Genomic DNA, 70,000 nt, shown 5'->3' with positions numbered 1-70,000 from the left:
GATGTTTCGGATCGTTGTCCTGCTGGAAGGTGAACCTCCGCCCCGGTCTCAAGTCTTCTGCAGACTCTAATGCCCGTGTACACACGAACGGACTTTCCGGCAGACTAGGTCCGACGGTCTTCCCGACGGACTTTCGGCGGAGGTCCGACTGACTTTCCGAACGAGCATGCTTGCGTACACACGAACTGACTTTCCGGCAGACTAGGTCTGACGGACTTCCCAACGGACTTTCAAAATGAACGGACTTGCCCACACAAGGACTAAAGTCCGTTCGTTTTGAACGTGACTCCAGGTACGACGGGACTAGAAAGGGAAGTCAATCTCGCAGCTTTCATTGGCGAGATTGACACCTTGCGAGCCCTGTTGCCTCGTAGTCGGAAGACCCCCGGAGATTCCGATAAGCCCCCTGCCCGCAAACCCCAACAACCAATGGCCAGGGTTGTCGGGAAGAGGCCCTTGTCCTCATCAACATGGTGACAAGGTGCTTTGGGGTGGGGGGGGGCGCAGGGCACCACCCTTCCCCAAAGCACCCACCCCCCATGTTGAGGGCATGGGGCCTGGTACGGTTCTGGGGGGGGAGCGCTTGCTCGTCCCCACCCCCTTTCCTGACAGGCCGGGCTGCATGCTCTGATAGGGGTCTGGTATGGACTTTGGGGGGACCCCCATGCCGTTTTTTTGGCATAAAGGATTCCTCTTAAAATCCATACCAGACCTAAGGGCCTGGTATGCCCCTGGAGGGGCATTCCCTCTCGCGCTCGATGTGATAGGAAAATGTGTTTTTCCTATTGCAGATGTACAGTACCCTGATGCCGAGAACCAGCGCGAAACATTCTCCTGGGCAGGTGTTGTAGCTTCCCTTGCGTCGTATTTGGTCTGGGAGACCAGCATACAGATGAACGGGCTTCCCGCTAGGAATTGAGTCCGGCGGACCAAGATTTAAAACATGTTCTGTTTCTAGGTCCGTTGGACTTTTGGGAAGAAGAAGTCAGACGGAGCCCACACACGATTGAATTGTCCGACGGACTTGATACTTGGAAACACTCGGAAATACGCCATTCCCGAGTGTTTTCGAGCCTTTTCGTATGTTTGTATGTATGTATGTGTGTGTGGGTTTTTTGGGGGTTTTTCTTGCGGAGACCCTAGGCAATAAAATAGTGATCGTTACAATTTTTTATGTCACATGATATTCGCGTAGCAGTTTTTCAAACACATCTTTTAACCCAATGTATTTTGCAAAATATAAAAGATGATGTTACGTTAAGTAAATAGATACCTAACATGTAACACTTTAAAATTGCGCACGTTCGTGGAATGGACAACAAACTACGGTACTTAAAGTGATTTTTATTTTTTAAATAACAAACATGTTATACTTACCTGCTCTGTGCAAGGGTTTTGCACAGAGCAGCCCCAATCCTCCTCTTCTAGGGTGCCCCACTGGCACTCCTGGCTCCCCCCTCCATCGGGTGCCCCTGCAGATGGGGGGGGGGGCACCCGTGCAGGCCCATTCATGAGTCTGCTGCATCTATTGACGAAGACAGCTGGACTCAGCCCTCCCAGCTCCCCCGGTGGTGCTCCTGGCTCCTCCTCTTCATCGAGTGCCCCCACGTAGAGACGCTTTCCATGGAGACTCCCTAGTACTGCTGCTGCGCCCATTGACAAAGACAGCAGGACTTAGCCCCGCCCTTGGCTCCCATGTCACTGGATTTGATTGACAGCAATGGGATCCAATCAATCTATCCAATGTGGATGGAGACATCGGCTGGAACGATCGGGTTCAGGTAAGAAACAAAAGGGGGAGGGCTCTGGGGCACCTTAAAGGGGTTGTAAACCTTCATGTTTTTTCACCTTAATGCATCCTATGACACTGGCTGGGAAGGGGTTAAATGACTAGGGTGATCAAAGGGTTAATTGTGTGCCTAGCCAGTGTTTTTTTTTGTGTTGTGCTGCTTTTACCAAGGGAAGTAATGGACACAATCCATCACTTCCCCCCTCCTGTTAGAATGGAGCTCTGCCTTATTTACATAGACAGAGCTCTGTTCTGTGTCTCTGCCAGACGATCGGTGAGTGCCGGCATGCATCCAGTGTCCAGCACCTGCAGAGCGGCTTCTGCTATGAGTAATCGCAAGACAAGTGGCACGCCAGCAGCAAGCATGCGCCCCCTAACTGGAAGTGCAGAATCCCGTATATATTTGCACGATTCTGCGCTGGACGGCAGTATATCTGCTATGGAGCGTTCCGGAAGTGGATGAGACCCCAGATCTCCCCTCTACCCTGGAAAGCATCTGTTTACATCTGCCCTAACCTGAAGTGTTGTTGTAACTCCATCTCTTCCCGTCTCATTAACCAGGGGTCTCCGAACTTTCTGAACAAAGGGCCACTTTACTCTCCTTTAGAATTTGAGGGGGCTGGACTGTGGCCAGTGGGAGTGAAAATTGTTCTGGCATCAATGTAAGTAATGTGCCATCATCAGTGTCAGTGGCAAGAATAGTGCCTCCTTTGTTGGTATCAGTGGGAAGAAATAGTGCCCCATCATTGACGTCAGTGGGATGAATAGTGTCCCATTGTTGGTATCAGTGGGAGGAATAGTGCCCCATCATTGGTGTCAGTGGAAGGAACAGTGCCCCATCATTGGCGTTAGTGGGATGAATAGCGTCCCATTGTTGGTATCAGTGGGAAGAAATAGTGTCCCATCATTGGTGTCAGTGGGAGGAATAGTGGCCCATCATTGGTGTCAGTGGGAAGAATAGTACGCCATCATTGGTGTCAGTGGGAGGAATAGTGCCCCATCATTGGTGTCAGTGGGAGGAATAGTGCCCTATCTTTAGTATCAGGGTAAGAAATAGTGTGCCATCATTGGTGTCAGTAGGATGAATAGTGCCCCCTTGTTGGTATAAGTGGAAAGAAATAGTGTCCCATCATTAGTGTCAGTGGGAGAAATAGTGCCCCATTATTAGTATCAGGGGAAGAAAGTGTGCCATTGTTGGTGTCAGTGGGATGAATTGTGCCCCATTGTTGGTATCAGGGGAAGAAATAGTGTGCCATCACTGGTGTTAGTGGGACAAAAACGTGTCCCATCATTGGTGTCAGTGGGAGCAATAGTGCCCCATTGTTGGAGTCAGTAGTAGGAATAGTACCCTATTGCTGGCATCGTTGACAGGAATTTTGCCCCATTTTTGGTGCAATAGTGTCTAGTATCAGTGGGAGAAATCACGTCCCAAAGGCCTGATATAGGCAAGGCAAAGGGCCACATCCAGCTCCCGGGCCGCAGTTTGGAGACCACTGTCCTAGACCATAGAGACGGCCGAAGACTTTCTGGTCCTTGGTCAGCACTATGATAACCCAGCGGCACCACCGGATCAGATACTGGGCTCCCCGATCACGCAGGACAACCCAGAGAGGTGTAAAAGCAATCCAGCTGCTAATCGGCCACTAGGATTGCTTTTAGGTAAAAAAAATAAAAATAAATATCAGGATTATGCCATACATCTGCAGCCATAACCCCAGTATAACCACTTGATGCCAGTCCCGTACATGTACGTGATTTGACGGCAAGTGGATATACTGCGTGTGTGTATATACAGTATATATTTTAGCATTGGCTTTTATATTATGGATGTATGCAATAAAAAAAAAAACTCATTGGACTCTGTCACCATTGGCGTGGCACCTTTACTATCTTCTACATACCTGGATTTCTCTCAAGACGCCCCTTCTATGTTTGTGGGTGTTTTGTTGCACAGTATCCTTACCTATGCGATTTAGTGTAATAAATAAGATGATCACTCATTATTATTGGACAATATTATTGGAAGATCCAGGGATTCTTGTGAATGTACTTAGGTATTTTAAAATATAACTAAATGCAATATATATATATTTTTTTTTTCTCTCTGGTGACTACCAGGGATTCCCTCACATTGGAAGCATTTCTTCTCACTTCCTGTTTTTGGTTATGGGACAGGAAGTGAAGAGAAATCTCCCCGTTGGGGACGCAGATGGCAACAAACGAATGAATGAATAAATAAATAAAAAATCAAACTTTTGTTTTACTTTAACCCTTTTTTTTGGCTATATGTATACGTCCTAATAATATATTGACTTTTATTCCACCGTTGTATGAGCCTTGTAACTTAGAGATGATAAAGCGTAACTCCATTCTCCTGCTTGCCGTAGCTAATTTGCCCTTTAATTCCAGAAATGATGCTTCACCAATGACACTTATCTAGAATTATGGATCCAGTATCCTTCACATCCGGATACGGGAGTCCTCCCTGACTACACATGATGTCACTCGGCGATAAAGGGAGAGGGGGCGGCTCGTAAATCTTGCCGAAAAAGACCTGTTGAGTGTATTAATGTTTGCACTCAGGAATCCTCCTTGTGCTGCCAAGGGATGTAGGGAAGTGATTCATCCCGAAGGTAGGTGGCACACGACGGTTGCCAAAGACCTCACTAATGAGACGTTATCATTGAAAGGTATTGTGTTAATATATACCAATTATTAGATGATTCATCTCTCCCACAATTCCATTTCTTTGTTCCTCTCGCTCTCTGTTCTCCTTCTGCACTCGATCGTTTAAAGATTAACTCAAAATGAAAAATGAGACCTTTAAATGCCTACAGGGACACGGTATATCTGCTTCAGGGACATTTCAAGTCTACGCTATATGGCCAAAAGTATGTGGAACCCCTTACAAGTTGAGTTCTGGTGCTTCCAATGAAGGGTACGGTTAATGCTACAGCATACAAAGGCGTTGTTAGACAATTGTGCTCTTCCAAACTTGTGATAACAGTTTGGTGGGGTCCCTGTGTACAAAAGCAGCTTCATAATGACATGGTTTGATGAGTTTGGTGGGAAGGAACTCAAGAGGTCTTCAAAGAGCCCTGACCTCAACCCAACTGAACACTTCTGAGATGAATTGGAACACCAATTGTGAGCCAGGTTTTCCCATCCAACATCGGTACACGACCTCACCTCTGGTAAATGGGCACACATTTTTATAAACACGCTCCAAAATCCAGTGGAAAGCTTTCCCAGAACAGTGGAGGCCTTTGAAGCCCCAAAAAGAGAGGAGGGGGAGTTGACTCCATATTAATGTTAGAGCATACAACGAACTAGAAGATTTACAAACTTGTGGTAACAGTTTGGTGAAGGCTCTTTTCTGTTCCATCATGACTGTGCCTCCGTGTACAAACCCAGCTTCATGAAGACATGATTTGGTGTGATGGAACATAAGTGTCCTGCACATGTACTGACCTCAACCCTTGGGAAGAATTGGAATACCCGTTGTGAGCCATGTCTTCTCATCCAACATCAGTACCTTGCCTCACCCCATGTAGCAATGCCATATCAATGTCCGTGGTTTTAGAACAGGATGTCCACCAAATTTACATGAATGTCATGGTCAGGTGTAAGTAAGAGCTGGGGTTTGGTCCAAACTTGGGTTCTGACTGAACCCGGATGGAAACTGTGACTCCCGCTTACTGCCACCCAATCAACTGCAGCCAGGGCATACCCCATCCTAATGCTACCAACGCACAGCAATGGACCACAAAACATACATGATGCCCAGCAATGAGGACCTGTCAAGCATTACGTGCGGCCACTAGGGGTAAGTTTTGTTCGATCTGAACCCAGAAGCCAGCTGCCAGCGGTCACCCTGTAGTATGCTCTCCCAATACTGGCTACTAGAGGTGAGCTTTAGTTGGGCCCAAACCTGGAGAGCAGTCGTCAGTTCTGGGCCAATGAGCTGTGGGACGGGGATTCCCCACTTTGGAACTGTACATACACAAAGAGGTGGGGATGCTCATGACGTCATTGACTTAGTATGGCCATATCAGTTTAATGATGTTGAAATTTTCCCAATTATATCACAAGCATCCCCTGCCCTTGGCTTATTGGCCTGGCACCAACAGCTGCCTTCTAGGTTCAGACCCAAGCTCAGTTTTAGTGGCCCCAAGCAACGTTTGACAGGTCTTCTTTGCTGCAAATTCACAAAGGGGCTAAGATGCTTGTGGCATCATTGACCTAATATGTTCATGAGGCCATGTTGGGTCAATGATGTCACAAGTATCTCTGACTCTCTGTGTATGAGCAGCCGTGGGGTGGGGAATGCCCTGACTACAAATGATTGGACAGGAGTGACAGCTTCCTTCCAGGTTTGGTCTAAACCCAAGAATGGGCCAAACCCAAGTTCATCCAAGGTGTCCACAAATGTTTGGCCATATGGTGTATTTTCAGTAATTTGATATTCTGGAAGTAACAATTTTCTAGAAGGCCCCTATAATTTCTAGATATGCCCCTGAATGCATACCTCCCAACAGCCCCGGCATGGACAGGACTTCTTTGCATTTTCACCTTTGTCCCTCGGTCCCGGTGTACAGGGGCTTTGTCCCGCATCACACCATCTGTTCATTGTATGCTACCTTCCGTGCATCTGCCATGTCTCCCTTATGCACTTATATCCATATTCTCACTAGCCTTACTCCACATCCACCTCCTGGGGCAGCGCTTGTTGGGCTGCACTGTGATCCCCATCTCCTACCTGGTTGGTGAGTTCGGGAGCCAAAAATTAGTGTGCACTGAAAAGGAGAAGGAAGCTGTGGCTGCGGTAGGTAGTAGATGTAGGTAGTAGAACCAGTGACAGGTTACTTTTCTAAAAAAAAAAAAAGCACCTATGTGGAGCTTTTGGGGAAGGGGGGTTGCAAAGATGAGGGCAGAGGAGAGGGGGTTGTGTTGGGGGGGGGGGGGTGCAGAGGTTAGGTGCAGTAATTGAGGAGGGGTACAGCAGTGAGATGCAGATGGATAGAACCTCTTGAACCCTGCACTCTGTATAACGCACTCCAGAACCCTGCAGTCTGTACCTAGTGCTCTCCTGAACCCTACACTCTGTATGTAAAACACACCCCTAAACCCTGTGCATAATGCTCTCCAGAAACCTGCACTCTGTACCTAGTGCTCTCCTGAACCCTACACTCTGTATATAAAACACACCCCTAAACCCTGTGCATAATGCACTCCAGAACCCTGCACTTTGTGCCTAGTGATCTCCTGAACCCTACACTCTGTACGTAAAACACACCCCTAAACCCAGTGCATAATCCTCTCCAGAACCCTACACTTTGTACCTAGTGCTCTCCTGAGCCATGCACTCTCTATGTAACACACCCCTTAACCCCGTGCATAATGCTCTCCAGAACCTTACACTCTGTACCTATTGCTCTCCTGAACCCTACACTCTGTACGTAAAAACACACCCCTAAACCCAGTGCATAATCCTCTCCAGAACCCTACACTTTGTACCTAGTGCTCTCCTGAACCATACACTCTCTATGTAACACACCCCTAAACCCTATGCATAATGCTCTCCAGAACCTTGCACTCTGGTCCTATTGCTCTCCTGAACCCTACACTCTTTACGTAAAATAAACCCCTAAATCCTGTGCATAATGCTCTCCAGAACCCTGCACTTTGTGCCTAGTGATCTCCTGAGCCCTGCACTCTTTACGTACCACACCCCTAAAGCCTGTGCATAATGCTCTCCAGAACCCTGTACTCTGTACCTAGTGCTCTCCTGAACCCTACACTCTGTATGAAACACACCCCCAAACCCTGTGCATAATTCTCTCCAGAACCCTGCACTTTGTACCTAGTGATCTCCTGAGCCATGCACTCTGTACGTACCACACTCCAGAACCCTACTCTCTAAGAACAAAATGCAAAAAAATGCCCCTTTGATTGATTTTCAAAAAACGTTGCCATGCTTTATACCAGAAACTTAATTTTAGCATCATTTTTAAAGGTAAAATTTTTCTGAATAAATGTATTCCTACAGTAAAACGTTTTTATATACACACACTTGTCAAAACATTGTTTCATTTTTTTTTTTTTTTGTCTATGGATTCCAATGGAAAATGAAATCATTTTGGCAATAATCTTTTAAAAAAGAAAAATTTTCCTAAAAGATAAAAAAAAAAAAAAAATGAATTTATGTTTCACTTAAAGTGGTTGTGAAGGCTGAAGGTTTTTTACCTTCATACATTATATGCAAAAAAAATCTTCTGTGTGCTGCTCCCCACACAGCCCTTCCTAATACTCACCTGAGCCCCCCTCTCCATCCAGCGATGTGCACAAGAGCCTTGCTTGACCCTGGTCTCTTTCTCCTCCTTGGCTGAGACACAGCAGCGGGAGCCAATGGCTGTCAATCACAGCCAGTGAGCCACTGAGAGAGCAGGAGGGTCTTATGGGCCCACACAGCAGGGGCTCGATAGCGAGCACGCACCAGTGCCACTATGGCAAGTGGCTTGCTATTGGGGGGGCACTGGTCAAGGTGGCAGGAGCCAGGAGCGCAGACGGGGAGGGGGGGGACCTGAGAAGAGGAGGATCGGGGCTGCTCTGTGCAAAACCATTATACAGAGCAGGTAAGTATAGCATGTTTGTTATTAAAAAGAAAAAAAACTCAAACCTTTGGTATCTCTTTAAGTCTGTTTCCCTAAAATCAAAACATAAAAAAATTATTATATATATTTTTTTTTTGATCATTTGGTTTTAAGGGTAGAGAACAGATTTGGGGTCTTTTAGACCCCAGATCTCTCCATAAAGAGGACCCGTCATGCTGTACTGTTAGGGGTGTTTACATTTTTTGTGATAGCAATAAAAGAGATCAAAATACTTTTTTTAAGGTGACAGTGTAAAAATGTAAAAAATATAATACTTTTTTTTATTTTTTATTTTTTTTTTTTAAGTGGCCATATGCAGTAGTAAGAAAAACAACAAAAGCATATGTATGGTCAAACAGGTATATTTTATTAAATTAAATTTCAATTTGCATAAAAACATTGGATCATAGAGTGACCGATGTTAAAAAGAACATAAGAAAATATTACAGAACTATACAAAACATCAAAAATAAAACAAAAAAACGACAAGTTACGTGTATGACAAAAAAAGGATTGTTACTCTCCGGTATATAGTAATCCAGAGGCAGTAGTGACCACATACATAGGTCATGTCCTCATATGAAAACGGTGTTTACACCACACATGTAAGGTATGGCCACGAACGTGTGAGCGAGAGCAATAATTCTAGTGCTAGACCTACTATGTAACTCTAAACTGCTAACCTGTAGAAAGTTTTAAAACGTTTCCTATGGAGATTTTTAAGTACCAAAGTTTGGCGCCATTCCACAAGCGGGTGCAATTTTAAAGCGTGACATGTTAGGTATCTATTTACTTGATGTAACATCATCTTTTAGTCTTTACCAAAAAAAAAAAAAGTAAATTTTTTCCAAAAACTGCTGCACAAAAGAAATGTGACATTGAAAATTTCAACGACCGCCATTTTATTCTCTAGGGTCTCTGCTAAAAAAAAATATATATATATACACAGTATCTCACAAAAGTGAGTACATTTTTGTAAATATTTTTTTCTATCTTTTCATGTGACAACACTGAAGAATGGACACTTGTCTACAATGTAAAGTAGTGAGTGTACAGCTTGTATAACAGTGTAAATTTCCTGTCCCCTCAAAATAGCTCAACACACAGCCATTAATGTCTAAACTGTTGGCAGCAAAAGTGAGTACACCCCTAAGTGAAAATGTCCAAATTGGGCCCAAAGTGTCAATATTTTGTGTGGCCACCATTATTTTCCAGCACTGCCATAACCCTCTTGGGCATGGAGGTCACCAGAGCTTCACAGGTTGTCACCGGAGTCCTCTTCCACTCCTCCATGATGACATCACAGAGCTGGTGGATGTTAGAGACCTTGCGCTCCTCCACCTTCCATTTGAGGAAAGCCCCACAGATGCTCAATAGGGTTTAGGTCTGGAGACATGCTTAGCCAGTCCATCACCTTTACCCTCAGCTTCTCTAGCAAGGCAGTGGTGGTCTTGGAGGTGTGTTTGGGGTCGTTATCATGTTGGAATACTGCCCTGCGGCCCAGTCTCTGAAGGGAGGGGATCATGCTCAGCTTCAGTATGTCACAGTACATGTTGGCATTCATGGTTCCCTCAGTGATCTGTAGCTCCCCCAGTGCCGACAGCACTCATGCAGCACCAGACCATGACACTCCCACCACCATGATTGTCTGTAGACAAGACGCACTTGTCTTTGTCCTCCTCACCTGGTTGCCCCCACACACGCTTGTCACCATCTGACCCAAATACGTTTATCTTGGTCTCATCAGACCACAGTACATGGTTCCAGTAATCCATGTCCTTAGTCTGCTTGTCTTCAGCAAACTGTTTGCAGGCTTTCTTGTGCATCATCTTTAGAAGAGGCTTCCTTCTGGGATGACAGCGATGCAGACCAATTTTATGCAGTGTGCGGCGTATGGTCTGAGCACTGACAGGCTGACCCCCCACCCCTACAACCTCTGCAGCAATGCTGGCAGCACTCATACGTCTATTTCCCAAAGACAACCTCTGGATATGACACTGAGAACGTGACCTCAACTTCTTTGCTGGACCATGGCGAGGCCTGTTCTGAGTGGAACCTGTCCTGTTATACCGCTGTATGGTCTTGGCCACCATGCTGCAGCTCAGTTTCAGAGTCTTGGCAATCTTCTTATAGCCTAGGCCATCTTTATGTAGAGCAACAATTCTTTTTTTCAGATCCTCAGAGAGCTCTTTGCTATGAGGTGCCATGTTGGACTTCCAGTGACCAGTATGAGAGAGTGAGAGCGACAACACCAAATTTAACACACCTGCTCCCCATTCACACCTGAGACCTTGTAACACTAACGAGTCACATGACACCGGGGGGGGGGGGGGAAATGGCTAATTTGGCCCAATTTGGACATTTTCACTTAGGGGGTGTACTCACTTTTTTTTTTTGCCAGCGGTTTAGACATTAATGGCTGTGTGTTGAGTTATTTTGAGGGGGACGGCAAATTTACACTGTTATACAAGCTGTACACTCACTACTTTACATTGTAGACAAGTGTCATTTCTTCAGTGTTGTCACATGAGAAGATAGAAGAAAATATTTACAGAAATGTGAGGGGTGTACTTACTTTTGTGAGATACTGTATATAATGTTTTGGGGTTTCTAAGTAATTGTTTAGTAAAAAAATAAAGATTTTTAACTGTAAACAACAAATGTCAAAAAAAGGCCCTCAAGTGGTTAGGACTGCGTTGAAACTAATGCCGCGTACACACGAGCGGACTTTTCAACATCCAAAGTCCGATGGAATGATTCCGTCAGACTTTTCTATCGTGTGTGGGCTGCAACGGACTTTTGATTCGCAAAAGTCTGACGGACTTTAGAAAATGGAACATGCTTCAAATTTTTCCGACGGAACTCCGCCGGACCCAGTTCCTACCGAAAAATCCGCTCGTGTGTGTGCTATTCCGACGGACTAAAACCGACGCTAGGGCAGCTATTGGCTACTGGCTATGAACTTCCTTATTCGAGTCCAGTCGTACGTCATCACGTTCAAATCCGTCGGAGTTTGGTGTGATTGTGTGTGGCCAAGTCCGCTCAGTCGAAAAGTCCGTCAGAACTCTGTCGGAACTCCGGCAGAACTCCTTCGGAAGTCTGTCGGACATAAGTCCTCTCGTGTGTACGGGGCTTTACAGATTTTTTTTTTATTCAACTCACAAGAGATGAATTTTGGGGACCAGGCAAGTTATCTGCGTTGGGAATTTTTACTTACAAATGGCAGATCCATCACTTACCAATGAGTGTCATGTTTTCATGTTGTGTTTAGCTTATATTAAAAAAAAAAACAAAAAAAAAAAACAATCCGAGCCTCTGAAATGAGTAATAGAATACTCCGAAGGAAGTTTTAACTTTAAGCAATGTGACCTTGGCGGTTCCAATCGTCATTGCGATACATTAGACCCGATCTGCAGTTAGGTTAATGAAATCTCATCTCACAGAGATAGCGTTTAATACACCCCTTCCCCCCCCTCCCCGTTTAGAGGCATTAAAACAAACAGAATTATCTCGGGCCTATTATTGTAAAGAGAAGTACAGGGAATAAAATATCTTTAATATTTTCTAATTGAAGCAATAAATACGAGGGACGATTTGGACATCGCAATACGGAGTGCGGGGAGCTGGAGCCGTTGGCCTCTGGCTGCAGACTCGCAATCAATACGGAATTTGATGAGACTATGGATTGACTGCTGACGTCAAGACCTGTAAAACCATGCCAGGATTAATGGTAGGCCTGTACTTTTTTGTCAAAGGGAGCAAACTTTCATTACCATGACTGTACAAATCTCAGGAGGAGGATAGAACGGGTCTGATTCATGAAGACGTGGGACTCGGTAACTTTGGCCGACACGACGTCTTCTCTGGTTCTTCTTGACGCACATTTTGGCTTGTAAATGTCTATGAGATTCATGGTGTCTCCCGTGCTGCGCCTTTCCTACCCGGAAAAGTTTGCCCTCTAATCTTCTAAAGTCAAGCATGACTTTAAAGCGGGAGTCCGCCGGGACTCCGCGTTTTTTTTTTCTTTAAAAGCCAGCAGCTACAAATACTGCAGCTGCTGACTTTTAAAATAGTGACACTTACCTGTCCAGCGCGCCCGCGATGTCGGCACCCGAAGCCGATTTCTCGATCGTCTCTCGGGTGCTGCCGCCGCCATCTTGGGTATGGGAATCAGGAAGTGGAGCCTTTCGGCTTCATTTTCCGGTTCCCTACTGCGCATGCGCGAGTCGTGCTGCGCAATAAGGACGGTCCCCGCTGCCTCTGGGATCTGTGTGTTTCCCAGCAGGCAGCGGGGGACTTTTGGAAAGGGGCGTAATCTACGCCCCTTTCCGCAGAGAGCTATCCCGGAAGTGGGTGCAGATACCTGTACTGTACAGGTACCTGCACCCCCCTCCCCCCTGAAAGGTGCCAATTGTGGCGCCGGAGGGGGGGAGGGTTCCGATGAGCGGAAGGTCCACTTTAGGGTGGACCTCCGCTTTAAAGCTCTGTGGCCCTTTGGCACTTACTGCACAGCCCTTGGAGGGGGGGGGGGGGGCGACCAGTGGTCTGTTTCGGCTCTTATGTCGCGTACACGCGACCAGACTTTTCGACGGACTAGGTCCGACGGTCTTTCGAACGGACTTTCGGCGGAGTTCTGACGGACTTTCCAAAGAACGGACTTGGCCACACACAATCACACCAAAGTCTGACAGATTCGAACGCAATGACGTACGACTGGACTAGAATAAGGAAGTTCATAGCCAATAGCTGCCCTAGCGTCGGTTTTCATCCGTCGGACTAGCATACAGGCGAACGGATTTTTCGACCGGACTCCGAGTCCGTCTGAAAAATTTGAAACATCATCTTCTATTGCTAAAGTCTGTCAGATTTTTGGACAGCAATGGTCCGATGGAGCCCACACACGATCAAATTTGTCCGACGGATTCGTTCCGTCGGACCTTTGCTGTTGAAAAGTCCGGTCGTGTATACGCGGTATTACTCATCATGACCACCACACAGCAATCAATTTTTTTTTAATTATCTAATATTTTACCACTCCTCAAAATCATCAGCAAATCGGACCTATGCTTCCACTCATACGGGGATGATACTCAACTCTACTTTCGCATCACTGGACAAAAAGACCAATATCAGGAATTCGAAAAATGCCTTACATCGATAGATGACTGGATGTCCACGAGCTCCCTCAAACTCAATGGATCCAAAACAGAACTTCTTCTCCTAAACGCAAACCGAAATACAAAATCTAAGACCCCCATGGACTCCACCCACCATCCTTGGACAGGCCATCTCCCCTAGCAAAAAAGCCAAAAGCCTCGGAGTCATCTTCGATTCAGAGATGTCAATGGATGCACAAATAGGATTAGTTGTCAGCGGATCTTACTATCTTCTACACCTGCTACATAGACTCATCCCCTTCATTCCAGAAGAGGAGAAACCAGTAGTAGTTGGAACAATCATCAACTCTCGACTCGATTACGCAAACTCCCTCTACATAGGACTACCTAAATTCCAGATTACAGGCCTACAAGTCGTCCAAAACACGGCAGCAAGACTAGTCACGGGAAAAAAACCCTGGGAATCCATCTTCTCTTCCCTGAGGATCCTACACTGGCTAACCATAAAGGATCGGATCACATTCAAGACCCTCTGCCTGACCCACAAATGCACACAAGGAAACGCTCCTCAATACTTATGTGAAAAAATAAAACGCTACACCCCCAATCAGAACCTCCGATCAACCAACCAAAACCTCCTCCTCACCCCCAAATCTCAGTACAAATCAAGGGGAGAATGAAGTTTCGCAGTCCAAGGACCATGGCTATGGAACGCTCTACCCACGAACATGCGCTTGGAAGGAAACCATCAGGCCTTCAGGAAAAAAACTCAAGACCCACCTCTTTTAAGAAGAAAGTCAACGCAGGTCGGATCAAGCGCCTTGAGGCGATTCAGTTCGCATTTGCAGCGCTGTCCAAGTCATTCATTCATTCAACCATGTAAGGACCCAGATTTGTTGTTTACAAGTTATTTTCTAGAAAATTACTTAGAACCCCCAAACATTATACATTTTTTTTGTAACACCCCAGAGAAGAAAATGGCAGTCGTTGCAATACTTTCTGTCGCACCGTATTTGCGCAGCGGTTTTACAAGTGCATTTTTATTTGGGAAAAAAATACACTTTTTTAATAAATAAAAAACACAACAGTGAAGTTAGCCCATTTTTTTTTATATTGTGAAAGATAATGTTACGCCGAGTAAATTGATACCAGACATGTCACGCTTCAAAATTGCACCCGCTCGTGGAATGGCGACAAACTTTTACCCTTAAAAATCTCCATAGTCGACATTTAATAAAAAACCTAAAGGTCGCATGTTTTGAGTTACAGAGGAGGTCTAGGGACAGAATTATCGCTCTCGCTCTACCAATTGTGGCGATACCTCAAATGTGTGGTTTGAACACCGTTTTCATATGCGGGCGCTACTTGCGTATGCGTTCGCTTCTGCACGTGAGCTCGGCGGGACGGGTCACGCTTAAAAAAAAAAAAAAAAAAATTCTTAGGCCGCGTACACACGGGCGGACTGTTCGCTCAACTTTGTCCGCTGAACAGTGTTTCAGCGGACAGTCCGCCCGTGTGTGGGCTTTCAGCGGACAGTTTCAGCGGACAGTTTGACGGACAAAGTCTTTCGGAAATTCCGAAAAACTGTCCGCTGAAACTTGGTTTGAGCGAACAGTCCGCCCGTGTGTAGGCTACTTTCGAAATGAGCAAACTGTTCCCGCTCGGAGGGAAGTCTGCTCATTTCGAGCGCGTGTGAAGGTAGGCGGGGCCCGCGACGGAGACGTCGCGGGCTCCGCCGCCTGGAATGGACTTAAAGGGGAACCCCAACGCCGAAAAAAATCGGCGTGGGGGTCCCCCCCAAGTCCACAACAGACCCTCGTCCGAGCACGCTACCCGGCCGGCCAGGAAAGGGGGGCGAGCGAGCGCGCCCCCCCCCCTGAGCCGTACCAGGCCGCGTGCCCTAAACATGGGGGGTGCCTTGGGGAAGGGGGGGCCGCGCGGCCCCCCCACCCCAAAGCACCTTGTCCCCATGTTGATGAGGACAAGGGCCTCTTCCCGACAACCCTGGCCGTTGGTTGTCGGGGTCTGCGGGCGGGGGGCTTATCGGAATCCGGGAGCCCCCTTTAATAAGGGGGCCCCCGGATACCGGCCCCCCACCCTATGTGAATGAGTATGGGGTACAATGTACCCCTACCCATTCACCTGTGAAATAAAGTACAAAAAAAAACACAACACAGGGAAAAAATATTTTATTGCACAGCTCCGGGGGTCTTCCGTCTTCGGGGGTCTTCTCCGGACTCCTCCGCTATCTTCTTGTAGCTCTTTTGCTAGCGGAGGAGTCCGGCTTTCTTCCTCCCCGCCGCCGGCCTCTTCTTCCGACTTCGGGGGTCTTGTCCCCCTCTTCGGTTCTTCTGCCGGGCCACCGCGCCTTCTTATAGCTCTTTTGCAGGCGGTGGCCCGGTCTTCTGTCGCCGCCGCCTTCCGTTCTTCTGTCGCCGCCTACTGTTCTTCTGCCGGGCCACCGCGCCTTCTTATAGCTCTTTTAGAGGCGGTGGCCCGGTCTTCTGTCGCCGTCGCCGCCGCCGCCGCCTTCCGTTCTTCTCCTTCTTCTTCTCCTGGAGATGTTGACTCGACGATCTCTCCGGCCACAATGCCAGGGACGCGCTCCGCTGCCACTTATATAGTGACAATGGGGCGGTGTCACATGGTATATGTCACATGGGTTGGTCACATGGGTTGATGTCACATGGGGACTATGACATCGTAAGGGGGCGGGGTCACCATGTGACCAACCCATGTGACATATACCATGTGACACCGCCCCATTGTCACTATATAAGTGGCAGCGGAGCGCGTCCCTGGCATTGTGGCCGGAGAGATCGTCGAGTCAACATCTCCAGGAGAAGAAGAAGGAGAAGAACGGAAGGCGGCGGCGGCGGCGACGGCGACAGAAGACCGGGCCACCGCCTCTAAAAGAGCTATAAGAAGGCGCGGTGGCCCGGCAGAAGAACAGTAGGCGGCGACAGAAGAACGGAAGGCGGCGGCGACAGAAGACCGGGCCACCGCCTGCAAAAGAGCTATAAGAAGGCGCGGTGGCCCGGCAGAAGAACCGAAGAGGGGGACAAGACCCCCGAAGTCGGAAGAAGAGGCCGGCGGCGGGGAGGAAGAAAGCCGGACTCCTCCGCTAGCAAAAGAGCTACAAGAAGATAGCGGAGGAGTCCGGAGAAGACCCCCGAAGACGGAAGACCCCCGGAGCTGTGCAATAAAATATTTTTTCCCTGTGTTGTGTTTTTTTTTGTACTTTATTTCACAGGTGAATGGGTAGGGGTACATTGTACCCCATACTCATTCACATAGGGTGGGGGGCCGGTATCCAGGGGCCCCCTTATTAAAGGGGGCTCCCGGATTCCGATAAGCCCCCCGCCCGCAGACCCCGACAACCAACGGCCAGGGTTGTCGGGAAGAGGCCCTTGTCCTCATCAACATGGGGACAAGGTGCTTTGGGGTGGGGGGGGCGCGCGGCCCCCCCTTCCCCAAGGCACCCCCCATGTTGAGGGCACGCGGCCTGGTACGGCTCAGGGGGGGGGGCGCGCTCTTTTGCCCCCCCTTTCCTGGCCGGCCGGGTAGCGTGCTCGGACGAGGGTCTGTTGTGGACTTGGGGGGGACCCCCACGCCGATTTTTTTCGGCGTTGGGGTTCCCCTTTAAGTCCATTCCAGGCGGCGGTGCCCGCGACGTCTCCTTCGCGGGCCCCGCCTACCTGTACACGCGCTCGAAATGAGCGGACTTGCCTCCGCCTTACGTGGGCGAGTCCGTTCATTTCAAAAGTTGAGCGAACTGTTTGGCAAACAGTTCGCTGAAACAGTCCGCTCAAAAAAGTGCCGTGTGTGGCCATGTCCGTCCATGCTAATTTTGAGCGGACTGTTTGCCGAAACTGTTTGACGGACAAAGTTGGGCGAACAGTCCGCCCGTGTGTACGCGGCCTTATTCATTTTACCTTTTTATTTTTTATTTTTACACTGTTCTTTTAAAAAGAAAAAAGTGTCGCTTTTATTCCTATTACAAGGAAAGACCTCCCATACCATATTTACACTAAAATGCAATAAAAAAAAAAATTGTAATTTAAAATAAATAAATGGCCCTTTAAGAGCTATGGGCGGAAGTGACATTTTGACATTGCTTGCACCCTGCAATGGTATGGAGACGGGTGGGGGCCATCTTCCCCTCACTCGTCTCCATACCAAGGAAGGAGAAGGATCCGATCGCTGCTGGTAGCGGTGGAGGGCACCGGAGCACGGTGGGAGGAGGGGTCGATAAAACCGCCGATAAAAGTGATCTCGCGCGAATCCATCGCAGAGACCACTCTTATCGGAAACTGGACCGCCAGCCAAAGAAGAGGATACCGTGGTTATTAGTGATGGACGAACTTCCGACGGGACGTTTCGCGAACGCAAACCGCGAACGTGGCCAAAAGTTCGCAAACCTTGAGGTTCGCGGCGGACCCCATTCACTTTAATGGCAGGCGAACCTTAAAAACCTCCAGGTCATATTTTCAGCCACAAAATATTAACTAGCTGTGCACACATAGTCCCACAACATGGATACTGACATAACAAGTGAATCTGGGATCGACAATGACAAGCATTCTTTTTTTATCTGTGAAATTTTGACAATTCAGGAGCGCATGAAGGCCATGGAGGAGAGGCAAGGTCAGGCCAGGCTATGAAGGGGGTGCAGGAGATGATCAGTGGATGATTTGTGGACCTAGTAGCTAGTGAATTGCAGACTGTCCCTGCTCCAAACCCCAAACTGTCCCTACACTGAGAAACGACAGCTGCAGAATCGGTCAGCGCTGCATGCAGTGCACTATAATATGCTTTCTATATTTGAAAGAAAGTATATTATACGTGTATTACAACCCTATATACTGTACACCTATACCAGTCCTTAAAAGGACCTTTGTGGACCTATTGCTAGTGAATTGCAGACTGTCCCTGCTCCAAACACCAAACTGTCCCTCCCTACTAGGGATGAGCTTGGTGTTCGAGTCGAACGCATGTTCGCCCGTTTGGCGAAGCCAGAACTCTGTGGGGCGTTTGCGCCAAATTCGTGTGGCGCTCACGACCCACAATGCACTGCGCCATCGCAGTGCATTGCTGGCTCATGATTGGCCAAGCATGCACTGTGACCCCGCATGCTTGGCCAATCACAGCGCCGGCAGCGAGGAGAGTCATGATTGCCAATTATAGCTCAGGCTGTGTAGTACACGTCCCACACTATATAAGGCCGCCAGCGCGGCAGCCTTGTGTAGTGTTCCGGCGTCTGCAGGAGTTAGTGGGTGTTTGTCTGTGTACCTTCAGCGCAGTATACACCTGTATCTACATGTATTGCTATATTGCTCTTCTCTAATTGAGCCATCAGCCATCTGCAGGAGTTTGTGGGTGTTGTCCGTGTGCCTTGAGCGCAGTATACACCTGTATCTACCTATATTGCTATATTGCTCTTCTCTAATTGAGCCATCAGCCATCTGCAGGAGTTTTTGGGTGTTGTCTGTGTGCCATCAGCGCAGTATACACCTGTATCTACCTATATTGCTATATTGCTCTTCTCTAATTGAGCCATCTGCAGGAGTTTGTGGGTGTTGTCTGTGTGCCTTCAGCGCAGTATACACCTGTATCTACCTATATTGCTCTTCTCTAATTGAGCCATCTGCCATCTGCAGGAGTTAGTTAGTGTTGTGTGCCTCCAGCACAGCACAGCATACACCGGTATCTACCCTTTAATTCCTGTTGTTCTATAATAAAGGCATCTGCAGGAGTTAGTGGGTGTTGTGTGCCTCCAGCACAGCACAATATACACCTGTATTTACCCTTTATTGCTGGTGTTCTATAATAAAGGCATCTGCAGGAGTTAGTGGGTGTTGTGTGCCTCCAGCACAGCACAGTGTACACCGGTATCTACCCTTTAATTCCTGTTGTTCTATAATAAAGGCATCTGCAGGAGTTAGTGGGTGTTGTGTGCCTCCAGCACAATATACACCTGTATTTACACTTTATTGCTGGTGTTCTATAATAAAGGCATCTGCAGGAGTTAGTGGGTGTTGTGTGCCTCCAGCACAGTATACACCGGTATCTACCCTTTAATTCCTGTTGTTCTATAATAAAGGCATCTGCAGGAGTTAGTGGGTTTTGTGTGCCTCCAGCACAGCACAATATACACCTGTATCGACCCTTTATTGCTGGTGTTCTATAATAAATGCATCTGCAGGAGTTAGTGGGTGTTGTGTGCCTCCAGCACAGCACAATATACACCTGTATTTACACTTTATTGCTGGTGTTCTATAATAAAGGCATCTGCAGGAGTTAGTGGGTGTTGTGTGCCTCCAGCACAGTATACACCGGTATCTACCCTTTAATTCCTGTTGTTCTATAATAAAGGCATCTGCAGGAGTTAGTGGGTTTTGTGTGCCTCCAGCACAGCACAATATACACCTGTATCGACCCTTTATTGCTGGTGTTCTATAATAAATGCATCTGCAGGAGTTAGTGGGTGTTTTGTGCCTCCAGCACAATATACACTACCCAATTGCTGGTTTTCCCATCTCCCTTCAGGCCATTACCATGTCTGGAAGGCCAACAAGGAAAGGCAGACAGGCATGAGCCAATAAAAGAGGGCAAGCAGGCTCTGTGTCTAGAGACAACAGTGCTGGTCGTGGACGTGGTGCATCGTCATCAGCACGTGGCCATGGGACACGATTGTCCTTATTTTCGGCAGCTGGACGTGTTGAGCCGCATCATGCCAAAGACTTGGTAGAGTGGATGACCAAGCCCTCTTCATCCTCCTCATCCTCTCACCCAGGCTCAGGGTAGCAAAGGAGCTGCCAACGCATCGTCTTCCCTCGTCTCAATGTCATCATCAGTAACTCCTTCCCTAGACCTACTACGTCCTCCTGAGGAGTCCCCTGAACTCTTTGAGCACAGTGTTGAGTACATGCTCCAGGAGGATGCCCAGTGTTTTTTGTAGGCTCTGAAGATGATACTCAGCTAGAAGAAGGCAGTAGTGTGAGCGCAGAGAGAGGGGATGCTCAAGAAGGACATCAATCTAGCAGTCATGTTCCGCAAGCTGCAGCATACTGCCAGGTTTGCTCCAGTGATGAAGAGGTAGGGGATGATGAGGGCACTGACTCCACATGGGTGAGTGGTAGGAGAGAGGAGGAGGAGGCACATCTCCAACGAGGCAGGATGCCCTCCGGGGGCCAGCTTAGGGGCAGCACACCGACTGAATCACACCGCAGAGCTCCGCCTGTGCAGGGCGCTGCCTCTGCTTGTTATTCTAAAAGTTCTTTGGTGTGGGCCTTTTTTGAGACGAGTGCATCAGATCGCACCGCTGCTATTTGCAACATATGTCTCAAGCGTATCTCGCGTGGCCAAAACATCAGCCGCTTAGGCACCACATGCTTGACCAGACATATGTTGACCTGCCATGCAGCTCGTTGGCAAGCGTACCTCAAAGACCCACACCAAAGAACAAAGCGGACCTCTCCTTGCTCCTCATCAGCTGGGATCTCCAACCCCACTAGACATTCAGTCCTCTCTAAAACCTGCACTGAGAGGAATGAAGGTGTAGAATTAGGTGTGTCACAGCCAAGTGCTTGCGGGCACTCTGCTAGCAGTACACCCACGTCCGATTGTAGCAGGCAAATTTCCCTGCCCCAGCTGCTGGACCGTAATAAGAAGTTCACTCCCAGCCATCCACATGCCCAGTGGTTGAATGCTAGCTTAGCTAAATTGCTAGCACTTCAACTGCTGCCTTTTCAGTTGGTAGACTTGACCCCTTCCGTGAGTTTGTACAATGTGCTGTTCCTCAGTGGCAGGTCCCCAAACGCCACTTTTTCTCACGGAAGGCGATTCCGGCTCTCTACCGGCATGTGGAAGGCAATGTCCTTGCCTCGCTGGACAGGGCGGTCAGTGGTAAGGTGCATATTACCGCTGACTCATGGTCCAGCAGGCATGGACAGGGACGTTAGCTGTTAGCTGTCTTTCATGGCCCATTGGGTCACTCTTCTGGCAGCTGGGAAGGATGCAGGACAAGGTGCAGTAGTGTTGTTCCGCCACCACGCCTCCAAAATGCTACTACTGGTTGTGACACACCTCTCTCCTCCACCCCCTCCTCTTCTTCTTCCTCCATGGCCTCTTCCAGTGCTCTGTCCTCAGAATCAGCAGTGCTCCGTAGGCGTTCAAGGGGCTACACAATTATGCAGGCAAAACAATGCAATTCCATGCTAGCGCTGGTTTGTTTGGGGGACAGGAGCCACTGGGGCATATATTTTGTCAGCTCTGCAGGGGCAGGCCGAGAGGTGGTTGACGCCACGCCAGCTTAAGCCAGGATTGGTGGTTTACGACAATGGCACAAACCTCCTCTCCACCCTCCGACAGGGACAACTGACCCATGTCCCCTTTGTGGCTCACGTCCTTAACCTGGTGGTGCAGCGGTTCTTGGGCAGGTACCCAGGCTTACAGGATGTCCTGAAGCAGGCCAGGAAAGTCTGTGTGCATTTCCGCCGATCATTTAATGCCTGTGCTCAGCTGGCTGAGCTCCAAAAGTAGTTGAACCTGCCCAAGAACCGCCTTATATGTGACATGCCCACCAGGTGGAACTCAACGTTGACCATGCTGCAGCAGCTGCACACGCAGCAGAGGGCCATCAATGAGTACCTGTGCAACTACGGCACCAGGACAGGGTCAGGGGAGCTCGGTTTTCTCTCACCACGCCAGTGGGGCATGATCAGGGATGCATGCACTGTCCTGTCACCGTTTGAGGAGGCCACAAGGATGGTGAGCAGTGACAGTGCATGCATCAGTGACATTGTACCTCTTGTCCACCTGTTGGAGCATACACTGCGTGGAATAATGGACAGGGCACTTGAGGCAGAACAGAGGCAGGAAGAGGAGGACTTCCTTACCTCTCAAGGCCCCCTTTATCTCGACAGTGTTCCTGCTGTCCCACCCATCACACAGGAAGAGGAGGAGGAGGAGGAAGAGGAGGAGGATGATTGTGTCAGCATGGAGGTGGAGCCTGGCACTCAGCATCAGCAGCAGCAAGTCTTGTAGGGATGATTTACAGTCCCAAGAAACCCGTGGACTTTTACGTGGCTGGGAGGAGGTAGCTGCGGATCATGTTGTCCCTAGCGACCCAGAGGACTCCGGACCGAATGCCTCAGCTAACCTATGGTGCATGGCCTCCCTGATCCTGCAAAGCCTGCGGAAGGATCCTCGTATTCTTCGGATCAAGGAGAGGGACCATTACTGGCTGGCCACTCTCCTTGATCCACGGTACAAGGGTAAGGTTGCGGACCTTATCTTGCCATCTCCGGGAGGCCTTGCAGAAAGGTCTGTGCAACGCGTTTCCAGAGACTGGGAGGTTACAAACTCCTGGCCCTGGACAACGTGCTGCTGAGGCATCGGTCAGAAGGAGCGGTGGAGAAGGTAGCCGTCTGACTGATGCGTTCAGACAATTTTTTAGTCCGCAGCCCCAAGGTATGATCGGTTCCAGCAACCATCGCCAGCGTCTGATTTACATGGTGCAGGAATACCTAGGGGCAAGGTCAGACTTGGACACCTTTCCCACCGAAAATCCTCTGGCTTACTGGGTCTTGAGGATGGATCACTTGCCAGAGCTTGCACAGTATGCAATTGAGCTACTGGCCTGTCCTGCATCCAGAGTTCTTTCGGAACGCACCTTCAGTGCTGCTGGTGGCTTTGTAACCAATCACAGGGTGAGCCTGTCCAACAACTCGGTTGATCGACTGACCTTCATAAAGATGAATCAGTCTTGGATCACCCACAGCTACCAAGCACCTGAAGCTGATGTAACCAAATTTTTTTTTTTGAAATATCACATCCCTTCAAGACTGCCTATGCTGATGCTGAGTGACTGTCCTGTTATGTTGATTGTCTATCCTCTTCCTCCTCCGCTGATATCTTGGAAGAACATTTTGGGTTCTGGGTGATGCCACCAGCCCAATTTTTCAGCCCCTGTTTAACAGGGGTGTGTAATTACAATTTTTGATGCAATGCTTTGCAGCAGGGCTCATTCCTGCACTCCAACTAGAGTATCTGGAAGAGGTTGCAATGTTGTGGCACCAGCAAGCAGTGCCTAAGGCCCAATTTTTCAGCCCCTGTTTAACAGGGGCATGTAATTACAATTCTTTTTTTTTTTTTTTTTTTTTTTAAAGTTATCTTTATTGACATTTCAAGATGTGAACAAAACACTACAGAGCCTATTGGGCATACCCTGGCTCGATCACTACAACTTACCAACTAAGAGAGAACAAAAACAAAAACAAAAAACAAAACCAAACAAAAGGGTGAGGCATTACATAAAAATATGCATACCTACCCAAACCACTGTACGCTCAACCACCTGTGTAGAATATTCATATCAACCTGCCAATGCTACATATCCCCTACAAGGCTTACTCGAAATACTTAGGAGATAAAGTGTACATTATAATTACATCGTTGCATGCACGCTCCCCCCCTCCCCCCTAACTATTGGTTGAGCAACCCAGAGGGTTTATGAGGCCATAGATGCCACTTGGACAATTGGGGTACTTAGTGGAACGATACTAATCGTCCATCGAGTCAGCATTAGTGGACAGTGAGTCCGTCCAGATATCCCATACTTTGTAGAATTTTTTGGCACAACCGCGGGACAGGTAGGTAGCCTTGTATAGTGGTAGAGCCGCATTCACTAACCTCTTCCAAAAATTTAAGGAGGGCGCAGATGATGCCTTCCACCTGAGTACTATCGACTTGCGGGCATAGTAAAGTAATAATCCTAGCAGGGTTCTGACTGCCCGGCCTGGGGCCAAGGGTTCCACAAGTCCCAGCAGGCATACCTCTACAGACAGTGGTACTGGTACCGTGGTGATGGTCGTAATAGAGTTGGTCACCGCAGACCAAAAAATTGCGATCTGAGGACAGCTCCAAAATATGTGAATAAAATCTGCTGGGGACGAGTTGCATCTCCAGCAGGAGGCGGGAATAGATGGATACATTTTGTGCAGACGCGCGGGCGTGTAATAAACCCTATGTACTATTTTAAATTGCACTAATTTATCTCTAGCTGATACTAGCTGTGAAAAAGGACACTCCCAGATTTCCTCCCAATCCTCAGCGTCCAGTGAGGGGAAGTCGACCACCCACTTTGCCTGGAGGTTTTCTAGTCCCGTGTGTATGTTAGGAAGTATCGCTTTATATATGGTGGATAAGGGCTTTGGTAGAGCTTCGTCCCTGAGTAGAGTCTCCAGGGTTGATGTATAAAAAACAACCTGAGCATTATCAAACTGGGTGTTAAATGCATGCCTAAGCTGCAGGAATCTAAAGAAGTGTGAGTTGGGTAAATCATATTGTTGTTTCAACCGGTCAAATGACAGCAGTCGGCCTTCCAAACAGAGTTGATTTATATATTTAATGCCCTTGCATGCCCAAACACTAGGGTCAGGAATGGACCCAAATTCCAGCAATTGTGGGTTAAACCAGAGAGGGCTGTGTGGCGATATATGTCCAGCGGGCATGGGTCGCATTGATTTTGCCACCAACCACGCCCGTATGACCGCTCTCATTGACGTTGTAAGAGGGAAAGGAGCCCTGGCACCCCGGTAAAGTAGATTCCTCAGCGCCTCATAAGATCCCAGATGTGCCGCTTCCAGAGCCACCGCTGCATTGGACTCATCAGAGACCAACCAGTTGTGGGCGTGGGATAACAGAGCCGCCAAAAAATAGGAGTGGAGATCGGGACAAGCCAGGCCCCCCTCCCCCCAAGGTCTCTGCAGCAACATCAGTCTGAACCTCGGCTGACCAGTTCCCCAGAGGAAAGATGATAAAATAGAGTTAATCAGGCAAAATACTTTTTTGGGGATCCAGACAGGGGCATGTCTGAGGACATAAAGAAAGGTAGGTAGGAGCTTCATCTTAAATAAATTTATCCTGCCGATTAGAGAGAGGGGCAAATTCGCCCACGCCTTTAATCTACTCCTCATCAACTGTATCAATGGCTCCATGTTAAGGGTATAATAGTCAGAGGTAGATGTGGAGATGTGAATGCCTAGATATTTAATTTTGTCTGCCCATATTAAGGGGAGGTTGGGGTCTGCTACGTCCTTTGCAGCCTTATCAATAGGTAAAATTTGGGATTTATCCCAGTTTACCTTGAGACCCGAGCATCCACGGAAGTTTGAAAGAATGGTCAGCGTCTCTCGAAGCGACTGGGCAGGGTCATTCAAGAAAAGGATGAGATCATCTGCATATAAAGCTACTTTTTCATGTATGGCTCCCACCCGTATGCCCCTAACCCCATCAGCCTGCCTAAGGGCTGAGGCAAGGGGTTCCATCACCAGGCAAAACAGAGCCGGCGATAGTGGACAACCCTGCCGCGTCCCTCTTTTAACCAAAAAAGGTGCGGACAAAGCACCATTGAGTTTTACTTGCGCTGTCGGGTCCTTATACAAAAGATCAATCCACCTACGGAATTCTGCACCAAAACCCATAACCTCTAGAACAGAAGACATAAAAGGCCATGCTACCGAATCAAATGCCTTTTCAATGTCCAGTGAAACCATCACCCTCGTGGAGGACTCACTGGAAGGCAGCTGAAGATGTGTGAATACTCTACGTAAATTTATATCTGTTGACTTCCCCGGCATGAATCCTGTCTGGTCTATATTGATCAGGGATGGAAGAATCGCCCTCAACCTGGTCGCTAATATTTTTGTCAAGATTTTGAGATCATAGTTTAGCAGGGAGATCGGCCTATATGAAGAACAGAGGGATTTGTCTTTGCCAGTCTTAGGAATGAGGACTATGTGTGCCTGGTACATAGAAGGGGGCAAGAACATCTGTTTTTTACTTTCAGAGAAGACCTTCAGCAGTTTCGGTGCAATTAATGAGGCATACATCCTGTACCACTCACCAGGAAGTCCATCCGGACCTGGTGTTTTGCCACTGGGAAACGAGCAAATTGCCGCCTCTATCTCCTCGGTGGTAAAATCTCTATCCAAGAATTCGAGATCCTCCTGCGAAAGAGTGGGCAGGCGCAGAGAGTGTAAAAACTCCCTACGCCGGTCCTCAGGCCAGCCAGGGGCTGCTTCATATAGTTTTTCATAGAAGGATCTAAATTCACCCAAAATCAGCTCAGGAGAAGAGAGCGTCTGACCATCAGACCCACAGATCTCCGACACCACAGTCTGTGATCTAGAGTCCGCAACTAAATTTGCTAGGAGTTTGCCGTTTTTATCCCCGGATTCAAAGATCCTCCCGGCCAGAGAGTTCAAATCCAGATGTGTGGCCGCGGCAAGATGCAGAGACAAAGCTCTCCTCGCCTCAGCTAGCTGACTGAAGTGATCTGGAGTCGGCAAGCCAGAAAAGGCCTCGGCCGCTCTAGCCTCCCCCTCCTCAAGTGCCTGAACCTGACAAGACATCTCAGAACGAACCGCTTTGATCGCAGAGATGTATTCTCCCCTGGTGGTAGCCTTAAATGCGTCCCAGACTACCTGAGCTGATGTTGAGTCCTCATTAATCTCCCAGTATTGTTGTAGTTTAGGAGAAACTTCCTCCCCCACCCTCGAGTCCTGCAACCATTTAGGTGCCAAACGCCAGCAGTCTCTACTCCCGGCATCAGACAACCCCAAGGTGACCTCCAGAGGGGCATGGTCAGAGAGGCCCGCGGGTAAGTACGAGACCCCCCTCACCGCCGCCAGGGCACATGTGTTACCGAAGATCAGGTCAATCCTGGAGCCCGACCTATGGGTGGCAGAGTGAAAGGAGTACGCCCTAGTGGTTTGGTGCTTCCATCGCCAGATCTCAGTGTAATTAAATGTTTGTGCCCATTGAAGTAGGTCTGGTGAAAACACCCTATTTGGATTGGATGTGTCCAGGGATGGATCCAGAATGGAATTAAAGTCTCCAGCTATATATAGTCTGGAGAATTGTAGTGCAGCTAAACGCTCAAACAACTTATAGAGGACTTGTGGATTGAAGGGGGGAGGAACATATACATTTACTAAAGCATAGACCACCGCTCTAATCTCCAGCAAGAGGATTATGAATCTACCCTTCTGATCAGTTTGAAGATGTAGGACCTTATAGGGAAGGGATTTGCTCAACAGGATGGCCACTCCCCTGGCATAACTGGAGTATGTCGCATGAAATGATTGCCGTACCCAGGGTCTACGTAGTGCCAGAATCTTATTCCCCAGGAGATGGGTCTCCTGTAGAAACAAGATATGAGGTCTGTGACTGTTCAAGTATTTAAACATTAACGCCCTCTTTACCTTGTCGTTAAGACCCCGTACATTCCATGTTAGTAATTTTAACTCCATAAAGGCAATAACAATTTATGAGACAGGATAATGATACCTGCTTGGGAGAGATCCACCCTTGTGGGGCCGGGGGAGAATACAAGGAGGAGAACACCTTTTACACCAGGCCTTGTAAGCACGGACAACACACATGACACATAAATAGCAGACAGTGGATATAGAGCGTACAAAAAAGAAAAAGAAAAAAACAACCAGCAAACTATAAACTCCCTACTGACCATGAAATACCCCTAACAGAGAGAAAAAAACAAAAAACAAAAACAGAACTATGGTCAGTTTGATACCCAAAACCTAAACTCAAAAAAAAAAAAAATCTTAGAACTTCAGACTTCTGTGAAAAAGTTCCAAAGTGCGGCAATGCAGTGCCGCGAGTGCCTCTCCACTTGGCGTGAAGAGAAACTGCGAAGGGGTTAGAACTGTAGTGAGTTGTGTCCAACGAGATAGCTCCGGGGGTAGAAGGATGTAGAGGAAATATGCATCTAGTCCCGAACTAGGATCCCCAGCGAGCAGCGACTCTAGCCAGAGAAAAACTGCAATCTGAGGTATAGTAAACAAACCCTGTGAATTTAACAAACAGATAACGGAACAATGACCCCTCCGAACCCAGATCCAAAAGAGAGACAGAATCATCTCAGACTGTCCAGCCAATCACTTGCATCCGCCGGAGAATCAAAGAACCTGACCGAGCCGTTATGGGGGACCCTGAGGCGGCTGGGGTACAGCATGCTGTACTTAATGTCCTTTTCGCGGAGGCGCTTACGGACATCATTGAAAGACTTCCTCTTGCGCTGCAGGTCGGCGGAGAAGTCCGGAAACAATAGGATCGATGAGTTGCCGTATGGTAGCGAGGGATGTTTCCGAGCTGCGGAAAGGATCCTGTCACGGTCCCTAAAGTTGAGGAAGCGAACCAAAAAAGGTCGGGGATTCGCACCAGAGAGAACGCGTCCCGTGGGGACACGGTGGGCACGCTCAACAACATAGGTCGGAGAGATATCCGCAAGGCCCAGCAGGTTTTTGAAGAATTCCTCTGCAAACTCCGCCGGTCGGTCACCCTCCTCCCCCTCCGGAAGACCCAGGACACGAACATTGTTGCGTCTTGCCCGGTTTTCCGCGTCGTCTGCTTTAGCAACAAGTGACTGTACTGTGCGTTGCAAGTCCGCTATAGTGTTGGAGTGGGTAGCTGTGAGATCCTCAGTGGCAGAAATTCTGGATTCTGATTCAGTCAGCCTACCTCTGATCTTGTCCAGGTCATTTCTAATGAGGTTACATTCTTCGGCCAGGCGGTCTATTCTCACCAGCATGGAGGTCTTGCTTTGTTCAATGGCAGCCAGGATCACTGCAGTGCTGTCCTGAGATGACGGGGCAGAAGGGGCCGCACTTGGAGAGGCCTCAGACTCCATGGCCAAGTCAGTCAGCAGGACTTGCAGCCTCCCTATGAGAGACGGGTCAGATTGTGTAGAATGTGTAGAAAGTGCAGCCGGCGCAGGGGCCGGACGGCCCGGCGTTGAGGTGCTTTTGGGACGGTGCTTAGGGCCCATGAATGTGGGGGGTCAGTGGTTGGCAGTGCAGAGCAGAGGAATAGTCAGCCACAGGATATTGGGCCCCCCACAACCACACAGACAGTTAGGCAATAGAAATATGTGTGCCACAGGAGCACGCACCAGGGCACTGATGCAGCACTGGCCCCAGGGCTCCAGTTTAGACAGAGGGCAGCTTTCAGGCCCAGAGCAGTGGCCAGGAGAATACCTGAGGCAAGGCACACTTATCCAGTCCCGGAAGTTCACAGCCCAGCAGTGGGAGAATATAGATCCAGCTGTCCCCGGTGAGTGTATAGATGATGGCCACTAGAAGTGTCAGCCGAGGGGACCATGCAGGAGAAGGCCAGGAAGCCAGAGTAAAGGCAGGGCAGGGGGGTGATTGAGATGCTGAGCACCAGGCCTTCCCTGTCAGCCTGCACCCGCAGTCTCCACAGGCAGCTCAAGCCCTTCTTTTCTTTTTTTTTTTTTTTCCCAGGATGGTGGAGGTAGGATGGGGGTGTGCAAGCCCAGCGGTGTCCCCACACCCGGTGACAAATCAGGCCGGCCGCGGCGCTCCCCCGCCGGCCGGCGATTTAGGAAAGTCCGGTGGTCTGGAGGCTTCACCAGGCCGCACTAGGCCGGACTAGGCCGCGGCCGCTGCGGACGAAATAAAAACGGCCCCGTGGATCAGCAGGCTCCGCTAAACACACCGCTGGGTAGACCGAGCGGTGATGGGACCCCCTACCTCTCTTCCAGGCCAGTAACAGCTCCCGCGCCGGCTGCAGCAAAGAAAGATGGCGACGGCCGCCCTCACAGAGGATCCGCAGTTCCCCAGGCCCGATCCCAGCAATATATGCACGGGGGAGCAGCAGATGATGCAGCCACACACTGTAGGTAGGTGTTTGGGCAGTTTGTAGGTGTTTTTGGCACGGATGGCAAAGGATTGCAAAGGATTTCATATAAGGATGCCCGGAGCTCCTCTCCTACACGTCCACCACCACTCACATCCGGACACGCCCCCCCGTAATTACAATTCTTGATATAATATTTCACAGTAGGGCCCGTTCCTGCGCCCACCGAGAGTAACTGTGAGGACTTACAGTGTTTTGGCACCAGCACCACAACCACCAAAGGCCCTATTTTTCTACCACTGTTCAACAATGGCATGTAATTACAATTCTTGATATAATTGTTCACAGCAGGGCTCTCCAGCGCCCACCAAGAGTCACTTTGAGGGCTTACAGTGTTGTGGCAACACCAACACCTTAGGCGCAAATTTCTGCAGAGCATATAGGGCAGGCCCCTACTTTCAAACATCCAACTTACAAACGTCTTCTACTTGCAAACGGAAGGAGACAATAGGAAGTGAGATGAAAAAAGACAGACGGCAAAACAAATTATACAGGGGTGATAACCCTTCCCTATGTTTTCCAAAAAGCTTAAAATAGATTTTTTGACTGGATCTACACTTTAACAATGTACCAGTTCAAAATTACAAACAGGTTCTACTTAACACAAGAAACCTACAAAGTCCCTGTCTTGTTTGCACCGCCTATATACTGCTATTCTGAGTATATAGGGCCTGGGGGCCCCACGCCTTTCCTTTTTTTAATATGGGTATGGGGTTCCCCTTAATATCCGTACAAGACCCAAAGGGGCTGGTAATGGGCAGGGAGGGCTACCCATGCCATTTTTCTGAATGATTTTCATCCATATTGCCGGAACCAGATATTACATTAAACCGCAAACAGTTTTAAATGACTTTTTTTCTGTTAAATTTCATTTTGTACAGGGACTGTTCTAAACACGGGGAAACACGTGGCACTTCACAGGCATACTATAGACACCCCCCAGGCACGATATTTAAAGGAATATTTCACTTTTGTTTCACTTTAATCGTCCTTAAAATCAGTGCTCCCGAAAAAACTGCTGTTTTTAAAAACATTTTAGGCATTGACCCATGTCCCCTGGGGCAGGAGCCAGGTCCCCAAACCCTTTTTAGGACAACATCTGGCATATTAGCCATTAAAATTAGCACTTTTTATTTCGAACGTTCGAGTCCCATAGACTTCAATGGGGTTCTAAAGTTTGCACAAATTTTAGGTCAGTTCGAAAGTTCCCTACACTGAGAAAAGACAGCTGCAGAATCGGTCAGCACTCAGCAGCACTGCAGTGCACTATAATATGCTTTCTATATTTGAAAGAAAGTATATTATAAGTGTATTACAACCCTATATACTGTACACCTATGTCAGTTCTTAAAAGGACTTTTGTGGACCTAATAGTAATAGCTAGTGATTAAACTGACTGTCCCTGCTCCACACAGCGTCCTGTCCCTACACTGACAAAGGACAGAATGTAAAATGGCCGCCAGATGAGGTGTATTTATAAGGTAGGGGGTATGTCCATGTGCTGAAATGTCTCAATTGGCTGTCCTGTACCCCATGATGGATGTGTCATGGGTCAAAGTTCTTCACAATGTAAACGAATATGTCCGCCGCGAACAGCGGCAGAAGTCCGCCGGTTTGGCGAATTACGAACGAGCAAAGTTCGCCGCGAACCGACCGCCGGGCGAACCCGCAAGGCCATCTTTAGTGGTTATGGCCGCTATCTGCGGCCATAACGATATTCCTATTCAAAGTAAGGACGTAAATCAGCGCGCGGCGGTCCGAAAGTGGTTAAAAAAAAAATGGACGTTCGGTATTTTAACCCCTTCACGTCTAAGGATAAAACCAATATCTTCTAGATAGATGTACTGTAATCTCTAACGAGCAGGGCTGCAAGGCCCGAAAGTGTAGAAACTTGTCAAAGTCCTCCATACCTGGTGATGGACAGCAGAGTCTTATGCTGGCCATACACCATATGAAAAATTGGCCAAACCCATTTTCGCAAACATTCTGCCATGAGTGCAAACGATAGTGCCATCATGTAATGACAGAGAAATCGTTCTTACACCTAGTGCAGACAATTTCGGACGGGAAACGCATTAACCTTTCAATTTATCATTCGTTCGGCAGAAATTTTCCAAACTCGTTTTTTCGTCTTAAAAACGTCCCAACGATTATCGATTTTGTGCCCATTAACTGGCCGAAAAACAAAACTAAATGTCTAAATGACCGAATCTTGACCGATTTTTCGTACAGCTTATGGCCACATAAGACAGAATTTAGAGCCGGTTCACACAGGGGCAACTCAGATCCGACTTCAGGTCGCCCCTAGTCGCCTCAAGTCACGCTACATGTAAAAATCAATGTAAGTGAATGAGAGCCCTCTTAATGCACACTACTGAAGTCGCTCCGACTTCAGAAAAGGTTTCTGTACTACTTGTATCTGACTTCTAGGCGACTGGTACCCATTGATTTCAATGGAAGTCGCCTCCAAGTCGGATCTCCGTCTATATTGAGGCGACTCTCACAGAATTATGAGCTCTCGAGAGGGAACTCCACGCCAAATTTATTTTAAAAATCCGGCGTGGGTTCCCCCTCCGGGAGCATACCAGGCCCTTAGGTCTGGTATGGATTTTAAGGGGAACCCCCTATTTCTCGAAAAAACGGCATGGGGTCCCCCCAGATCCATACCAGACCCTTATCCGAGCACGAAGCCTAGCCGGTCAAGAAGGGGGTGGGGACGAGCGAGCGCCCCCCCCCCCCTGGACCGTACCAGGCCACGTGCCCTCAACATGGGGGGGTTGGTGAATTACGAACGAGCAAAGTTCGCCGCGAACCGACCGCCGGGCGAACCCGCAAGGCCATCTTTAGTGGTTATGGCCGCTATCTGCGGCCATAACGATATTCCTATTCAAAGTAAGGACGTAAATCAGCGCGCGGCGGTCCGGAAGTGGTTAAAAAAAAAATGGACGTTCGGTATTTTAACCCCTTCACGTCTAAGGATAAAACCAATATCTTCTAGATAGATGTACTGTAATCTCTAACGAGCAGGGCTGCAAGGCCCGAAAGTGTAGAAACTTGTCAAAGTCCTCCATACCTGGTGATGGACAGCAGAGTCTTATGCTGGCCATACACCATATGAAAAATTGGCCAAACCCATTTTCGCAAACATTCTGCCATGAGTGCAAACGATAGTGCCATCATGTAATGACAGAGAAATCGTTCTTACACCTAGTGCAGACAATTTCGGACGGGAAACGCATTAACCTTTCAATTTATCATTCGTTCGGCAGAAATTTTCCAAACTCGTTTTTTCGTCTTAAAAACGTCCCAACGATTATCGATTTTGTGCCCATTAACTGGCCGAAAAACAAAACTAAATGTCTAAATGACCGAATCTTGACCGATTTTTCGTACAGCTTATGGCCACATAAGACAGAATTTAGAGCCGGTTCACACAGGGGCAACTCAGATCCGACTTCAGGTCGCCCCTAGTCGCCTCAAGTCACGCTACATGTAAAAATCAATGTAAGTGAATGAGAGCCCTCTTAATGCACACTACTGAAGTCGCTCCGACTTCAGAAAAGGTTTCTGTACTACTTGTATCTGACTTCTAGGCGACTGGTACCCATTGATTTCAATGGAAGTCGCCTCCAAGTCGGATCTCCGTCTATATTGAGGCGACTCTCACAGAATTATGAGCTCTCGAGAGGGAACTCCACGCCAAATTTATTTTAAAAATCCGGCGTGGGTTCCCCCTCCGGGAGCATACCAGGCCCTTAGGTCTGGTATGGATTTTAAGGGGAACCCCCTATTTCTCGAAAAAACGGCATGGGGTCCCCCCAGATCCATACCAGACCCTTATCCGAGCACGAAGCCTAGCCGGTCAAGAAGGGGGTGGGGACGAGCGAGCGCCCCCCCCCCCCTGGACCGTACCAGGCCACGTGCCCTCAACATGGGGGGGTTGGTGCTTTGGGGAAGGGGGGCGCCCTGTGCCCCCCCCACCCCAAAGCACCTTGTCCCCGTGTTGATGTTTTTTTTTTTTCAAAATTGACGGTCTTTTTTTATTTATACCGCAAAAAAAAAAAACGCAGGTATATATTTGCAGGACGCCCCCCTTCCCCAAGGCACCAACCCCCCAATGTTGAGGGTACGCGGCCTGGTACGGTCCAGGGGGGGAGGGCACTTGCTCGTTCGTCCCCACCCCCTTCCTGACCGGCCAGGCTTCGTGCTCTGATAAGGGTCTGGTATTGATCTGGGGGGGGGGGCTCCCACGCCGTTTTTTCGGCGTAGGGGGTTCCCCTTAAAATCTATACCAGACCTAAGGGCCTGGTATGCTCCCAGAGGGGGAACCCATGCCGGATTTTTTTAATAAATTTGGCGTGGAGTTCCCCCGTGAGAGCTCATTGTCTGATTGGCCACGGCCAAAGTCGCCTGGCCTGGGGGGACTTAAAGTGGTGTTGTAAGTCACCCCAAGTCGTGTTGACAAGTCGTGTCCAAGTTGCCTACAAAAGTCGCGTTGAAAGTCGTGTTGCCCCTGTGTGAACCGGCTCTTATGTAGCACAACAATTGCAATACTGTAGAACTGTATTACATTGTATTGTAACTGTACTGTTCTGCGTAACGTTGTAAATCGCAAACTGTTGGCGCTATTTAACCGCTTCAGTCCCGGAAGGATTTACCCACTTCCTGACCAGGCCATTTTCTTGGGATATGGCACTGCATCGCTTTAACTGACAACTGGGCGGTCGTGCGACGTTGTACTCAAAAGTTATGCCCTTTTTTTCCCCCACACATAGAGCTTTCTTTCAATGGTATTTGATCACCTCTGTGTTTTTTTTGTTTTGTTTTGTTTTTTGCGGTATAAATAAAAAAAGACCGTCAATTTTGAAAAAAAATAACAATATTTTTTAACTTTTTGCTGTAATAAATATCCCAAAAAAGAAAAAACAAACAAAAAAAAAAATGTCTTCATCAGTTTAGGCCAATATGTATTCTACATATTTTTGGTAAAAAAAAACAAAAAAACGCAATAAGCGTATATTGATTGGTTTGCGCAAAATGTATAGCGTCCGCAAAATAGAGGATATATTTATGGCATTTTTATTATAATTTTTTTTCTTTTTTACTAGTAATGGCGGTGATCAGCAATTTTTAGCGGGACTTCGACATTGCGGCAGACAGATCGGACACTTTTGACACTTTTTTGGGACCATTGACATGTATACAGGGATCAGTGCTATAAAAATGCGCTGATTACTGTATAAATGTCACTGACAGGGAAGGAGTTAACACTAGGGGGTTAAATTGGTTCCCTAGGGAGGTGTTTCTAACTGTTGCAAGGAGGGGACTGACTGGAGGAGGAGAGAGATCGCTGTTCCTGATCACTAGGAACAGCAGATCTGTCTCTCCTCCCCTGACAGAATGGGGATCTGTCTGTTTACATTGACAGATCCCCGTTCAAGCTCTGTGAGGAGCGATCACGGGTGGGAGGTGGACATCGCAGGCCACGTGCATCGGCTCCAGCGTTGTGCCGTGGGCGTGCGCGCCTCCCACAGCTCTTAAAGTGCCGATGTACACCTATGGCGGTTTGCGCAGCCGCACCAACCTGCTGCCATATAACGACAGCAACAGGATCATTCCTGTATAATAATAATAATGTAAATGCCTAAGCACAATTTTGCAACTTTGACACGTGTTAGTAAAACCGTACAGATCATCATCACTACTTTGTATATCCAGGTGGATCGTACTGCGTTTTTTTTTTTTTGGGGTTTTCATTGGGTGGTAAATTGTAATGTATATGTCCTGATTTTTATTTATTTTGTTATAATCAAAGGAAAACTGGCCCAAAATGGTAAACAATTTTTTTATTTTTTATTTGACTGTATATTTATTATTACTAATATAAACCTATCACCAAAGAACAAGCCGCAGTACAGCCCAGAAAATCCAGCACAATGGTAATATCAGCAAATGGTCATCCTTTTATTAGACTTAGTGGAATACAGCCATAAAGTCCCAACGTGTTTCGGCCGTTGGGCACACGAAGTGCGTTGGCACTTTTTATGGCTGTATTCCACTACATATAATAAAGGATGACTGTTTACTGATATTACTATTGCGCTTTATTTTCTCCATAGTGAAAAACTGTGTCATACCAAAAATATTTAAATTTAGATATTTTAATCACGTATTAAAAATGTTAAATTGCCCATGACTATGTCATGTTTACTACATATAGCCAGCAAGTGGCGCTCTCATGACCACCACTCATCTATCCATTTTTTCATTTTTTTTTTTTATTCTGTAATACTAAAAATATTTTAAAGTGGTTCTAATGCCTAAATGTTGAATATGTGTTTTTTTATTATTATTATTAATGTATGGATTAAAAATTGCCCAGGACTATTTCATGTTTAGTATTTCCAGCCAGCAAGTGGTGCTCTATGGAGAAAAGCTGGCACAACAGTAATATCAGCAAATGGTCATCCTTTATTAGAGTGAAATAAAGGCATAAAAAGTTTTGTTAATACACAATTTTGTTCTAATTGTCAGCGTACGCGTTGCGTCTTTATCGGGGCTAGGTGTGTCCTCATGGAGGTCTGTACACTGGCCGCACAGGTCTATATCTGCTTCCCATTGTACTGAATTGTGCAGCAAGATTGTAACGATTTGTTCCCTGTAATTCCTCATTCTCTATCTGCTCACTTTAAGGTTGATTAAGGCCGTCGTTTTAGTGGCGGTCTGTGGCCGCTAGCGGTTTTAACCCCCGCTAGCGGCCGAAAAAGGGTTAAACCCGCCCGCAAAGCGACGCTGCAGCGGCGGTTTGTCGGCAGTATAGCCGCGCTGTCCCATTGATTTCAATGGGTAGGAGCGGTGAACACACTGCTCCTTCACCGCTCCAAAGATGCGGCTAGCAGGACTTTTTTCACCGTCCTGCCAGCGCACCGCTCCAGTGTGAAAGGGGCCTTACTAAAACTGGAGAGTGCAAAATCTGGTGCAGTTCTGTATAGAAACAGCTTCCAGTTTTTATTATTAAAGCTTAATTGAACAAGCTGAGGACAGAAGCCGATTGACTACGAAGCACAGCTGCACCGGTGTTCTGGCAGATAGTGTCCTGCCATCATATAGTGTCTGCTCAGTACTTTGCATGCGCAGTACGGAGCAGAATAAGCTTTGGAAAATCTGAACGGAAAAGATGAGCGGCGCCTGCGCCGTGAGTGGAGGTGGTAGCCCCAGCATCCAAGCGGACATAGGGCTGGCAAAATTAGAGAGCCCCTCGCGGGCTTGCTTCGCTCGCCACGCTTCAGGCTCAGCCTCGCTGCGCTCGGCTCTTTTATATTCCATCTCTATGTCCACTTGGATGGTGGGACCAGAACCTGGAATCACGGCGCAGGCGCCGTTCATCTTCAGCTGTTTTCGGAATCTGTGTTTGCTGTGTACTGCGCATGCGCATTACACAGCGGACACTATCCGATGGGGGACTGTATATGATAGGACACCGGATTTCTCACTCTCCAGGTCTCCTGATCTCTGGGACCTCTCCCAGCTGTGTACTGTGGGAGCAGCCTGGCTAAAATGGTTGCAGTACCCACCAGCGACCACTAGATGTCATCCGCACAAAACTAGATCCCCTACCAACGTGCGGCGAAGTACTTTATTTCCGCTTCTGTTTCCGGGTCACTGCACTGTACTTCCGGGAGAGCTGAAAGGAGTCTTTGTTTCCGGAAGTCACCTGGAGGAGGCAGAGAGTCCATAGAGGAGAGCTGGGGGCGTCCTAGGAGCCGACTGGGGGTCTAGTACCGCCTTCTTCCCTGCCAGTGTGTGCTGATACCTACCTGTCCACCTACTACCCTCCTGGCACCGCCTTTTACTGCCCCCTCTACCACCCCCTGAGCCTGCCCCCTCTACCACCCCCCTGAGCCTGCCCCCTGCACTGCCCTCCTGAAACTGCCCCCTGGCACTTCCCTCTTACACTTCCCTCTACTACCTCCTGTACTACATCCCTGAAAAAATTCCCTCTACTACCCCCCTGAAACTACCCCCTGTACTAATCCCCCTGACACTTTCTCTAATACCCTCCTGAATCTGCCTTCTGTACTACATCCCCAAGAAACTTCCCTCCACTACCCTCTATACTACCCCCTTGAAACTGCCCCCTCTACTACCCTCCTGACTCTGCCCTCTACTGCCGCTTGTACTACCCCCCCCCCCCCCCCCGACACTTCCCTCTACTACCCCCTGTACTACATCCCCAAGATACTTCCCTTTACTACCCTCCTGAAACTGCCCCCTGACACTTCCCTCTACTACTCTCCTGAATATGCCTCATGTACTACCCCCTTCACACTTCGCTCTACTGCCCCCTGTACTACCCCCCCCCTAATGCTGTCCCCTGTACTACCCCCCCCCCCAATGCTGTCCCCTGTACTACCCCCCCCGACGATGTCCCCTGTACAACCCCCCCCGACGATGTCCCCTGTACTACCCCCCCCGACGCTGTCCCCTGTACTACCCCCCCGACGCTGTCCCCTGTACTACCCCCCCCGACGCTGTCCCCTGTACTACCCCCCCCGACGCTGTCCCCTGTACTACCCCCCCCGACGCTGTCCCCTGTACTACCCCCCCCCTGACGCTGTCCCCTGTACTACCCCCCCCCTGACGCTGTCCCCTGTACTACCCCCCCCCTGACGCTGTCCCCTGTACTACCCCCCCCCTGACGCTGTCCCCTGTACTACCCCCCCCCTGACGCTGTCCCCTGTACTACCCCCCCCCTGACGCTGTCCCCTGTACTACCCCCCCCCTGACGCTGTCCCCTGTACTACCCCCCCCCTGACGCTGTCCCCTGTACTACCCCCCCCCTGACGCTGTCCCCTGTACTACCCCCCCCCTGACGCTGTCCCCTGTACTACCCCCCCCTGACGCTGTCCCCTGTACTACCCCCCCCTGACGCTGTCCCCTGTACTACCCCCCCCTGACGCTGTCCCCTGTACTACCCCCCCCTGACGCTGTCCCCTGTACTACCCCCCCCTGACGCTGTCCCCTGTACTACCCCCCCCTGACGCTGTCCCCTGTACTACCCCCCCCTGACGCTGTCCCCTGTACTACCCCCCCCTGACGCTGTCCCCTGTACTACCCCCCCCTGACGCTGTCCCCTGTACTACCCCCCCCTGACGCTGTCCCCTGTACTACCCCCCCCTGACGCTGTCCCCTGTACTACCCCCCCCTGACGCTGTCCCCTGTACTACCCCCCCCTGACGCTGTCCCCTGTACTACCCCCCCCTGACGCTGTCCCCTGTACTACCCCCCCCTGACGCTGTCCCCTGTACTACCCCCCCTGACGCTGTCCCCTGTACTACCCCCCCCCTGACGCTGTCCCCTGTACTACCCCCCCCTGACGCTGTCCCCTGTACTACCCCCCCCTGACGCTGTCCCCTGTACTACCCCCCCCTGACGCTGTCCCCTGTACTACCCCCCCCTGACGCTGTCCCCTGTACTACCCCCCCCTGACGCTGTCCCCTGTACTACCCCCCCCTGACGCTGTCCCCTGTACTACCCCCCCCTGACGCTGTCCCCTGTACTACCCCCCCCTGACGCTGTCCCCTGTACTACCCCCCCCTGACGCTGTCCCCTGTACTACCCCCCCCTGACGCTGTCCCCTGTACTACCCCCCCCTGACGCTGTCCCCTGTACTACCCCCCCCTGACGCTGTCCCCTGTACTACCCCCCCCTGACGCTGTCCCCTGTACTACCCCCCCCTGACGCTGTCCCCTGTACTACCCCCCCCTGACGCTGTCCCCTGTACTACCCCCCCCCGACGCTGTCCCCTGTACTACCCCCCCCGACGCTGTCCCCTGTACTACCCCCCCCCGACGCTGTCCCCTGTACTACCCCCCCCCCGACGCTGTCCCCTGTACTACCCCCCCCCGACGCTGTCCCCTGTACTACCCCCCCCCGACGCTGTCCCCTGTACTACCCCCCCCCGACGCTGTCCCCTGTACTACCCCCCCCCGACGCTGTCCCCTGTACTACCCCCCCCCCGACGCTGTCCCCTGTACTACCCCCCCCCGACGCTGTCCCCTGTACTACCCCCCCCCGACGCTGTCCCCTGTACTACCCCCCCCCGACGCTGTCCCCTGTACTACCCCCCCCCCCGACGCTGTCCCCTGTACTACCCCCCCCCCCCGACGCTGTCCTCTGTACTACCCCCCCCGACGCTGTCCCCTGTACTACCCCCCCCCGACGCTGTCCCCTGTACTACCCCCCCGACGCTGTCCCCTGTACTACCCCCCCCCCCCCCCCCGACGCTGTCCCCTGTACTACCCCCCCCGACGCTGTCCTCTGTACTACCTCCCCCCCCCCCCGACGCTGTCCCCTGTACTACCCCCCCGACGCTGTCCCCTGTACTACCCCCCCGACGCTGTCCCCTGTACTACCCCCCCCCCCCCCCGAAACTGCCCTCTGTACTACCCCCTCCCCCCGACACTGGCCTCTGTACTACCCCCCTGTACTGCTCCCCTGAAACTTCCCTCTACTGAATCTGCCTCCTGTACTACCCCCCTGACACTTCCCTCTGCTACCCCTCTGAAACTGCCCCCTGTACTACCCCCCTGACACTGCCCCCTGTACTGTCCTCCTGACACTTCCACCAACTGTTCCCTGTAGTACCCTCCTGAAACTGCCCTCTACTGCCCCCTGTACTATCTTCCTGACACTAACTGCCCCCTATAACTGCCACTCACTGCCTCCTGTGCTACCATAAACTACCTCCTGTCACCTACCCATACATCTACCATCTGTAACTGGCCACTAATACCTCCTACAGGGAGCTGTCACCTGCCTTGAATTCCCTGTTGTTGATATCTGCCCCATCACTACCCCCCCCTGACGCTGTCCCCTGTACTACCCCCCCCTGACGCTGTCCCCTGTACTACCCCCCCTGACGCTGTCCCCTGTACTACCCCCCCCTGACGCTGTCCCCTGTACTACCCCCCCCTGACGCTGTCCCCTGTACTACCCCCCCCTGACGCTGTCCCCTGTACTACCCCCCCCTGACGCTGTCCCCTGTACTACCCCCCCCTGACGCTGTCCCCTGTACTACCCCCCCCTGACGCTGTCCCCTGTACTACCCCCCCCCGACGCTGTCCCCTGTACTACCCCCCCCCGACGCTGTCCCCTGTACTACCCCCCCCCCGACGCTGTCCCCTGTACTACCCCCCCCGACGCTGTCCCCTGTACTACCCCCCCCCGACGCTGTCCCCTGTACTACCCCCCCCCCGACGCTGTCCCCTGTACTACCCCCCCCCGACGCTGTCCCCTGTACTACCCCCCCCCGACGCTGTCCCCTGTACTACCCCCCCCGACGCTGTCCCCTGTACTACCCCCCCCCCGACGCTGTCCCCTGTACTACCCCCCCCCCCGACGCTGTCCCCTGTACTACCCCCCCCCGACGCTGTCCCCTGTACTACCCCCCCCCGACGCTGTCCCCTGTACTACCCCCCCCGACGCTGTCCCCTGTACTACCCCCCCCCGACGCTGTCCCCTGTACTACCCCCCCCCGACGCTGTCCCCTGTACTACCCCCCCCCGACGCTGTCCCCTGTACTACCCCCCCCCGACGCTGTCCCCTGTACTACCCCCCCCCGACGCTGTCCCCTGTACTACCCCCCCCCGACGCTGTCCCCTGTACTACCCCCCCCCCCGACGCTGTCCCCTGTACTACCCCCCCCCGACGCTGTCCCCTGTACTACCCCCCCCCGACGCTGTCCCCTGTACTACCCCCCCCCCGACGCTGTCCCCTGTACTACCCCCCCCCCGACGCTGTCCCCTGTACTACCCCCCCCCCCGACGCTGTCCCCTGTACTACCCCCCCCCGACGCTGTCCCCTGTACTACCCCCCCCGACGCTGTCCCCTGTACTACCCCCCCCGACGCTGTCCCCTGTACTACCCCCCCCCGACGCTGTCCCCTGTACTACCCCCCCCCGACGCTGTCCCCTGTACTACCCCCCCCTGACGCTGTCCCCTGTACTACCCCCCCCCCTGACGCTGTCCCCTGTACTACCCCCCCCCCCCCCCCCGACGCTGTCCTCTGTACTACCCCCCCCGACGCTGTCCCCTGTACTACCCCCCCCCCCCCCGACGCTGTCCCCTGTACTACCCCCCCGACGCTGTCCCCTGTATAACCCCCCCCCCCCGACGCTGTCCCCTGTACTACCCCCCCCCCCCCCCGACGCTGTCCCCTGTACTACCCCCCCCGACGCTGTCCTCTGTACTACCTCCCCCCCCCCCCCCCGACGCTGTCCCCTGTACTACCCCCCCGACGCTGTCCCCTGTACTACCCCCCCGACGCTGTCCCCTGTACTACCCCCCCCCCCCGACGCTGTCCCCTGTACTACCCCCCCCCCCCCGACGCTGTCCCCTGTACTACCCCCCCCCCCCGAAACTGCCCTCTGTACTACCCCCTCCCCCCGACACTGGCCTCTGTACTACCCCCCTGTACTGCTCCCCTGAAACTTCCCTCTACTGAATCTGCCTCCTGTACTACCCCCCTGACACTTCCCTCTGCTACCCCTCTGAAACTGCCCCCTGTACTACCCCCCTGACACTGCCCCCTGTACTGTCCTCCTGACACTTCCACCAACTGTTCCCTGTAGTACCCTCCTGAAACTGCCCTCTACTGCCCCCTGTACTATCTTCCTGACACTAACTGCCCCCTATAACTGCCACTCACTGCCTCCTGTGCTACCATAAACTACCTCCTGTCACCTACCCATACATCTACCATCTGTAACTGGCCACTAATACCTCCTACAGGGAGCTGTCACCTGCCTTGAATTCCCTGTTGTTGATATCTGCCCCATCACTACCCCCCCCTGACGCTGTCCCCTGTACTACCCCCCCTGACGCTGTCCCCTGTACTACCCCCCCTGACGCTGTCCCCTGTACTACCCCCCCCTGACGCTGTCCCCTGTACTACCCCCCCCTGACGCTGTCCCCTGTACTACCCCCCCCTGACGCTGTCCCCTGTACTACCCCCCCCTGACGCTGTCCCCTGTACTACCCCCCCCTGACGCTGTCCCCTGTACTACCCCCCCCTGACGCTGTCCCCTGTACTACCCCCCCCTGACGCTGTCCCCTGTACTACCCCCCCCCCGACGCTGTCCCCTGTACTACCCCCCCCCCCCGACGCTGTCCCCTGTACTACCCCCCCCCCCCCCCCCGACGCTGTCCCCTGTACTACCCCCCCCGACGCTGTCCCCTGTACTACCCCCCCCGACGCTGTCCCCTGTACTACCCCCCCCCCCCCCCCCGACGCTGTCCCCTGTACTACCCCCCCCCCCCCCCCCCCCCGACGCTGTCCCCTGTACTACCCCCCCCCCGACGCTGTCCTCTGTACTACCTCCCCCCCCCCCCCGACGCTGTCCCCTGTACTACCCCCCCGACGCTGTCCCCTGTACTACCCCCCCGACGCTGTCCCCTGTACTACCCCCCCCCCCCCCCCGACGCTGTCCCCTGTACTACCCCCCCCCCCCCCCCCCGAAACTGCCCTCTGTACTACCCCCTCCCCCCGACACTGGCCTCTGTACTACCCCCCTGTACTGCTCCCCTGAAACTTCCCTCTACTGAATCTGCCTCCTGTACTACCCCCCTGACACTTCCCTCTGCTACCCCTCTGAAACTGCCCCCTGTACTACCCCCCTGACACTGCCCCCTGTACTGTCCTCCTGACACTTCCACCAACTGTTCCCTGTAGTACCCTCCTGAAACTGCCCTCTACTGCCCCCTGTACTATCTTCCTGACACTAACTGCCCCCTATAACTGCCACTCACTGCCTCCTGTGCTACCATAAACTACCTCCTGTCACCTACCCATACATCTACCATCTGTAACTGGCCACTAATACCTCCTACAGGGAGCTGTCACCTGCCTTGAATTCCCTGTTGTTGATATCTGCCCCATCATCTACATGTTATACTCCCTATAGGTACCTGCCCCCTCAACTGTCTATAATACCCCTTATGGTACCTGCCCCATCACCTGTCCATAATATCCCTATTCTACATGCCCCTTACCTGTCTAGAATACCCCTTATTCTACCAGCCCCATCACCTTTCTATAATTACCTCTTGGTATCTGCCCCATCACCTGTCTATAATTCCCCCTGTAGGTACCTGCCCCATCATCTGTCTATAATACCCCCTGTCAGTACCTGCCCCATCACCCGTCTATAATACCCCCTGTACGTACCTGCCCCATCATCTGTCTATAATACCCCCTGTATGTACCTGCCCCGTCACCTGTCTATATAACCCCCTATGGTACCTCCACTATTACCTTTCTATAATACCCCCTGTAGGTACCTGCCCCATCTGTCCTATATAACCCCCTATGGTACCTCCCCTATTACCTTTCTATAATACCCCCTGTAGATACCTGCCCCATAATCTGTCTATAATACCCCCTGTAGGTACCTGCCCCATCACCTGTCTATAAAACCCTTCTATAGACAGCCTGCCTGTGTCTTATACAGACATTCCCACTTTTTGGTGACCTGTGGTCTCTACTATCTACTCTCTCCGGCACTGACCTGTGACAATCATCTGAAGTGCCCGTGTCACCTACATGTAATACCCTCCTGTGACCCGGATACTCTACTCCAGACATCAGCCCATTGCCAGACTGCCTACCATACCCTATAGATGGGTCCATAACTGCCCCCCAGACACCGGCCTCACTCTCAATACAGACTGTGACTGCCCCAACTCACTATCTTTCATCACCTTCTTTTTATAGGTGCCCTGATATCCCCCACCTTCACATCCTCCTGTATGTGCAGTCATTGGTCTGCGATACCACCTGTGTATGGCCGACCTTCCTTCATGAATCCACTCCATTGTGGCCGGATGTACAGTATCTCACAAAAGTAAGTACACCCCCACATTTCTGTAAATATTTTCTTCTATCTTTTCATGTGACAACACTGAACAAATTACACTTGTCTACAATGTAAAGTAGTGAGTGTACAGCTTGTATAACAGTGTAAATTTGCTGCCCCCTCAAAATAAGTCAACACACAGCCATTAATGTCTAAACCGCTGGCAACAAAAGTGAGTACACCCCTAAGTGAAAATGTCCAAATTGGGCCCAATTAGCCATTTTCCCTCCCCGATGTCATGGGATTTGTTAGTGTTACAAGGTCTCAGGTGTGAATGGGAAGCAGGTGTGTTAAATGTGGTGTTATCGCTCTCACTCTCTCATACTGGTCACTGGAAGTTTAACATGGCACCTCATGGCAAAGAACATTCTGAGGATCTGAAAAAAAGAATTGTTGCTCTACATAAAGATGGCCTAGGCTATAAGAAGATTGCCAAGACTCTGAAACTGAGCTGCAGCACGGTGGCCAAGACCATACAGCGGTATAACAGGACAGCTTCCACTCAGAACAGGCCTCTCCATGGTCCACCAAAGAAGTTGAGGTCACGTGCTCAGCATCATATCCAGAGGTTGTCTTTGGGAAATAGATGTATGAGTGCTGCCAGCATTGCTGCAGAGGTTGAAGGGATGGGGGGGTCAGTCTGTCAGTGCTCAGACCATACGCTGCACGCTGCATCAAATTGGTCTGCATGGCTGTCACCCCAGAAGGAAGCCTCTTCTAAAGATGATGCACAAGAAAGCCCGCAAACAGTTTGCTGAAGACAAGCAGACTAAAGACATGGATTACTGGAACCATGTCCTGTGGTCTGATGAGACCAGATAAACGTATTTGGTTCAGATGGTGACAAGCGTGTGTGGGGGCAACCAGGTGAGGAAGACAAAGACAAGTGTGTCTTGCCTACAGTCAAGCATGGTGGTGGGAGTGTCATGGTCTGGGGCTGCATGAGTGCTGCCGGCACTGGGGGGCTACAGATCATTGAGGGAACCATGAATGCCAACATGTACTGTGACATACTGAAGCAGAGCATGATCTCCTCCCTTCAGAGACTGGGCCGCAGGGCAGTATTTCAACATGATAACCACCCCAAACACACCTCCAAGATGACCACTGCCTTGCTAAAGAAGCTGAGGGTAAAGGTGATGGACTGGCCAAGCATGTCTCCAGACCTAAACCCTATTGATCATCTGTGGGCCATCCTCTAACGGAAAGTGGAGGAGCGCAACAACATCCACCAGCTCTGTGATGTCATCATGGAGGAGGGGAAGAGGACTCCAGTGGAAACCTGTGAAGCTCTGGTGAACTCCATGCCTAAGAGTTAAACCTCTGTGCTGGAAAATAATGGTGGCCACACAAAATATTGGCCCAATTTGGACATTTTCACTTAGGGGTGTACTCACTTTCGTTGCCAGCGATTTAGACATTAATGGCTGTGTGTTGAGTTATTTTGAGGGGACAGGAAATTTACACTGTTACACAAGCTGTACAATCACTACTTTACATTGTAGACAAGTGTCATTTCTTCAGTGTTGTCACATAAAAAGATAGAAGAAAATATTTTAAAAAATGTGAAGGGTGTACTTACTTTTGTGAGCGACTGTATATCCCATATAGCCAGTGTGTAGTCACCCAAAATGAAGGTGGCCCCGATAACTGCCCATAAACTTGTCCTATAAGACCCCCTTATTATTCCTCTAAACATCATAGAGCCCTATATTCCAGGAACTTTCATAACCATAGATATTCTGTCCTGTAGTATCAGGGAAAATATTCTACAGACTTTTTTTTTTATTATTATTATTATTATTAAATATGTTTTAGCAGTCTTTTTTTTTTTTTGCAATAATATTTTAAAGAAATTATATGAAATTGTTGTTGTAAAAGCTTTAAAGTAAAACTAAAGGCAAAACCTTTTTTTGCATAGAATAAAGGAGGGTTATAACCCCTGCTCTCTGTCCCATTGGGGGAGATTTAGCTTCACTTCCTGTCCCAGGTTGTCACCAGAACCAGTGTCCCCATTGAATGATTTCTCCTCTATTCCTGTTCTGGTGACAACCCACAATTTTGGGATTTTGCTTCACTCTTTGTGAAAACCGTCACCAGAACAAATAAATAGAATAGAACAAATAAAGAGGTTGCATCACAGCAATATAAACCTGAGAGAGGTTCTAATCTCTCTCCACCCATTCCAAAATGAATTTTTCCTTTAGTTATACTTTAACTTTTTTCTGTCACTTTAATGGAGGCAGATTCACATCTATGAGATATTAAAGAAAAAAAAAAAAAGACAATTTGATTAATTTAGATTTTTTTTTTAATTATTATTATAAATTCAATTTTAATATTATATATTCTGATAAAGATATTTTGTTACATTGAATGTTAAAGTGGAAAATCATTTGTCTACATGACGAATGATAAGCAGTTGATTAGAGCCACATGATTCTGGCCAAAATGAGAATCACAATTTTTTTTGTGTGGAATAAAGATCACGATTCTCATGGCGTAACATCATCTTTCACATTATACAAAAATATTGGGCTAACTTTACGGTTTACTTTTTTTTTTTTTTTATTCATTAAAGTGTATTTTTTTTCCCTCAAAAAATTGCGTTTCTAAAGACCGCTGCAGAAATACAGCGTGACATAAAATATTGCAACAACCGGCATTTTATTCTCTAGGGTCTCTGCTAATAACGGAAAAAAAAAAATAAAAAAAAATATATATATATATATATATATAATATATTAGGGCTGGAGTTGAGAGGTCAAATCGATTAAAATTTTCAGCAAATCGATTATTATTTTTTTTCACCAGGACCGGCAGGCAGGAGTTTTTATGCGAGGCCTCAGCCTAGTCCATGAGGCCGAAGCCGCGGCCTTGCCTAAAAACTCCTGGCCATAGCTCCACAGGACCGGCGCGATGTCCATCAAAAAAAATAAAAAATTATTGGAATCGTGAATCAAATTTTTTTTTTTTTATTATTTTTTTTTTTTTAATTTCAGATTTTTTTGAAGAAAATAGCCCAGCGCTTATATATTAGAAAATTACTTAGAACCCCCAAACATAATTTTATTTTATATATATATATATATATATATATATATATATATATATTTACTATTTAATATTTATGTAACTATACATATATATAAAATAAAATTTTCTAGCAAAAAATACTGATTGTAACTTGTAAGCAACAAGTGCCAGAAAAGTGGTGAAACTGACCTAATTTACAGACCGAAGTTCTTCCCTTTTGATCTCTAAAAGAACTAAGTGTTACAATGTTTCTCTTTATCTCCACCACCGCTCTGCACTGAATCGGGAAAATGCTGTGTTAGGGGGGGTTAGAATCGCGATCTCAATTCTTTAACGATTATTCGTGCAGCTCTACAGTTAATAGATAGGAAGGTCATCTTTGCCTGAAAACAAAGCGGGAGCCGCTGGACGAGTTCCCACCTCGTATTGGTTCGGAATCCTTGGTGTGAATGTGACCATTGTGTGTTATTTCATTCAAGGCATGAAAGTCCATCTTGGAGGAAACCTCCTTCGCAAGTGCCTGGTCCAACGCGATATTCCCAAGACAAGACTTTGATCCTCATTGATTTATTTTGGACAGAATGGGACGGAAAAAGAAAACCTTACATGACTACGCTGCCGAGTTCTCGGACTTGGCGGTCAGGAGGCATTTGATTGAACGCGGTGACACCGGGGAGACCACCGTGGTGGAGACGCTGTACTGTAAGTCATGTGAGCTCCCGATGCGGGTCAGGAGGGACCGGATTTTGGAGCACCTGGCTTCGGGGAGGCATTACCGGAACAGGCGGCTGATCAAGCAGCACTGGAACAGAGCCCCCATTTTAGTGTGAGTGTTTAAAGATGTAACAAGTTTTTACTTCTTTTTCATTGATTTATTGATTCAGTGGGGTAGATTTACTAAAACTGGAGAGTGAAAAATCTGGTGCAGCTGTGCATGGTAGCCAATCAGCTTCAAACTTTAGCTTGATCAATTAAAAGAGAAGTATGGGAATCAGTTATTTTTTATTTTTTTTTAACCACTTAAGGACCAGAAGATTTGGCCCCTTAACTACTTCCCACCCGGCCAGTGTACATATACGACCGGGTGGGAGCTCCATGTGGATGTTCCTGAACGTCCATCAGAAGTAGGGGGATCGCGCGCGTGCCCGCGCAGCGGCGCGATCCCGATAGGCCCGTTTCACCCGGACACGGCGCATCTCGGATCAGCAGGAGGGCTCTGTGATTGGCCCTCCTGATCACATGACGGCCGTGTCCAATCACAGCCGTCATGTGATGTAAACAAACAGCCGGTTGCTAGGCAATTGGCTCCTCCTCTCCTCACACAGAAGTCATTGCTGAGGAGAGGAGAGCAGATCGCTGCAGCCGGCTGATGATCAGTGAGTATGAGCTGTTTTTTACAGCTTTTTACTCACTGATCACCAGCCTAGTGTAAACACACAACACACCACACAGTATAAACACAATGTCCCCACATATGTCCCCAAAACATACATGTCACCAAATAATGAAAACACATGTCCCTAATAATAAAAACATGTCCCCCACATATGTCCCACTAAAATTACATGTCCCAATGATTATCTGTACACATATGTACATGATAATTTGCGTACATATGTACGTGATCACACAAACCAATTATTATACACTTAACCAAATCTTTTTTACCAAAGACATGTAGCAGAATACATTTTGGCTTAAATTTATGACAAAATTCGATTTTATTGGATTTCTTTTTTTTTTTTTCTAAATTTCCACTCTTTTTTTCGCTTATCACAAAAAATATAAAACTGAGTCGTTAATAAATAACACCAAAATAAAGCTCAATTTGTGCAAACAAAATGATAATTTAATTTGGGTACAGCGTAGCACGACTGCGCAATTGTCATTGAAATTGTGAGAACGATGAAAGCTGAAAATTGGGCTGGGAAGGAAGGGGGCGAAAGTGCCCTGTATTGTAGTGCTTAATGACCAAGCCATTTTTTTTTTTTTTTTTGCAACACGGCACTGCGTCGCTTTAAATCGGCGTTCCACCCAAAGTGGAACTTCCGCTCATTTGACTCCTCTACCCCTCTGGTGCCACAATTGCCACATTTCAGGGGGGGAGGGGGGAGAGGATACCTGTTTTTGACAGGTATCCTGCTCCCACTTCCGGGAGTCCGGGCCACAGCCCGTGACATCGCCGCAGGGTTCCCTTCTCCTCCCCCCTCCTCTCCCTGTCGCCGGGCCAGTAGGAGAGAGGAGCAGGGCCTCGCGCATATGTGCAATAGGGTTCCTGGTGTGAAGCCATAAGGCTACCCTGCTGGGTACCCTTACCCGCAATGGCGGCGGCAGATCCCGACAGCTGATGGAAACATTGGATACGGTGCTTACATCGATGGACTCCAGGACAGGTAAGTGTCCTATTGTTAAAAGCCAGCGGCTACAGTGTTGGCTTTTAATTTTTTTATTTTTTTTTTGGGCGGAACACCGCTTTAACTGACAATTGTGCGGTCGTACAACGCTGCACTCAAACATAATTGACGTCCTTTTTTCCCACAAATAGAGCTTTCTTTTGGTGGTATTTGATCATCTCTGCGGTTTTTATTTTTTGCGTTATAAACAAAAAAATAGACAATTTTGAAAAAAAAAAAAAAAACAATTTTTTACTTTTTGCTATAATGAATACCCCCAAACCCCCCCCAAAAAAAAAAAAAAAAAAAATTTCTTCATCAATTTTTAGGCCAATATGTATTCTTCTACATTTATTTTTCTACTAGTAATGGCGATGATCAGCAATCCCCCCCCCCCCCCCCCTTTTTTTTTTTTTTAAGCAGGACTGTGACATTGCGGTGAACAGATCGGACACTTTTGATGGGACCATTTACATTTATACAGCTATCAGTGATATAAAAATGCATTGAGTACTGTATAAATGTCACTGGCAGGGAAGAAGTTAACACTAGGGGGCGATCAAGGGGTTAAATGTGTTCCCTGGGAGGTGTTTCTAACTGAGGAGGGGAGGGGACTGAGTGGGAGAAGACAGAGATCGCTGTTCCTAATCACTAGGAACAGACGATCACTCTGAACTTCCTTGTAAGAACGGGGATCTGTTTGTTTACATTGACAGGTCCCCATTCTGGCTCTCTGTGGAGCGATTGTGGGTGGCCGATGGACAGTGTGGCGGAAGAGCCAATGCGCATAGCTGGCAGCCCGCTTTAGTTGTTAAAGGGACTGCCGTACAACTACGGCAATTCACGGGAACGAGCCAACCTGCCGCCGTGTAATGACGGCAGCTGGTTGGCAAGTGGTTAAAGCGGGGTTCCACCCAAAGGTGGAACTTCCGCTTTAAGCACTCCTCGCCCCCTGACATGCCACAATTGGCATGTCCTTCTTTTTTTTTTTTTCTTTGGTGGGGGAGTGTGTACCTCCTGACCCACTTCCTCATTCCTCTTCTTGGCCGCCGCCTCCTCTCACCCTCCCTACCAGTGATGTTCTGGGACACTTCACAGGTCCCAGAAGATTGCCAGGCCAATAGCAGAGCGCAGTGCGTGCCTGGCCATGAAGCTGTAAGCTGTCACGGCTGGGTGCCCACAGTAGTAATGACGGATCAGGGCTCCTGGTGCCCACATCGCTGGACCGCGGGACAGGTGTCCTGTTTATTAAAAGTCGGCAGCTATACTTTTTGTAGCTGCTGACTTTTAATAAACGAAAAAAACGTGTGGAACTCCGATTTAATATCATACTTGCTTACTTAGGTGGATGTGGCATCGGTCCCCCGCTAGCTCTATCACCTGAGAAGTGAGCGATCAAGCACCACCCATCGCTCAATTCTCACAGCTCCCTGAGCAGAGAGCTGGTGACTGTCAGTCACCGGCTCTCTGCTCTGCCCCCTGCGCTCACTGGATCGCTAAGTTGTGAAGGGATCGGGAGCTTCCGGCTCAGGCTCTGACACTTACTGAGAGGCTGAGCCGGGTGACGGTCCAGGCGTGTGGGCGGATCCAGACTTCATTGTCGCAATCTCTGTGACATTGGCAGACAGCGGACTTCAGCCTGCTATCTGCTGAGTACGGGTCACAGGAGTGAAAAACGATCTGCACTGCTGTGATTCATAGAATTACAGCCGAACAAGCTTTGGCTGTACTTCTCCTTTTAGGCTGGGTTCACACCTAAACCGGCCGCGGATCGCACAGCGACGCTGTCCATCCCTGTTCTCCGTTTCAGGGACGAATTGGGGCAGAATCTTTGCCTGAATTCGGCCCTGAAATAGATGCAAAGACGTACAGCGTTTCCGTGCAGGGCGCTCAGCAGCCGCTCCGGAGACATGTGAACCGGGTCCATAGAGAACCGCTCATATTTTCCTGCTATGCGAATTGGATGTGGAGATGTGTGAACCCTACCTTAAGCTTTGCCAGAAAACTCGTTGGTTTCTATGCAGAGCTGCATCAGATTTTGCACGCTCCAGTTTTGGTAAATCAACCCCTATGTGTCTGTTTATTATAAGTTTCCACTTGTATCCTGCTGAGCCAAAGCAAAATCCCAGCCAGCTAAACACATAGTTAAATTATAAGGCCTTGATCACACAGGTGTACTACAGAGTACTCCCACGTGAAGGCCGCGTTTGTACCTGCAGGTATACGCAGGTGTTCCCTGCTTCCCTATGCAGATAGCCCTATCCATGCCTGGAAAAAGGTAGGGAGGCTGGCGGCACTTCCAGGAATAAAAGCAATTCTTTATCACAAATCCATAAGAACAGTGATAGGACACACATGGTATATACTGGTCAGCAGATGCGTTTTACACTCCTGTGCTTATTAGACTGGCCATACACCTGCAGATTATCTGCAGATTTTCTATGGTTAAATGGAAAAAGTGGGAGATTCCTTCATCCACACAGTTTAGTGTACATGGAGAAATCTGTTGCACTTTTTCCATCTAACCATAAAAAATGTACAGATAATCTATAGGTGTATGGCCAGCTTTAGCTGCTGATTACCCCCCTCCCTGTAAGCACACTCCCTATAAACTCAGGCTAACTCAGTGTTTCTCAAATCCAGTCCTCAGGCCCCCCCAACAGGTCATGTTTTCAGGATTTCCCTCAGATGAAACGGCTGTGGTAATTACTAAGGCAGTGAAACTGATCAAATCACCTGTGAAAAATAATGGAAAACCTGAAAACATGACCTGTTGGGGGGGCCTGAGGACTGGATTTGAGAAACACTGGGCCGCTAACAGGTGTAATAAATCAATAAAATGGCATTCCACACACCAGCGAATGATCTTGACCCTGACAGCCCAAGTCCATCGGAGCAGCAAAATTTGTTCATAAAAACTCTTAACATCAGGTCAGGAAAAATAATGTGCATATACTTTTTCATGATAAGAAATGTATAGAAATAAGACACGTTTGACCGAGTTCTAACAAACATAAGAAAAAGAAAAAACACCCCTAAATGTACTCATGAGTGACCTATAAATGGACTCCAAGTGTTAAAGCCCACAAAAATTCTGACCAACAATGCAAAAAACGAGATTGAAGTGATTGAAAAATTTGAAATAGTAAAAGGACGGGATATATAATAAAAGAAAATTAGTATATATGTAGAAATGTATATAAATGTGTATAAACTTGTTAATGTAATGACATTCTAATTATTAGTTATTGGTCACTCAACTCCATAACCCTAAAGGCGCCAGAGGGTAAAAAAGACACCCAAACCTCCAAATAAAGAACCCAAAAGAAAAGACAAAGCCGATATCAATAGAAGAAGTATAACAAACAAAAAGAAACAATATTAGGCTCATATAAACTCCAGTGAATACAACTGCTTAAATAGAGTGTGTATAAAAAAAAATATATATATAGATATATTATATTACACTATATAATATATATCTATTATATTGCACTATAATATTATATTACACAGTATCTCACATAAGTAAGTACACCCCTCACATTTTTGTAAATCTTTTATTCTATCTTTTCATGTGACAACACTGAAGAAATGACGCTTTGCTACAATGTAAAGTAGTGAGTGTACAGCTTGTATAACAGTGTAAATTTTCTGTCTCCTCAAAATAACTCAACATCACAGAGCTGGTGGATGTTGGAGACCTTGCGCTCCTCCACCTTCCATTTGAGGATTCCCCACAGATGATCAATAGATTTTAGGTCTGGAGACATGCTTGGCCAGTCCATCACCTTTACCCTCTTTAGCAAGGCAGTGGTCATCTTGGAGGTGTGTTTGGGGTCATTATCATGTTGGAATACTGCTCTGCGGCCCAGACTCCGAAGGGAGGGGATCATGCTCTGCTTCAGTATGTCACAGTACATGTTGGCATATATATATATATATATATATATATATATATATATATATATATATATTATATACACACACACACACCTATTTTGGCATGCAAAAAGATGTTAAAAGACTTGCACAAGGCAGAAGCCGTATGAAATTATATCCAAAGGTCTCATGCAAGGTTAAAAACGAACAGCGTACCCCTAGTACACATATGCCTGGACACACTCAGGGGACCACATGCCCCAGTGTAAAAAAATAAAGTAAAGTCTCAACTATCCTCAAGAAAAGGAAACGTGGTCTCCCACGCATGCCCAGGAATAGTGTGGTGAAGGAAAACATGGCCCTCACTTGGATGTATGCTGTAGTAAGCCCATATCAACGAGGCCTTAGCCCTTGTACACACGGTCAGAGAATCTGTTGGAATGAGTCTTATCGGACCGTGTCGTCAGATAATCCGACTGTGTGTGGTATGCATCGGACTGATTCCGTCCGAATCTCCGTCCGACCCAATTTTCCAACATGTTGGAAATATTTCCCGACCAACTGGACCGGTCGGACATACTCCGATCATGTGTAGCGAATTTTGATCGGACCAAGTGCCACGCATGCTCAGATCAAATTCCTACATCAAAGATATTGGCTACTAGCCTGAATGTAGTCCCGTCGTAACGAAATTACGTCACCGCGTTCTTGGCAACCGCTAAATCGGATAACTTGGCCCGACCGTGTGTATGCAACAGTTTCGGACACAATCCGTCGGACTAAATCCGACAGACAAAATCCGACGGATTTGGTTGCCAAAATCTCCGACCGTGTGTACGTGGGCTTAGAGATGTTTCACCTGTTTTTTTTTTTTGTTTTTTTTTTTTCTGGTACAATAGTTTTTATTGAGTAAAACAATATCAAGATACAGGCTTGAGAGCAAAAAAAGAAAAAGTGTCCCACGCAGGGGAGAAAAACAGTAAAGCATATGTAGATACAAAAGAAACACATTTTTGAAGGTTTCAATCCAAAAAGTGGAGGTATCTGGCATCTAGTGTCGTAAGTGACAATGGGTAACTTGGCTCGAAGGCCCAGGGCAAAGGGATGGGATCGTCGTCCCATGGTCCACCTGGTAAAGGCCAATGTGTGGTGTGTGCTGGAGGAGGGACACTGGGTAAAGACCAATGTGTATGTGCTGGTGGAGTCATACAGGGAAAAAAACAATGTGTGTGTGCTGGAGGTGGGATACAGGGTAAAGGCCAATGTGTGTGCTGGAGAAGGGACAGCGGGCAGAGACCAATGTGTTTATGCTGGCAGGGGGACACCAGCTGAAGACCAATGTGTGTGTGCTGGAGGAGGGATCTCAATGGGGGAAGATCAGTGTGTGTTGGAGGTGGGAATCTCACTAGGAAACAACCAATGTATGGTTGTGCTGGTGGAGGGATTCAGATCTTACTAGGGCAAGACCAATGTGTGTGTGCTGGAGGTGAGATCTCACCGGGGAAGGACCAGAAAGAAGCTGATTTGCGCAGTGGCAAAGTGATAGCTAAACTAGAAATTCTTTAAATGAAAAAATATATATATTCTGTGGATTACTTATTTATTTATTAAAATGTTATTTTTCCTAATAGCTCAACTGGTGGTGATCAGGTTGGCAATATCCCAGTGCCTCTAGACTCGGCATGGCACCCTCAGCCCTCCTTCGTGCTGCAGTCTAGCTCCAGCAGTAACTCTGTTAGCACCACAAACCAGGTGCCATCTCCTCCTCCTCCTCCTCCTCCTCCTCCTCCTCCTCCTCCTCCTCCTCACCACCATCACTCCTCCTGGATCTCCGGCACTCTGAACCCCATCAGCTCCACCACAAACATAGTCAGCAGCAAAGAAGATCCAGCACCGTCTACCTCTTCCTCACTCCCATCATCGTTTGGCACCATCCATGTCCAGAATCCATCCATATCATACAAACACGTAAACCAAAGGCATATCATTTCCGAAGCCACCAATAGCATGGTTCCCGGACGACCAGTCGGCAGCTTTGGCACACGTGGCATTGGATTAGCAGTAGTTGGCGTGGGTCATGGAAGCAGGGCGTTGTTGAGAAGCTTAACAGAGGAACACGGCTGTTACCTGCATTACATTGTAGAGAATCAGTTGTCTGAAGTGGAGAAAGCCTTTGGGGGTGGACTGTTGACCAAGACGAGAGTATTGCCCGAACAGGATGTGGACATTGCCCTTGGCGACCAACGGTAAACTTCAGCTTTTTTTTTATTTAAGAACGCTGCACTGTTAATGTTTTTAGTGCAGTCTATGTATGATAGCTTAAAGAGGGATTCCACCAAAAAAAAAAATATTAAAAGCCAGCAGCTATAAATACTACAGCTGCTGACTTTTAATAAATGGACACTCAACTGTCCCGGATTCGAGCGATGCCGGCAGCCGAGGCCGGTCGATCGCTCGGCCCTCGGCTGCTGCCGCCACCATTCGAGGTGAGGGAATCAGGAAGTGAAGCGAATCGGCTTCACTTCCCGGTTCCCTACTGCGCATGCGCGAGTCGCGCAGCGCAATAGAAATTCTCCACGCTGTCTCTGAGACCCGTGTGTGTCCCAGCAGACAGCGCGGCAGGGCAGGAAATGGCGTAGACTCCCACGGGAGTCTGTGCCCGGAAGTGGGTGTAAATACCTGTCTTTGACAGGTATCTCCACCCCCTCCCCCCTGAAAGGTGCCAATTGTGACACCGGAGGGGGGGGAGGGATCCGATCAGCGGAGGTTCCACTTTAGGGTGGAACCCCGCTTTAAAATAAACCTGCAGCAGGGGTTATCTTTTCACTTTTGAGTAGAGTAAGAAATATTTTAACGTCCCCCACCAGCTTTTTTTTTTATTTTTTTATTTTTTTTATTTTTCTTCCTCTGTCCCATTTCCCAGTTGAAGAGATTTTACTTCCTTTCCTAAAGACATAACAGGAAACGAGAGAAAATCTCTCTAAAGTGAGTTGAAATCCCATCTTAACCACTTAAGCCCCGGACCAATTTGCAGCCAAAGGACCAAGCCCCTTTTTGCGATTCGGCACTGCGTTGCTTTAACTGACAATTGCGCGGTCGTGCGACGTGGCTCCCAAACAAAATTGGCATCCTTTTTTTCCCACAAATAGAGCTTTCTTTTGGTGGTATTTGATCACCTCTGCGGTTTTTATTTTTTACGCTATAAACAAAAATAGAGCGACAATTTTGAAAAAAATGCAATGTTTTTTTTTTTGTTTTTTTTTTTTTTTTCAAATATTTTTATTGAGTTTATACAATCAGACATTCAATCATGAAACAAAAAAATTAAGAAAAATTATATAAACATTGATAAAAGAAAAAAAATCCAATATATAGATAATATTTAATGTCTAAGAACCGTATGCTATCACCATAATGTGACCATAAGAGTCACCATAAAGGGGGAAAACATTGGGATAGGGGGATAGGAAGGAAAAAAAAAATAAAAGGGAAAGAAAATCCAATGCAATGTTTTTTACTTTTTGCTATAATAAATATCCCCAAAATATATATAAAAAAAACATTTTTTTCCTCAGTTTAGGCCGATACATATTCTTCTACATATTTTTGGTAAAAATTTTTTTTTTTTTTACTAGTAATGGCGGCGATCAGCGATTTTTATTGTGACTGCGACATTATGGCGGACACATCGGACATTTTTGACACATTTTTGGGACCATTGTCATTTATACAGCAATCAATGCTATTTAAAGCGGGAGTCCACCGGGACTCCGCGTTTTTTTTTATTTTTTTTTTTAAAAGCCAGCAGCTACAAATACTGCAGCTGCTGACTTTTAAAATAGTGACACTTACCTGTCCAGCGCGCCCGCGATGTCGGCACCCGAAGCCGATCTCTAGATCGACACTCGAGTGCTGCCGCCGCCATCTTGGATATGGGAATCAGGAAATGGAGCCTTTCGGCTTCATTTCCCGGTTCCGTACTGCGCATGCGCGAGCCGCGCTGCGCAATGAGGACGGTCCCCGCTGCCTCTGGGATCTGTGTGTTTCCCAGCAGGCAGCGGGGCACTTGCGGGAAGGGGCCTCGCACTTGCGGAAAGGGGTGTAAGTTACACCCCTTTCCGCAGAGAGCTATCCCGGAAGTGGGTGCAGTTACCTGGATTATCCAGGTAACTGCACCCCCCTCCCCCCTGAAAGGTGCCGATTGTGGCACCGGAGGGGGGGAGGGTTCCGATGAGCGGAAGGTCCACTTTAGGGTGGACCTCCGCTTTAAATGCATTGATTCCTGTGTAAATGACACTGGCAGTGAAGGAGTTAACCACAAGGGGGCAGTGTAGTGTTATGTATGATGTTATGTTTTTTTTTTTTTATTGTAGGGGGGCGTGGCCTGGCATGTGACGTCACTGATCGTCCTTCCCTATAAAAGAGAAGAGACGATCGTGACAGCCACACAGGGAAGCATGGGGAGAGGTTTGTTTACACAGACCTCTCCTCGTTCTTCAGCTCTGTGACCCCGATCGCGGGACACCAGAGCTCACGGAGCACAGGACCGGGTCCCACGGCTGGGCACTTAAAGAATCCCGTACCGCTACGTGTTTGTGCCCAGTCGTTCTGCCGACGTATATCGGCGTGAGGCGGTCCTTAAGTGGTTAAAGTGTTACTAAATCCACAACAGTAAAATCAGTCTGTATATGCAGTAAAGCGTGCTTGTTATACAAAGACAGGTATTTACACCCAATTCCGGGCATAGACTCCCACGGGAGTCTATGCCTCTTCCTGTCCCTGCGCGCTGTCTGCTGGGACACACACGGGTCTCAGAAATAGCGCGGACAATTCCTATTGCGCTGCGCGGCTCGCGCATGCGCATTAGGGAACCAGGAAGTGAAGCCGCAATGCTTCACTTCCTGATTCCCTCACCTAGAATGGTGGCGGCAGCAGCCGAGAGCCGAGCGATCGATCGGCCTCGGCTGCCGACATCGCTGGATCCCGGGACAGGTGAGTGTCCATTTATTAAAAGTCAGCAGCTGTAGTATTTGTAGCTGCTGGCTTTTAATATTTTTTTTTTCACAGTGAAATCCCTCTTTAACATTATATAAAAACAATTATTTTATTAGAAACTTAAACAAAATCATAAATGTGGATGTAAACCACTAAAGTACCGGTATTTTCCCCATGCCCGTCCCCAGGTAGACTTGAAGACACATGGCAAATATATGGTTGTGGAACTCCACCCCCGATTACTGTGAGCATCCTTGAGCACCATATAACCTTCTTTTGCCATAACAATACATTTTCTAGTACTACTCCAGGATGAGGTGCTTTACAAACGCATTCCACCCATTCGTTCCATTACAATTACTGTTACGTTATTAAATCGGAGTTCCACCAAATTTGCAAAAAATTAAGTCAGCAGCTACACATACTGCAGCTGCTAATTTTAATATTGGGGCACTTGCCCGTCCTGGAATCCAGCGTTGTCGGCACCCCAGCCGATGTTTCCATCGGCTCTCGGATGCCACCGCTGCCATTTGTAGGAAGGGAACCCAGGAGTGAAGCCTTCGCAGCCGGTTCCCTGCTGCACGTCCGCAAAGCACGCTGCGCTTTCTGATGGGCCCGGCGTCGGTTGAAGGAAGAGGGGGGGCCAAACTTCCAGGTGATTGTGGCACGATCTCCCTGAAGTGGAGACAGATACCTGTCGAAAACAGGTACCCGCTCCCACCCCTCACCCCCGAAAGGTGCCAAATGTGGCACTGGAAGGGGGGGGGGGAGTCAGATAAGCAGCGCTTTCACTTTTTGAGTGGAGCTCTACTTTAAAAACAGCCACTGTCATCGCTCATCACCCATGCCATTTTTGTTTTACTCGATCAATATCCCATTCAACTGTCAAAACAGACATCTATCATTTCGTTTTATTGCACCGTTTGTGGCCACCATTGGACATTTGTTGTCATTGCAACGTGCGCCTATTGGAAGAGTGCTTCAACCCCTCGCCACCACATATTTTTCACCTTTTTAGTTTTACTTTGCCAGAACCTTTCACTAGAAACTCAACCATTTGGTGTCCACATCCCTTTGCCCATATAGCAGGGATATGCAATTAGTGGACCTCCAGCTGTTGCAGAACTACAAGTCCCATGAGGCATAGCAAGACTCTGACAGCCACAAGCATGACACCCAGAGGCAGAGGCATGATGGGACTTGTAGTTTTGCAACAGCTGGAGGTCCGTTAATTGCAGATCCCTGCCATATAGTATAGGTGTGATGGTGAGGTGACCACAAATGTTTGGCCAAGTTATGTTTATGGGTATAGAAAATTAAGTGGCTATTATAATGTCATATAAATAAAAAGTTTTTTTTTGTTTTGTTTTTTTATAAATTTTAAGTAAGATTATAAATATATTTTATGCTAAGTTGTTTTTATTTTTATTTAATTTGAGTCTAGGATATTACAATACTTTTTTAGTGTTATAAAATTATTTGTACATTTATTTTATAGTTATCGGTATGTAAATCAGTAGTTGTAATCATGACCAGTAGAGCTGCTTGATTAATCACTAAAAATCGAGATTGCGATTCTTTCCCCCTTCATGATCTTTGAAGTGAAGATTGAAGTGTAAAGGATCGTTTTTTATTTATTTAAAAATAACAGCTCTTGCCACATCAGATAACCCCCTAGGAGAAGCGCACCCCTGGGGGGTAACCTTGCGGGTGCGCTCCTGAGTCCAGCATTTGCGTCCACAGGCACGAGTGCCGTACTCGGCCGACCCCCCCCCCCCCGGCGCCCACGTCATTGGATTTGATTGACAGCAGCGGGAGCCAATGGCTGCGCTGCTTTCAATCTATCCAGTCAAGAGCCGGGACCTCGTGAAGAGAGGGACAGCGTGTCCCCGCCGAGGAGATGAATGGGCCCAGGTAAGTAAAACGGGGGGCTGGGGGGGGGGCGGTGACTGCCAGGGGTGTTCTTTCACTTTAATGCAGGTGAAAAGGTGAAGAAACACCAAGGCTTACAACCCCTTTTAAATCATTTTCCTGATTCTACGCAGAGTTCTCTGCTCAAGTTGACAGCCGTCAACCCCCCCCTAAAAAAAAAAAAAACAGCCAAATTTCACAACATTCCTCAGCCATTGAGCTAACTAAAAACATAACGTTTTGTTCTTTAGATGAAAGGAATGAACATCTGTCTGTAAATGAGGGAAGTTGAACCACTTGAAGAAAAAACCTTTTTCTGACACTTGCTGAAATCATCATTTTTTGCTGGAAAATTACTTGGAATCCCCCAAACATTTATTTATATATATATATATATATATATATATATATATATATATATATATATATATATATATATATATTATAAATTTTAGCAGAGACTCTAGAGAATAAAATGGTGGTTGTTGCAATATTTTATATCACACTGTATTTGCGCAGCAGGCTTTCAAATGCAATTTTGTTTAGGGGAAAAAAAAATACACTTTAATGAATTAAAAAAAATAAAATAAACTAAACAGTAAAGTAAAATTTTTTTGTATAATATGAAAGATGAGGTTTACGGCACGAGAATCGTGATCTTTATTCTAAGCGCAAAAAAAAAAAATTTGTGGTTCTAATTTTTCACAGAATCGTGCGGCTCTACTGACCAGCAGGGCCTCTAGTACACCAGTATAAAAAAGTTAATTAAACTTAAGTAGAAGGATTGTTTTTATAATTCCATTAGTATTGAAACGGTGAAACTAGAGTAATATATAATATGCTCCGACGTGCCAGTGATATGGCAGAGGACTCCATAAATACGGAGGAGATGTAGTGGTTAGCACTTTCACCTGGCAGCAATAGGGTTGCTGGTTCAAATCCCGACCACGACACTATCTGCCTGGAGTTTGCATGTTCTCTCTGTGTCTGCGTGGGTTTTCTCCGGGTACTCCGGTTTCCTCCCACACTCCAAAGACATGCTGGTAGGTTAATTAGACCCTGTCCAAAAAAATTGGCCATAATATGTGTATGTCAATGTTGCAAGTGTGTCGGGACTCTACAGGTTAAAGGACCGCATAAATAGCTGCAGATGGACACCGGTGGCAAGAAAAAGCGCCCTGAAGCGATTCAGTTCATATAGGTAGCGCTATACAAGTCAGTCATTCAAATAGGGCACAGAACCACAACAAAAATGGCAGAGATAGAACATATAAATACAACATACGCCAACCTGTCTAATGGAATTCCCTCTAAGGAAGCCACGTGGTCCTGTGGCGTAACGCGTAGGGGAGGGGCAAGAGGACGGCACGGCAGCTGTTCCCAAAGGTGGACACGCTGTATACCCAACAGCATGTGAGGGATCAGGGAGACAGGAGATTGAATGTATTTTTAAAAGCGATAAGGGTGTGGTGCGTTACAAGCGCCCAATAAATGTGAATTCTCAATTGGTTACATGTTTAATCAACGCACGGATGGGGAGGAGATCACGGAATTTTCAGGCAGCGATATTATGAAGGTGACATAAGGAGATCAGGATACACGTATCACTTTGTCTGGATGAGAATTTCAACTTACTTGTGAGGTCACCGGAACTGGAGGGGAGAATACACCCAAAAGGGGAGCACGAGTGGGGTGTATATATTGAGCACTTTAAGCAACCCTAAGGCCCCTTTCACACTTGTGCGACTTGTCCTGCGACTTGGGACTGCAAAGTCGCAGGACAAGTCGCACCCCAAGATTTCCAATGAGTACCGTTCATATCTGTCCCTGTACTACTTGGGTCCGACTTTGCTGCGTGTTGAGGTCCATAGACCGGCATTCCCTGAAATCGCAGCCAAATCACACGACTTTCAAGTCACGGCAGTGTGAAAGGGGCCTCAGAGGAGTGGTGGTGATGATCGTCGGCGGTGATTCTTGCACAGAAGCACAATAATGGACTGCACCTGTTTTTTTTTTTTTTATATATATTTTTAAAGCAATGTTTTTATCTCTTTTCTATTTAACTGTGTACTGGCATTATTATTTGCACAAGTGTCCACTTGTTTATATTATTTTTTGCATATATGTTATTTTGAAGGAAAGTTTGTTAATTTATTATTGACGCATCACTGTGGATTTATTTCGATTAGCGCAGCACATTGATCGGATTACAAGTTATGTTTATGGTCCCTAGTAGTGATTGGTGGTTGGTCGAACCAGCTCCCGATCATGTGATCACATGATTGGCCAATACCGATGTAATAAATCCTGTTATAGCAGGGAGGTCGAACTCAATTTCACTGTGGGCCGAGTCAGCATTATGGTTGTCCTCAAAGGGCCTTTTGTGTCTATAAGACCATATAAATGTATGCAGGGCTTTTTTTTTCTTCTCAGAGAATAGGTGCAGAAACTCAACCACGCCCCCCGCCGAACCACAGAGAATGGTGGGTGTGGTCAAATTGCACTAAAAGTAGGCAGGTCTTAAAGGGGCAATAAATACCAGGAGTGCATTATGTGTGGGGTTCAGGGATGCGCTGTGTGCAGAGTTCAGGGGTGCGCTGCATACGGAGTGCAGGGTTCAAGGGTGCGCTGCAGGCGGAGTGCAGGGGTGCGCTGCAGGCGGGGTGCAGGGGTGCGCTGCAGGCGGGGTGCAGGGGTGCGCTGCAGGCGGGGTGCAGGGGTGCGCTGCAGGCGGGGTGCAGGGGTGCGCTGCAGGCGGGGTGCAGGGGTGCGCTGCAGGCGGGGTGCAGGGGTGCGCTGCAGGCGGGGTGCAGGGGTGCGCTGCAGGCGGAGTGCAGGGTGCAGGGGTGCGCTGCAGGCGGGGTGCAGGGGTGCGCTGCAGGCGGAGTGCAGGGTGCAGGGGTGCGCTGCATGCGGAGTGCAGGGTGCAGGGGTGCGCTGCATGCGGAGTGCGGAGGTGCGCTGCATGCGGAGTGCGGAGGTGCGCTGCATGCGGAGTGCGGAGGTGCGCTGCATGCGGAGGTGCGCTGCATGCGGAGTGCAGGGGTGCGCTGCATGCGAAGTGCAGGGGTGCGCTGCATGCGAAGTGCAGGGGTGCGCTGGATGCGAAGTGCAGGGTTCAGGGGTGAGCTACATGCAGAGTCTTGTGTTTGACACCTGTGTGTTTAAAGGGACGCCTGGGCTGGGTAGGAAGACATAAAAGGGGGAAAAAAAAGTACAGTCTGCTTCCACTAGGGACACCATTTGTTATCCTGGCAAAATTTGCCAGGAAGTAATATTTGAGATCCTCTTCACATTCTGACTGCTGCATGGCTGTTGTTGCGTTTTCTGTTATGTTGCTGTTTTTTTCTCTTACCTTATGTTTGGTCCATCATGCCTTTCAGTGTGTCTGGTATCGTCATCTGCTGTCCGCCAGTCGCAGCGGCCCGGTTGACCCTACAAGCATTACGTGCTGGTAAGTATCATTGGATTGCTTGACCCAGCCACATTAACACGTACTGTAGGTGTCCAATCAAAGCACAGATTTCTTTTCTACTTAGAGCTGAACTCAAGGCAAACAACTGAATGCTTAACTGATATGTGAAAATAGTTATCTGACAAATGATTTATTTAAAGTGGTTGTTAACCCACCAAGTGAAACCCACAGTATCCTCTCTGTTTATTCATGTAAAGTGCTCCTGTGTCTGTGCCTTATAAAAATAATGCAGCTATATACCTGTTTACAGAACACCGATTGGAGCTCACATGACCCGCCGGCTCTCTCCTCTCTCTGCCTGACAGCTGCAGTGGGTGGGGCCGAGGACCCCCCACTGATGTCAGCCAGGAGGGGCAGAAGAGAGAGGCAGCAGGTCATGTGAGTGCCTATTGCCACTCTGTAAACAGGTATATAGCTGCGTTATTTTTTATAAGGCACAGACACAGGAGCACTTTACATGAATAAACAGAGGATACTGTTAAAAAAAAATGTACAGTCATTTGAGCAGCAGGAGGAGAGGGCACTGATACAGAGCTGACAGGCAGGGAAGGGGGGGGGGGGGAGCACAGAGGAGAGAGCAGATGACAGAGGCACATAAACTGGCCACGGTGTCAGGGCTCAGCAGCCATGATACACTGTGGTCAGTTTAAAGGGGGAGGGCAGAAACTGGCAGGATCAGCCAGGTATTTCAGGTGATTGGGGGGGGGCAAATGACACAGCACAAGTCATGTGCTTTATAACATGCTTTAAAGGAACAGCATCTTTTATCAGGAACAAATTCTGCTTAGCAAGTCTTGTGATTTAAAATAGAATTCCAGCCTAAACCGAACTAGTCTTAAAAATGCTCCCTGCCCCCTCCTAACATCTAAGCTGACTAGGCTGTGTGAAAAAAGATGTACCGTGGATATAAAAAGTCTACACACCCCTGGTGGTAAAATTTTAGGTTTTTGTGATATAAAAAAAAGATACAAAGATAAATAATTTCAGAACTTTCTCCACCTTTTAATGTGACCTATAAACTGTACAACTCAGTTGAACAACAAACTGAAATCTTTTAGGTGGAGGGAAGTAAAAATAAAAAAGAAATAATAATACGGTTGCATAAGTCTGCACACCCTTACACTAATACTTTGTTGAAGCACCTTTTGATTTTATTACAGCACTCAGTCTTTTTGGGTATAAGTCTATCAGCGGGGCACATCTTGACTTGGCAATATTTGCCCGCTCTTCTTTGCAAAAACACTCCAAAACTGTTGTGAGGGAATCTACTGTGCATGGCCCTCTTCAGATCACCCCACAGATTTTCAATGGGATTCATGTCTGGGCTCTGGCTGGGCCATTCCAAAACGTTCATCTTCTGGTGAAGCCATTCCTCTGATGATTCGGATGTACGCTTTGGGTCGTTGTCATGCTGAAAGATGAAGTTCCTCTTCATGTTCAGCTTTCTAGCAGAAGCCTGAAGGTTTTGTGACAATATTGACTGGTATTCGGAACTGTTCATAATTCCCTCTACCTTGACTAAGACCCCTGTTCCAGCTGAAGAAAAACAGCCCCAAAGCATGATGCTGCCACCACCATGCTTCACAGTGGGTATGGTGTTTTTTTGGTGATGTGCAGTGTTGTTTTTGGGCCAAACATATATCTTTCGGAATTATGGCCAAACCTTGGTTTCATCAGACCAGAACACATTTTCCCACATGCTTTTTTTTTTTTCTTCGTCTTGCTACTCTACTCCATAGCCCAGACATATGAAGAATACGGGAGATTGTTGTCACGTGGACCACACAGCCGGTACTTCCAAGATATTCCTGCAGCTCCTTTAGGGCCAGTTCACACCAGATGCAGTTTTGTGTGCTTTTTTTCTGCACAAAATGCATGCACAGTGTTTTCCATGTATTCCAATGGCTCTAGTTCACACCATCCAGTCAGTTTTCGCATGGTGTGAACTAGAGCCATTGGAATACGTGGAAAACACTGTGCTTGCATTTTGTGCAGAAAAAAAGCGCACGGAACTGCATCTGGTGTGAACTGGCCCTTAATGTTGCTGTAGGCCTCTTGGCAACCTTTTTAGGTTCATGCTTAGACGGCCTGCTCAAATTATTGGTATGTCTTTGGGATGAAGTGACAGAGTGATATCTGTGTAAGGTGCATTTTATACAACGCCTCTATTTACAGTATGTAAATGCTTCCATTGGCTCTGAATAAATATCTCTGGAGCTCCCATGTAAAGTGATTGTAAAGGTTTGTGTTGTTTGTTATTTAAAAAAAAAAAAAAAATCTCTATACTTGCCTCCTCTGTGCAGTGATTTTGCACAGAGCGGCCCTGATCCTCCTCTTCTGGTGCCCCCCCCCCCCACCCCCCACAAAGCACCTGACTCCTCCTCTTCTCGGGTGCCGCCTCGGAGAGCCTCTCTCCCTGGGGGCACTTGTGCGGGCGCGATCCTGAGCCATGCTGCTGCGTCCATTGATGCAGATAGCAGGACTTGGCCCCGCCCCTCGGCCACCGTTTCACTGGATTTGATTGACAGCAGCGGGAGCCAATGGCTTATGCAGCAATCAATCTATCCAATGAGAACCCGAGACATCGGCTGGAGCTGCTGTGCTCGTCGCCATTGCTGGAAGGAGCGGGCTCAGGTAAGTAAAAGGGGGGCTCTGGGGGGGCTGCAGCAGCACAAAAGGTTTTTCACCTTCATGCATAGAATTAGGGTTTACAACCCTTTTAATTCTGTAGTGTTGAGACCTCTTTTCTGATTCCCTGGTGGAAATGTATCAAAACAGCTCCTGATGATCGTTGGAAGGGAGACACTTGTAGCTCTCTAATATCTGTCGCTGATTTGGGCAGCTTGTTGGGGTTGTATCAGCTGCCATGTAAACTGAAAGCATACGTGGAACTCACCAATATTTCCACAGATCTCTGTGTGTTCATTTCAAGGGAAAGCAGTCCTGTGCGAGAATCTCCTCAGTACCAGCACACAGATTGTAGAAGCATGCTTCGATGAGGCGGAGAAACGCAGCAAGCCGCTAGTATGCGGCTTTTACAAGTAAGTGATATATGGGGGAATCTTGTTTTTATGCTTGTACTAGAGCTTTCTTTTGGTGGTATTTTATTCACCACCTGAGTGTTTTATTTTTTCTGATAAATAGCAAAAAAAAGACAAAAAAAAAAAATCATAGTTTGTTAAATTTTTTTGCAAACAGGTAATTTTTCTCCTTCACTGATGTGCGCTGTTTGGCGTCACCGGTGGCCTCTGTTTGGCGTCACCGGTGGCCTCTGTTTGGCGTCACCGGTGGCCTCTGTTTGGCGTCACCGGTGGCCTCTGTTTGGCATCACTAAAAATCAGGACACTGGTAATCGGTGCCCTGATTATCGGTGTAGATGTCCCCTTTTACACAAGCCAGTTACCAGCTCTCCTCTCGTGCTGTCAGCGTGAGGAAAGGACTACCGATGAGATGTGTTTAGTTCATGATCAGCTGTGATTGGACACAGCTGATCATGTGGTAAAAGTGTGCTGTGGTTGGCACTTTACCGCAATCTGTGATAAGCTGCGTCCTAAGGATAATTTGATCACGGAGCACGCCATATGCGTGGCGCTGAGGAAGTGCGATCACGGGAGGACCTCATGTGACGCCGTCCCAGCAATGTGTGATTTGGCATTCGGCTATAGCACAGTTAAGAAGTGGTTAAAGAATAGGTTCACCTTTTAATAAAAAATAAACAAATGCACATTTCTTTTGTAGGTAAAAAAAATAATTAGATTTTTATTTTTTTTGTGGAAGCCTATAAAGCCTGTAAAGCATTGCATCTGCAATCAGCAGATCGTGGGGTCAATGTCAGGCTCTTGCAGACTGTCAGTACACTGTCGATCTGTACCTCCAATACGGGTGGGCAGTTACTGAAGTCCAGGAAGCACCAGCGTCCTCGCAGTTCATTGAAAACTACAAGCCATCAGCCACAATGGCTGACAGTACTTGTAGGCATTCATTCCCAGAACTCTGTGAATGAATGACGCAGCCGTATGGGTGGAGCCCCGCACGGCTGTCCTGTTTTTAAATTGTGACAGCTGGCGCGGGGAGAAGGTTCCCTGCCCGCTTGTCACAAGGGGTGAGGGGGGTGGCTGGTCAACATGTTTCACCCTAAATACAGGCGTAACACGTTGAGAAGATGAGAACTTATCCTTTAAGTGTTGGTTGATAGTAATACTTGCAGATCTTTCTTTGTGTGTGTGTATTTTTCTTTTTTTTTTTCTTTTCTGTAGTTCTAAGGATTCTGAGAACCTTCTTCTTTCTTATACAGGCGATTTGACCCAGCGTTAAAGTACTTGTATAAAAAACTCCACGAGTCCAGCGGCCTGGGAAGAATTCAGAGGCTTTCTGCAGTCAGCCGGCTCTATCCTCCGATTCCTCTCAGCAGGTTGAAGATGTCAGGTATAGATACTCGACCCCCAAATACACATCACTGATCCACTATAGGCAGGCCTAGGCCTGTGCAGAATGTATAGGTTACAGCAGTGTTTCTCAACTCCAGTCCTCAAGGCGCCCCAACAGGTCAAGTTTTCAGGCTTGCCATTATTTTGCAAAGGTGATTTGATCAGTTTCACGGCTTTAGTAATTACCGCAGCCGTTTCTGCTGTGGGAAATCCTGAAAACATGACCTGTTGGGGCGCCTTGAGGACTGGAGTTGAGAAACACTGGGTTACAGCGTGATGCATAGTAAGTCTTGTTGGGGGTGGATTTGTGGAAGGGGTCATGGAAATGCATACAATATGCTTTCTAGCCATTGATAAATAACACATCGCTTTTTGCAGGCAGCTGTCTGTTGGCTGCAGTGGGATGCGCATTGTAGCGCATCAGTGTTTCCTTTTTTTTTTTTTTTGCTAACTTTATTTGAAGCGCACAAAGTGATTTTATTCTTTATTCGTGTCTCTCTACAGCAACGTAATGCTGTGTGGTGGCGAGGAGCTCCTACCTGTGTGCTGTGATAAAATGATGCATTATACTTCAGCTCACCGCACCACACACCTGGGCTGCGAAAGAGGCACCTCCAGTAAACAAACAATTGTTTTCTATGTGACCTCGCAATGACTGATG

At 48.4% G+C, this 70,000-nt stretch overlaps 1 protein-coding gene across 2 annotated transcripts; it reads left to right on the top strand.

Annotated features, from left to right (window-relative positions):
• The first annotated feature begins 37,977 nt into the window (after positions 1 to 37,977).
• Positions 37,978 to 69,405, top strand: LOC143933305 (uncharacterized). 2 transcript variants are annotated; one of them, XM_077456181.1, is made up of 6 exons: positions 37,978 to 38,104; positions 48,736 to 49,082; positions 56,163 to 56,777; positions 64,821 to 64,891; positions 67,845 to 67,953; positions 69,207 to 69,405. In XM_077456181.1, the coding sequence occupies exons 2-6, from the start codon at positions 48,838 to 48,840 to the stop codon at positions 69,370 to 69,372; spliced, it is 1,206 nt and encodes a 401-aa protein (XP_077312307.1). In that variant the 5' UTR covers positions 37,978 to 38,104; positions 48,736 to 48,837; the 3' UTR covers positions 69,373 to 69,405. The 2 variants fall into 2 exon arrangements, with proteins under 2 accessions (XP_077312307.1, XP_077312308.1); XM_077456182.1 differs by having other exon boundaries at positions 67,823 to 67,953; positions 69,207 to 69,373.
• Positions 69,406 to 70,000: the final 595 nt, after the last annotated feature.

This window comes from Lithobates pipiens, unplaced genomic scaffold (genome assembly GCF_037356315.1).
Source record: "Lithobates pipiens isolate NorthernLeopardFrog02 unplaced genomic scaffold, aLitPip1_a1.2 Scaffold_27, whole genome shotgun sequence".
Lineage (NCBI taxonomy): Eukaryota > Metazoa > Chordata > Amphibia > Anura > Ranidae > Lithobates > Lithobates pipiens.
The sequence above is the reverse complement of the archived record's forward strand: the minus strand, read 5'-3'. Positions and strand labels throughout refer to the sequence as shown.

Excerpts from the sequence above, each read along its gene's own strand:
- LOC143933305 (XM_077456181.1), top strand. The coding sequence starts at position 48,838 with ATGGGACGGAAAAAGAAAACCTTACATGACTACGCTGCCGAGTTCTCG. Across the intron at positions 56,778-64,820 it reads ATTGCCCTTGGCGACCAACG|TGTGTCTGGTATCGTCATCT; the intron begins GTAAACTTCAGC and ends CATGCCTTTCAG. Across the intron at positions 67,954-69,206 it reads CTAGTATGCGGCTTTTACAA|GCGATTTGACCCAGCGTTAA; the intron begins GTAAGTGATATA and ends TTTCTTATACAG.